The 72,089-nt window shown below is 34.2% G+C and overlaps 1 protein-coding gene across 1 annotated transcript; it reads left to right on the forward strand.

Annotated features, from left to right (window-relative positions):
- The first annotated feature begins 9,081 nt into the window (after nt 1–9,081).
- LOC128998260 (cholinesterase 2-like) lies at nt 9,082–40,197 on the forward strand. Its single transcript, XM_054424313.1, has 10 exons — nt 9,082–9,180; nt 24,146–24,278; nt 24,875–24,997; nt 25,550–25,706; nt 26,058–26,243; nt 26,684–26,886; nt 27,345–27,507; nt 33,904–34,112; nt 36,818–37,059; nt 39,956–40,197. Exons 1-10 carry the CDS (start codon nt 9,128–9,130, stop codon nt 40,158–40,160), a joined length of 1,674 nt encoding a protein of 557 aa, XP_054280288.1. The 5' UTR covers nt 9,082–9,127; the 3' UTR covers nt 40,161–40,197.
- The last annotated feature ends 31,892 nt before the right edge of the window (nt 40,198–72,089 follow it).

A 72,089-nucleotide genomic window follows, 5' to 3' on the forward strand; every position in this document is an offset into this window, starting at 1 on the left:
GCTGGTTCACTAGAAAATCTAATAGTAAATAAATTAGTTTTATACAAGCCTTCACAGGCCTTCCTCAAGATACCGTAGTAAATATACCATATTCAAGCCAACAGCAAGTGTCACCAATGTGTCGAACATAGGCCAGCGCCATAGCACAATCTACCTTCATGATCAACTCTTCTGCTTGCATCAAATAACTAAATCTTACTAGTTGCATGGTCCAAAGGATACCTTCTACAAATGAACTGAATGTTAATGTACTTCTTGGTTTCCTCTATACTTTTAATTTACTGCGGGAATTTCATAGAATTAATTATCAGTCTTTAATAAAAAGTCTTAACTCTTGTTGTAGGGGAACTCTGTTGGTCAGACTACTTGTCTTGTATACAATAATGTAATAACCATAGAAAATATCAAAATGTAGTTTTACACAATATTTTGCATTATTTACTTTCTCAATGGGTTGTATGGCAATGTTACCTCCATAATACGTCATATCAACACTATTAGATGATAGTATAATAAATGGGGTGAAGGATACAACACAATACTCATTGTATTGCGTATTGTGATCAGCAAATACTGTCCCTTGATGTTGTATAGAAGTAGGCCTATACCTATCGTAAATTAGCATCTAAGAGGTTAGTATGTATTCAGTCATATCAATCCTAATAGCTCCATTATAAATTCATGTTACAGATTATAGTATACATTTCAAAAATCAAATTATAAAATAATGAAGAAATTATGGGAAATTATAAAAATAAGAAAGTTTTAACACTCGGAAAGTGTAGCACTGGTACCAACCCTCACTCGGCTTTCAGATGATGAGAATATAATATCCTAAAATTCTGTGTCACTTCTAGTATGAATATCTTCATTTTTTAATATTTTCAATAATATAGGTGTAACTGCAAACTAACTTGACATACAAGGACGTTCTGCTAAAACAAAAATTTGTTTGCAAAAATATTTTTATGATGAAATTTTACAAACATGTTTGACTTTTTTTATTTAATTTGTAGTATCCGAGTATTTCAGTTATAAAAAAGCTTATTAAATAAATTTTATCCTTTTTGACAGACTAAAACTTTGTTGAAGATTCAATGGTCCCATTTGGCCAGATCGTTGAACACATTGGCGTTAGTGTTTGGCTGATCGCCCAAATACCGATGATCCTCTATTGTACATCAATATTAGAAACCAGATATTGGATTACAGTTTTGGCCATTGAAGATTATGTATCATAACACCTTATTTCTCCCTAGATAATTTTTGATGATGTTGATACATGATATGATTCAATATTTTGACAAAAATACAAAATATTTTTAAAAAGTTCAACAATTACATTGAGAGATAATAATATAAACATGCTTTCATCGAACACAATTAATCTATATTACTTTTTTATTTAAAGGGGCCTGTTTCAATTACTTGTAAATTTTACAAATATTTTGTACAATTATATTAAAAAAATAACCATTTTGAAATTTACTTATGTTGTACCAGTATCCTGCAGAGACAATAATTATGTTTTATCCAAATCTATTAAAAAACATATTAATTGTTTATTCATTCATGAATAGCCACTAGCAACCTAGGCTACTCAGTGCTGTTTTTACAATTTAGGAGGTTAACACGCATTTTCTGATTGTTTAAATAAATTGATGTTTTACCTGATTGCATAATTTTTGTGAACACATCTGCTAGACATTGTATGACTACCTGGCATTGTGCCTGGGTCTACCTTATTCCACGATGTGGGCTTTACAAGAAACTAATTAATACAATTAAGTTAGTTACAGCACAGCTTAGAGTGACCAGCCAGTTAACTAATACTGTTTTCAAACAGTAAGGGCCTATATGAAGTATGCATTAGTATTGTTACCATGCAACTTAATATTAGCTACAGATGTAGACATGTTAATAATTTATTTTTTATCTATATTTCATCGCTAGTAGCACTTTGTATGGACTGTCAGAACTGTTCAAAGAGAAAGCATAACAATGCGACCATTATTTATTTATTTATTTATTTATTTACGGTTACACCATTTTTACAGGGTTGAACATGCTGATGATATAATTACGATATTGAAAGATTGAGATGAATTAACAAAAAGCAATAATGAATGCAAGTGAAATGTTAAATATGTATATATGTTGCACCAAAGTCCAAGATACCGACTATTAGGATAGCATGAACCTCGTGACCTTTTTGACATTTTGTATACGGATTTGAATATTTCAACAATTATAATAATATTTAATATATTATTATTATATATTTATATAACAAGGTTATAAGTGTAAATTGATGAATAAAACTTGCTCCGTTCAGTTTACCGTCAGACAGGGCAGGACAGTGTAGGTGTACTAATATTCTGATGTTACGTCTTGCCAAAAGACATACAAAGTGGTTAACGATATTTTTCATGAATGTTATTAAGCAAATTTCATTTTTCTTTACGCTTAAACAAATTACTAACAATAAATATATTTACGTTTCAATCACACACTATGATTAAAATTACTAAGGCTATTAGTATTAGTGTAATGAATCAATGATCATTATTTTGCGTTATATGGATCGCAGGTCGAGGTTCAACGTTAACATACATGTTATCATCGGCTCTTTAAAAGAGGTCGAGTCACTCAATATACATTGACCAGTACATATCAAGAAGCAATGCAACAGTTTATTGAAGCCATTAAAATAATGAAATATTTGTATATGCATATATTAATAGTATAACTCAAGATGGAACAATATATATGTCTTTGATAAATACAAGATATAAATAACAGAATATACTGTGACAATTTGAATACAATTAATACCAGTCATAAAGCGGCTCAGTTTTCTACCTCAAAACTAGCTAAAAAGAATGAGGTGTTACTTTATCCTTATGCACCTTAAACTTTTCGGTCTGATTAAATATATAAAAAATTACAAACGACAACTTCTTACCTGCTTTTTAGATACCATACACAATTTTGTTCATCATTCTAACACCTCATAATATTATAATACGCATGAAACCAAGGATCTTTGAGAAACCGAAATCTCAATTCATGAAGCTTGAAATCTTAACTGGCAAATGACCATGGTTTAAGGTTAATATATACATATATTATAATGCATGGTTAATATATATTATAATGCATAATGTAAAACCACGCTGAAGTGTACATTGTACATGACATGCACTCATAAAGTTTCGCAATTATATATTTTAGTACAGTATTAATAACATAATAATATGCTAAAATGATAATTTCAAAATCTAGTTCAGCCAGTCTAGGTATTTTTATGTTTTGTGAAATACATATATACAAAATACAAGTTTTGTGTATAAATGTAACAATATGTGAAATCTGTTTTAGATAATGCTATATTATAAATAACACAGTGTATAACAAATAATTGTCTCGTTGGTTGATGTCATCTCCAGAGATAAGTGAAACTTATGTGAAAGGTAAAGTGTATGACAAGGCTCTCGGAAAAGTTTATATACAGCCATACAAAGGAACTGCAATTGCAACTACTTTATTACTTAGTATTCTAAATGTTGTAAGTATACTTAAAAACTGTTTGAATATTTACCACTGGATAACAAATTAGTTGTTGATTTTATTCATCCACGATAGTAAAAATACTTTCTATAAAAACTGTTAACGCAGTTTTGACATGCAATATGTACATTAAGAGGAATTTAAATGAGTAATTATGGATTATAATGTATTTTTCCCTTACACTCTAGACACCACAATATGATATGATTTGATTTATTAATGCCCTTGCAAAAAACTGGTAACTAAAAATTATATGTTATAGTAAAGAAAAAGCTAAGGTTAGTTAAAAAAAAAAAACTAAAAAAAATTAAACACCTCTAACGACCAGTTTTGGTTGAATTAAATTTCAAAACCAAACGTTCATCTGTTGAAATAGTAGAACAATATAGTCATTATTTCAGTTCGAAAGGGTGTTATTTTACTAATAGATTCTATGTTTATGACCCTTGGATTATTATAAAAGACTAATAATATAGCATGGGTATTAGGGGAATTGGCATGGCCGGCAACTCTTCTGCCGAACTTAGCAGCATCCCTTAAGTCTGGTAAAGGGATGTCGAAGGAACCCGTTACAGCAACGTCATCGTCCCAAATGGGATTTATTATTTTTGCTAGATGGAACGTGCAATTAAAATCGTTAGCATTTAACGTAAAGAACAACAACATTATTCATTAATTAAAGTGAGGATTACTTAGCAGCAATGATGTGAATATTACTAGGTACAGTTTATAACTGTTACTTAAATTAATTTTAGTGGTAGTTAGTAACAGGGACTAACCATAGAGTCAAACCAACAACCGTAGATTCAGTTACTTTCCTCTGTATTGTGTGTTTTGTAAACAACGTGATGTGTTAAAGACTAGTGAAAGGAGAGAGGAGGGTAAAACAAATCCGGCTTTTCTTCCCACTCCTCATATAAGATAGCTGTGGCATAACAAACAGGGCTTCGTTAACGTTGCAGAATTTTGGAACAGCCAATCTCAATACAAATGGTTTTATTGGAGGTACTATTTAGACTATGTCCACATTATAAATTTACCGTACACTTATTGGTTATGAGAGATTCATATAAGTATTTTTTATGAATACTTTTTAAGATCTTGTAGTTAGAAATCTGTTTTAAAAAACTAAATACTTTTTTGAGGTCATAGAGGATAATGGAAAGCACATTTGTCGAAATATTTCTTTTAATTTAGCTTTAATAACTCATAATATATTAATAAAGAAAAAAAATGCTTGGAATATTTTTTTTCACAGTCATATTTGGTAATTGTCCAAATTTGACTACAATTTTGTTGATAAATACATTTTCTATTTAGTAAAACAACTTGTATTGATCAAAACCACACACGTGAGGCTATGCAAGAGTGTGAAATGACTTTATATCATAATCTAAAAACATATAAGCTATATTACGAAGGAAACAAAATAGTTATAGCACAGTTTTACAGCGGTAGAGATTACCTGTGTGTCGAAGGTAATTTCTTAAGTGAAAATGTGTATAAGAATTATTTAACGTGCCTTTCTCTATGTACTAAACAGGGAAATGAGCCTCACAATGTGTATGAAAATGGAGACAGGGAGAGATAAATGGAGTCATCTTAAATACATAAACTACAGTAGTCATTAATTCATTTACATATAAATGTGTAAAGGTTTATATATATATATATATATATATATCATTGAATGACCAGCTAAATTTCTAGTTTATTGGTAAATTTGGTTGTCTATTTAGCCTATGAAGAATAATTGACAAACAAACTGTTTGTGTTACTATCCGTTGCACAGAAATCAGTTTTATTAGCAACCTTGTAAATTTTCTATTCACTCTATTATAATGTATATTTATATTGTACAAAACAGAATTCCAAGAAATAATATTTGAAATTACTTCTCACTAAAATGAACCTCGTTTTAAAACCAAGGTAGCAGTGGACACCACTTTTGTGGGACAGTACTTCGAGTTTGATTCCAAAATAACAGCAAAAAACACTAAATGAAGGCCTTGATGTTGGACAGGGGACAACAGGGGACAGGACAAAATCCCCATCTTACCAAGTTAACCAAGACGTGTAACTTGTGTAAGATCCAAATCTTGAGTTTATGTGTATAATAGCATGCCACCAACCCTCATGTAATATTTTATAGGGTTTCTTTTACCATTTGGGTTGAATAGGAATTTCATCTTTTACATTTTTTTCATTAAGGTGGACAAAGGTTTATCGTTGAGTTAACTTAAAAAGATAATGTTCAAGATCTAAATGCTACTAACTGACTGGGTACAACTGAGAACTTTTACATTGGTCCAGATCATGTAAATTTACGTGGGAAGGGTGACACGCATGATTGTACTGTGAATAAACGACAAACTATTTGTGAAATATCTAATTAAAACCCAATTTTTCACCCAAGTAGTGTCAGAAGGACACTGCTTACGTTTGTAATAATATACATGTTAGTTTTCGTTGCAAAATCAATGCACGTCTTTTAATTTATGAGTTATCTTATTTTTTGAAGAAATGCTCACTGACAAAGTGCAGACAGTTGATTGAAATAATAGCCTGGTCTGGGGTTGTCTTGTTACCACATCTTGACTCAAACCCAATTTTTCACAGATGCAAGTCACGTTTGCTCCAGGTGACAAATTCAATCCCTTCTACATCGATGAAATGTTTCATATTATAGATATGTTCCTTAGTGAACCTAAATCAGGTAATTTTAGAAAGTGTTTGAAACTATAAACACTGGTGTAGTTTTAACTGTAGATACTACACTGCCAAAGCTAGTACATCTAGATAAATCTTTAAAGCAGATTTTAAAAATACCTTTAATATAAGATTCTTATCAAATTGAAAGACATATGACTTAAAATCTATAGCACAAAGTCAGTTGTTGTATATGGTATATATAGTGGGGCAAAGTTAGTGTCCATAGTATGATGACAGTGACAGAGGAAGAACTTTATGTGTAGCACACCCATTGATATATGGAACATACCTTATGGAGTCTTGTTTTAAAGTTTTATGGGTTGCATCCGTTTAAGGGGTTAAATGCGTTATGGTAAGTAAAACTATGTTCATGGTAGAACAGTCTAGCTCATACTGAGGCTCCTCCCATAGCTATCTACAAAATCTACTAAAACTGTGACATCAAGTGACAAGATTTTCACTTTTGGTTTATAAAAGTAACACAATTAATTCAGCCATTTCACAAATGTCTGATAAGATTCGAATTAAATCAAAATCTAAGATACATAGTTCTCTAAAATACAACAACAAAAACGTCTTAAGACTATTAAAAATTAAGTTTTTGTATCAAAATAAGAAGATATTACGATTAATTATTTTTCTATCTCATAGTAGTTGGTTTGAATAATATAAAAACATATTTGAATAGCTATAAGGGAGGAAAGTGTCACTAGGCACGTCACGTAACCGTCTTCTTATAAGCAAATTGACATTTTAGACCTCAGGTACCCTTTCTTTACATTTTGAATAACTTAAGATTTTAGTGTATGTTCCTACGCAATAAATCTCATCTTAAAAATAAATTTAAATATAAATTTTAGGAAAGAGAGGGGAAGGTTCTTTATACACAGCTTGTGTATTTATCGAAAAGAAGAATTTTCCAGTTACTCAAAAGTAACATTTTTTAAATTGTCTCTACTTTCAATGCTTCTAAGGTGTCATCGAATTGGCTAAGGGTAGATTTGCAGATAGGTTATACCTTTAATTAAAAACAGTAACATGTTTGAGCTAGTAGTAATAATGTTGGACATTTTATTATAAACTAAGTAATGAGTATGAAACTTAAACTCTTGTTTTCTTTATGAAAGCGATTCACATTAAATTAATGCAACTTCATATTGGCTCATATCAAAATTCATAAAATCTACTCTGTATGCATGCAACAAGTGTGACTATTCATAGATATTGTGATTGGTTTCTGACTATGTAGTTTGTATTCAGGAAACACGTTCTCAAATTCAAGTCGTAAAATATACGACCTTCATGAAACCTTGGTTCATGCAGGAAACAATAAACTAGAATTTAAATTTAAATTTCTTTTTTTTTATTAGGAATTAAAAAAATAATAATAATAGACTAATATTAATGCATATAATTTATCTTCATGTAAGATTTAAGAGTAAACATTGACATTAAATGCTAAATTATTCACCCTTCTATAATTATTTTTAATTATTCTAGGGTTTATATAATTTTTCTGTTCGTTGGAACTATCCAAGCCCAATGAATTTAATAACATAACTGCTACGAAACAAGATTATACAATTCAGTCACTGAACTAGCAATTTTTGTTAAACCCAAGAACCTTGTTGAGGTTTTTTGGAAAGTTTGTCGATTGTTCATAATGCATAGGTCTTTATACATTATAAATCGTGTCACGAGACATGCATATATACACAATAACATAAATATACACAAGTGATCTCTAACCTCTTTTGAAGATACCGTTGATTTATTTATTTATTTATTTATTCACGGTAACACCATTTATACAATAGTAGTTAGCATAATCAATTACAAGATGGCATAATTAACAACGACACTACATTACTAATGCAATTATATCAAACAAAACTGAACTTGAAAAAACTTTGGGTAAGTATGATATTCAATGAAAACAACAGACAATAATAACAGGCAATGCAGACAACAACAAAAAAAAAAATCAATAACAGGCAATGAAAGACTAAAAATAACAGGCTATAAATACAAGCTATATAAATACGGCAAGCAATAACAGGTAATGAAAGGCTATAATGACAGGTTATAACTAATAGACTATAGTACAAGCTATAATACAGCAAGCAACAACAGGCAATAAGTACATACAAAAAATAACAGACAATAAAAATGCAGAAGCAATAGAACAACAGGCAATAAATACAGAGGCAATAGAATAACAGGCAATAAAAAACGCTCAATAGAATTCAGTCAATAACATGCAATAAATAAATACGGACAATAATACAGGCAGTGAATGCAGTTAACGATGGTGTCCTTTCAGATTTATGTAGATTTTTTTGGCGGTCACAACTGAGGTGTTCCAAAGGTCAACGTGCGGGGACAGGAGGTTCCCAATCCTATGGAGACGGGGGATCACACTGTTATGCTCATAGTTGTTGGCGTAGGCTTGAATAGCGAAGAGGTTCCTTGAGCGAGTTCCTCCTGGAACTCGAAAGAAACTGACTGTTGATTGCAGAAACTACATAATGCTTTCTAGGCTCTATTTATTTATGCCATAATAGGTTTCCAAAGCAAACTAACTATCTTCAAAGGCATCAAGTTTACTAATTCCAAACAAACAAGCACGAGTAAATCTGTCAGTGCATTGATAAAAACAATACAAATAAGTAAATAGTACTCAAGTGAACCAAATATCTCTAATAGCTTCATTAAGAAGAGATATCAGTTGACTTTGTGTCACCCTCTCGAGATATTGAGTTGGTTTTCAAGATAATTTTACTTAGTTAACTAAGCGAATGAACTTTGGAGATAAATATACAGTAAGTGTCAGTTTTAGTCCACCATGTTACTAACATCATTTGTTAGTGTTTCTATTGTTCTCATAGTAAGTGTAAGGTTAGTATTCGCTGAATATATGTTCATGAATACATAAAATGTAAGTAAGTACTTTAGAAAACCAATTATTATTCATGACAAATTATTAATTCAATGTTGATTACCAGTATAACCAGGTAAGATGTTAAAACATTTTCAGTATGCTACTTTACGAAAGTATTACGCCATAAGAGCCCTTAAAGTTCTAATGTTATTCTTATATTCATTCAGTTTGTTTATATTTGTTTATAACTATGCTTCAGTTATTTATTTGTAGGCCAAACAATATTCTCCACTTGTTTGGTAATTTTAATAATAATAATAAGTATTATATCATGAGTGTTATAAGATAAAAGATCATGGGCTCCAAGTTCTTAAGTCGACAACATGGGTCCAAACTGCGAATAAATTGCAGTTTCTGAATTGTTCTGCGATTGGTTCAAAAGGTTTTAGGATGGCAAGTCATTTTGCATAAATCGAATGTAGATCCGATTGGTGTCAATTTTGATGATAACTCTAGCGAATGTGACACTAAAATGATTCGATCAGGTAACTATATAAATTTATTTACATAGAAAGAAATTGGTGTTATCAGTGTAGGTTAATAAAACATCACTGTAGCATAGGTTGTTAGGTTGCTAGTAGGCCCTAGGTTCCTAGAGGTTACTAAATTATAAACAAGCAATAAAAATATTCCCAAAGTTGAAATAATTGTCTATGGCAGTACAGAGCAAGGCCCCGCTAGAAAAACAGGCCATGCTGCAGCGCAGACAGCGCAACACTACGTAACAGCTGTGTATGGTTGAACTAAAATCTTGCCATTAAAATCTGCCAACAGCGAGCTTATTTACCTAAAACATTTGGGATATGGCAGTGAATCTATCCACAAGTGTGACGTCATGGATCCTGCAGCATGGCCTGTTTTTCTAGTGCGGCCTTGTACAGACTAACCACACAAGTATTAATAATGTATGTAACACAACAAAATCGGACACTGACATAATTAGGATTTAAATATATACAATCTCAATCGGACAATATAATCGGGCCCTTTTTGACCCTAAGGAACTGTAGTTTGTTAACATATGGTCCAAAGTGTGTGATAACAAATTTAACATGGAAAGGCGAAGTAAAGAGAAAGCGACAGGACAGTGGGTAAGAGTCCTTGGGGCCTAGACATTCTAACTCGTAAAACAATTAAAACTACAAAGAAAATTTCTAATCTCACATTATACTAGTGTTCCGTATTCAAGCGCTACCTAGATATTTCCAGACGTTTCATATCATACAATAACCTTTGTCCTGTCACGCGATGTCTGGAAACCCCAATCTCGCCCCAGTTCTCTTGCATTCATGCAACTACTAACATGTCCCCGGCACAATTAACTCCCAATTGCTGCTCTCATCTCTTAACCCCAAAGTATATTTAATTATTATTAGTGACACATATTAAAAGTGAACTATTGAACATTTGTGAAGTGAAACACTACTACTGCCGGTCCGGGTCTGTGTACGAGCAATACGCAATAGCTGGCCAGCAGAAGAAACTCGTGTACGAGTGTACGTCTACCGGCTTCGTCTTCTCAACACTTCAGTTAAAAGGAAGGTACCTCATCAATCTCATTACAGTATTATCTGTTAAATAATTAGTGACAAGTTTTTAATATTGCTCTTTCAACATACAGTCCATTTGAACATTTTTAGGCAAGTTTACCCCCCATCCGCTGGTCCTGTCGAGTCGGACAAAAATCATATCATTAATAATATATTGTGCTTTTATTAGCCTAACTACTGTAACTGTTAAAATTGTACAACTAAACTCTTAAAAGTGTCACTTCTCTAAATAATTAGAGCAGCATTTGTATTCCCCATTACTATTTTTGGTGAATAAATAATATTTTATTCCATTCCCCTGTGCCATCTCAGACGTGAATATTTCATGTTAGTTTCATGTTCATGTCCTCCCACTGCTACATGAATCACGTCATATTTCCTTTCAACTAGTTATTTGAAATCAGGAATTAGTTAGGATATTTAATATTTTCTCTAAGTTTCTCAATCAATTCACCATATCAATTATTGTCATTAACAATAATTTTTGTCTGCACTTTGTTTCGTCCTTAATTTTCTAACATATTTTCACTTATCAGAAAGTCAGCCATTTTATATTTTCTGTCCTTGCGATGCACCTTGGTAGCGAACTTCTCCACTAGAGCGCTCTGCCTACAGTCTGCACGTCGCAAGAACCAATGAGCGTCGAGATTCGTAAAACAAAATAAATCGCCCAATGATATTGCTTCTTCAAATTGATCATATGTAAAACTCAGTTTCAAGCACAGGAAATCAGCTGACTGAATATAAAACACACTCCAGCTACATACAGCTGTGTGAATTGAATCAAAATATAAACGTAACCTTCAAGTTTATTTATTTACATCTTGGAAAATATTGTTTTGTGTGAATATTAAACGAAATATTAGTGGTTGAATCGATTCTTGTCTACATTAAGGATATTGCTCATAATAAATACTTCCCTACTCAATTTATTCTGCGAAAATACTGATTCAAATTAAATGACTTGTGTTAAATAGACTTTACCTTTATTTACTATGTCTATCCTGGATCTGATGGTAAAGTGAAATATAATTTTACATTCATTATTTCTTATAGAGTGAATGTAAATGAATTGATTTATTCTGAGCTATTAATTTGCATTATTGTTAGGTCTAAGACTTGGAGTTATTTTGATATTTAGTTGTTGGGAATATTTACATAGGCCTAAACTTATGATAAACTTAGGCCTATAGCTTACTCTGTTGATTACATAAATGGTCTGTTAAAATGAGATTCTCTACACTAGAGAAAAAGGCAAAACTTGTCAAAAATAGGCTTCAGAAAATAAGCAAGTTTGTGTCAGCCCAAATTACTCTCTCAGAAACTCAATCATTAAATGTTGTTTCCATTTAGCGCTTACACAACTATGATGATGAAGTTAGAGGTTTATTCTCTGATTTTAAAGCTTTATTCGATAAAGTGGTTTATGATGATCCTGGTTCTGATTATGACGAAACTGAAGCATGCTCAATGCAAGATGAAATTTCGGACTTGTACATTTCTCTGATCAGTGACTTGAAAATAGTGTTACCTGCTAAAACTAAAGAAGTAACACCTCCCACCCAACCATCTCTGCGACTGCCCAAATTTGAGTTGCCCAAATTCACCGGTAACTACGAAGAATGGGTTAGCTACTACAATATTTTTGAGGCTTCTATTAATAGGAATGAAACTTTGGCCCCTGTGAGTAAGTTCCAATATCTGCTTAGTTCTTTAAGTGGTGAACCCTTAGATTTAGTAAAGAGCTTAAGCATAACTGCAGAAAACTTTGATGTTGCACTTAGGCTGCTTAAGGATCGCTATGATAACAAAAGGCGTGTTGTAACTCAGCTTGTTACAAAAATCATTGATTTGCCATGCATAAGTAGTGGTTCTCTCAAAAGTCTCCAACATTTTCTCACAGTTTATAAAGAGAACACTCAAGTTTTGAAAAATCTCAACCATGACATAACAGCTGAAAATACTCTGCTTGTCCTAACGCTTTTGAAAAAGTTACCTACTGATTTAAGAAAATCTTTTGAGGATTCTCGCATCACAAACAATGACATACCTGCAGTAAATGATCTAATTCAATTCCTTGAAAGAGAATTTAAACGATTAGAAGGAGCTAGTATCGGTCTTGGTCCCTCAGCTAACGCAAGATACCCTTCAGTGCAAAAGACTCAATCTAATAGTTATAGGCCTAAACCTCTTCGAGATAGTAAACCTTACTCCTCTCAAGCTAAAACAGCTTTCGTCACAGTGACTAACACTTGTAAGTTTTGTCAAGCATCCGATCACAATATATACAAGTGTCAAGCCTTTCAGGCTAAAAGTAGAGGTGATAGAGTTGAATTCACTTGTAAAAATAATCCATGCGCCAACTGCCTAGGCCATCTACATGATACTAATAACTGTCCTTCTCATAGAGTGTGTCGAATTTGTTCAAAGCGACATCGCACTCTCTTACATGACTCAACTCCCACACAACAGCAGCCAAGTTACCCAACCAAGGTTTTTGAAAAAAAATATGGTAAGCCGCCTACAAATAACGCACCCCAAAGCCATGTCACCGCACCAGTGAATAAAAGTGCTCTTGTAGGATTGTCTAGCCAGTTAAACCCAACTAAAACAACAATTTTACTTGGAACATGTTTAGTTCAGGTGTTTTCCAAAGATGGTCAGCAAACTGTACTCCGTGCTGTGCTCGACTCTGCATCTCAACTTACATTGATATCTGAAAGAGCTGTTCAGCTCATCAGTGCCTCCCGTACTCGAGCACATGATGAAATCCAAGGAATTTCTGGCTCACTAATTCATTCTAGAGGAATAGTGCACATTGATATATCTGCAGTTAATGGTCAACGCTTAGCCTACCATCATCCATGCTTGGTTTTGAATCGTATCACTTCACCACTGCCCCAGATCCCAGTCTCACCTCAAGTGAAGGGATCTTTAAATGATTTTGTTCTTGCAGACCCCTGTTTTGACAAACCTGGAGAAATTGATCTATTGATCGGAGCTGATTTATTCGCTCTCTCACTGACTGGTGAGCAGCACTTCTTAGGCCATAACCTGCCCCAAGTTTTAGGAACTATATTCGGATTTGTTGTAATGGGCATAGCTCCTGTTGCTACATCTGAGTTATCAATCCCAAAAACTGTTTCTTTTCTCACTACACATGATGGAGACCTTCACAGTTCAATTCAAAGGTTTTGGTCAATCGAAGAACCCCCGACATGTGTCAAGACTCAGTCAGAAGAAGATGTTCTCTGCTTACAGCATTTTGAAAGAACCCATACACGTGATAACTCTGGTCGATATGTTGTTAAGTTACCGAAAAGACCAAATCATCCACTATTAGGTGAATCTTGTAGTACAGCTCAACTTAGACTTAAAGCGATGGAAAGAAAATTTGCTGCTCAGCCCGAATTCAAAGATTTATACTCCGAATTTATGGATGACTACATCAAATCAGGTCACATGAGTGCATGTGAGCAACCCATTTCTGGTGAATGTTACTATTTACCCCATCATGGAGTATTTAAGGAGAATCCCCCTAATTCCAAAATACGAGTCGTATTTGATGGTAGTTCCAAAACAAACAATGGCGTCTCCCTAAACGATATCCTCATGCCTGGCCCTAAGTTGCAGAATGATATTAGTGATGTCTTGCTGTACTTTAGGTGTCACAAGTTTGTGTTCACTTGTGATATACGACAGATGTATCGCCAGATTCTGGTGGCTGAAGATGACAAGAAATATCAGTTAATCTTTTGGCGATCCAACCCTGATGAATCCCTTCAAGTCTTAAAGCTAAATACCGTCACCTACGGTCTCAACTGTTCCCCCTTCATTGCGATCAGAACATTACAACAATTGGTCAAAGATGAGGGTCACTCATACCCCAAGGCGTCTGAGATTCTAACTAAATCAATATTTTATGACCACATCATCGCTGGAGCAGAAAGTCTTGATGAAGCTTTGTCTGCACAGAATGAACTCAAAAACTTGCTCTCTAGAGGAGGTTTTGAACTCCGAAAATGGATTAGCAACGCACCCCAACTATTGGACCAAGTCCCAATTGAACACAAAGAGACTCCAGTGGAGTTAACTGAAAATAGTGAAGCCTTCTTCAGTGTCCTAGGTCTAAAATGGACTCCAGAGTCCGACATGCTTTCTTACAAGGTTAAGGATGTTGAAATAAGTGCTATACTTACAAAGAGAAGAATATTATCTACAATCGCTAAACTGTACGATTTACCAGGATTTCTTACACCCGTAATTTTCTGGGCAATAACACTTATTCAGTATCTCTGGACAACAGGGCTAACTTAGGATGAACCTGTTCCAAATGATGTTAGAACCAAGTGGCATTCATTCTTAGAAGAACTCCCAATAATTCAAGAATTAAGAATTCCACGCTACATTTCTACTTCTCTGCATACGGCTGTGCAACTCCACGGCTTCAGCGATGCTTCAGAGAAAGGCTACGCTGCTGTTGTCTACCTTCGTGTCACTGACTCTCAAGAGAATACAAGGCTCTATCTCATCGTCTCTAAATCAAAAGTCGCTCCTTTGAAAAGAATTTCTCTGCCACGGCTTGAACTTTGTGGCGCTCACTTACTGGGAAAACTCCTTCAATATTCTTCAAACATACTCTCTGCTCATATGAAGATTGAATCAATCTATGCTTGGTGTGACTCCACAATTGTCTTAACCTGGATACGTACTCTTCCATACCGCTTGAAAGTCTTCATTGCCAATCGTATTTCAGAACTCCAAGAATTGGTCTCTCCTCATTCATGGAATTATGTCAAATCTCAAGACAACCCGGCAGATTGCGCCACTCGTGGTCTTTCACCCTCTCAACTTGTGACTCATCATTTATGGTGGAATGGACCGGAATGGTTACAGTCATCGCCAGATTCTTGGCCTAAGCCAAAATTCACACCTGTTATTGATGATGACACTCTTGAAATAAGGCCAAATCCTCTAAACGTTCTAGCAACCACAGAGAAGATTAAACTCACTGATTTTGATGTACTAGAAAAATATTCATGTTTCAGGAAACTTGTAAACGTTATGGCATATATATTGCGATTCATTCATAATCTGCAAGCCAATGATCCCCGCATCGGACGACTTACTTGCCAAGAAACTTCTTCAGCGAAATTAAGAATTTTCAAACTCATACAAAATACATCATTTAAGGATGACATCTCTGCTCTCAAAAAGGGATCTCAATGCAGCTTAAAACTTGCTCGTTTATCCCCATATATTGATGACAGTGGAATAGTGCGAGTAGGCGGCAGGTTGAAACATTCCAACCTTACACAAGATGCGAAACATCCAGTTTTGTTACCTAAATCTCACTGTACTGTCAAACTGTTGATTATGCATTATCACCTAAAGCATCTACACGCAGGCCCTCAATTGCTGCAGTCTATTCTGTCTCAAGAGGTTTGGATATTATCAGCCCGCAGCGTGATAAGATCTGTGATTTTCAAGTGTCAAAGATGTTTCAGACTTAAGCCTGTAAACAAACCTCCACTGATGGGAGATCTTCCTGAAACTCGATTAAAACCTGTAAGGCCATTCTATCACACTGGCATGGACTATAGTGGACATTTTGACATTAAAGTTCATTCAACTAGGAACGCTCAACGGTTAAAATCATACCTCTGCCTCTTTGTATGTTTTGCTACGAAAGCTGTGCACCTAGAAATTGTAACAGACCTATCTGTAGACTCCTTCATAGCTGCACTAAAACGTTTTGTTTCTCGTCGTGAATTGTGTGCCCACTTATACTCAGATTTTGGAACTAACTATGTTGGAGCCTCAAAGCAACTCATGAAAACTTTTCAGAATTTCATCAAGGAATCAAACACTAAAGATGCTCTTAACAACTTCGCGTTAGATCACTCAATAAATTTTCACTTTCAACCACCAGCCGCTCCCCACCAAGGAGGCCTATGGGAGAGTGCTATAAAAAGTTCTAAATATCATCTGAAAAGAGTCATAGGCGATAGAGTTCTAACACTAATGGAAATAATAACACTCGCCACACAGGTGGAGGCTGTACTCAACTCGAGACCTTTGACAGCATTATCCGCAGATCCATCCGACATCTCAGCCCTTACTCCGGGTCATTTTCTTATCGGCACTTCTCTTGTGGCAGTACCGGAACCAAATCTTGAAGAGGTTCCCGAAAATCGTCTCAACCATTGGCAAACTGTACAAGCCCTACATCAACGCTTCTGGCGACGTTGGCATCAAGAATATTTACATCAGCTACAACAAAGAAAGAAATGGGAAAAGCCCAACAAGAATCTAGAAGTGGGTGATCTCGTTATAATTCAGGACCCTAGAACACCACCACTACTTTGGCCTCTTGGACGCATAGTGAAGACTTCGCCTGGATCATACGGCATCGTCCGAGTTGTCACCATCAAGACTCAGCGGGGAACCTTCTGTCGTCCTGCTACCAAGGTGTACCCGCTCCCCTGATCTCATTATCAGACCAAACAAAATGTTTATTCTATTTTCAAACATATTTCTATTTCAATGTTATGTATATATATTTAATCTATGTTTCTTATATTTCAATGTCAATCCATATTCATTATGTGTCACTTTGTAACTTTCTCAATATTTTGAACCATGTATGGTTCAAGGCGGGCGGCATGTTCCGTATTCAAGCGCTACCTAGATATTTCCAGACGTTTCATATCATACAATAACCTTTGTCCTGTCACGCGATGTCTGGAAACCCCAATCTCGCCCCAGTTTTCTTGCATTCATGCAACTACTAACATGTCCCCGGCACAATTAACTCCCAATTGCTGCTCTCATCTCTTAACCCCAAAGTATATTTAATTATTATTAGTGACACATATTAAAAGTGAACTATTGAACATTTGTGAAGTGAAACACTACTACTGCCGGTCCGGGTCTGTGTACGAGCAATACGCAATAGCTGGCCAGCAGAAGAAACTCGTGTACGAGTGTACGTCTACCGGCTTCGTCTTCTCAACACTTCAGTTAAAAGGAAGGTACCTCATCAATCTCATTACAGTATTATCTGTTAAATAATTAGTGACAAGTTTTTAATATTGCTCTTTCAACATACAGTCCATTTGAACATTTTTAGGCAAGTTTACCCCCCAACTAGATATTTAAATTGCAATCACTCTGGAGTTTGAACAAAATATTTTGAGATGGTAAATATCTAACTCTTGAGCAGCTGATTAAAATCAACGAAATTAACAGTGCGATTATGGCGGACAAATCTAAGATGGCCGTTGGCTTCCATGAACTCCCTTGGAGATTAATTGGAAACTACAAAGAACATTAATAATCCCACAGTATACTAGATATTAAAATTATATCACTTTGGTGTCTGAAAAAATATTGTTGACGGCAATTAACTTTTCAACAGCTGTTTAAATGATCCAAGATGGCCACTTGCCTCCTAGGACTCTTAAAAACTGTCGAAATCCTGAAAAAATAGCTTCATCGTAGGTAATTGTAGGTAAAAACCCTTTGAGAGTAAACTCTTGTTTATACAAAGCAAGGTTCATTCCAGATGACTTCGTTTGGGACAAAAAACATTTTTTTAAAGCGGCTTCTTGCATATTTTTAAGTACTTGGACAAGTAATTAATTCAACTGGCAGATTATTTCAATCATCATATGATAATCCCTAAGGGTTAAAAATACATTTCACAGGTTTCATGGAAGTTAACGGCCATCTTAGATTTGTCCGCCATAATCGCACTGTTAATTTCGTTGATTTTAATCAGCTGCTGAAGAGTTAGATATTTAACATCTCAAAATATTTTGTTTCATTTATCTTACAATTTAAAAGTTTACTTGAGCAAAGAGCGGGAAAATCTAGTAACAATAACAATAAAATCTTAAACCTAGATGAAACCCGTCGTAATCGACGGTTACTTTTATGTTTCAATAACACCAGCTTACATACCGGTACTATAGAAAAGTGAAGATTACTGGATCGCTCCCGTTTTCCAGTAAGGCTTTTGTTGCGAAGTTTTAACGTTCTCGGAGTTTGAGTCTTAAGGTTATTATTCACGATTGAAACACAATAAACTTCTTCTTCGTCAAGGGAATATGTTGGCTTAAGAGCAATAAGCTTACCGGAATGTCACAATCCAAATTCAAGTGCATGTTCATCTCAGTTGGCTGTCTTAACGTCGACGGTTGAGAGCTGGATGTTCTGAGTTTCTAGCCTATGAATTAAATTTTGGTATTTATAAACTTAAGCTACTCAAGCAATGTTTACAACATTCTGCATTCTTTAGATAAATTAGACGATTTTATGTACATTTAGGGGAAATGCGGTTTCCATCCCGAGATTCCCGTTTTAGTTTGCCATATGTAGCATGTGAGTAAAATAGAACGATCTATATGCGAATTCAGGCGGTATTAAGGGTTTTGAAGTTTGGATTTGGAAGATTGGTTTTACATAATCCAATCTTCTTTCAAAGGTGTTTACGACGAATTTTCATAAAGAACTGCACCATCTACATGGTTTTGAAGACATCAAAGGAACTTGCCGGCGTAATAGAAGTTTGGTTATGTTAGGATATGTCAGGTTAGGTTGGGTTTCATTCGGTTAGCTGTTAATGGCAATTTAACACCTATGAAGGCTAAAATACCCACATAACCTACTGAAATGAATATAAAGTTCACAAAATAATAGCATCCCTTTGACGTATTTGACAACCTTGAAACTAATATCCGAGTCAAAATGGCATTTGCTCCAATAGTGCCAGAGGAAAAACGTGGCTAGAATTGTCCTATTTAGCTGAATAGTCCAAAAGTTAATCAAAATCGCATGATTAGCCTAAGTTCATAATTACCTTTAATTTTCTTGCCTTTCTTGTTGGGAGTATTTATCATCAAGCCTTGTTAAATCTCTTTGATAAGCGATTACTGGATCGATCTCGTTTTCTAGTATGGCTTTTCTTGCGACGTTTCAACATACTTGGAGTTTGAGGCTGTTTGTTATGTTGTGATTGAACTTCTTGAAATAAATATTTAATAGAAATAATGTATATTTAATGAAAAACACTGTGATGTGAACAAAAAATGTGTATTAAATTACTGGAAACTGTTTACAAAGTTAATAATGAATATAACATGTGATAATAACATCTGTTAAACAAAGTACAAGATAAGAATTGTATTTACAGACCAAGGGATAAAATAAATGCTTTAACATAACTCCCCCGCAAAAAAGGTATTAAATGGGAACTTTTAACAACTTGCTGATTGGTCTTTTTATTATTCCATTTTGAGTTTTCACTTCTACAACTCTTACAATATTGTCAAGTCCAGGAAATGTTTTCACCATTCGCCCCATGATGTACTTCATTGGTGGCATATTGTCTTCTTTGACTAAAACAACTTCACCTCCATTGATATTAGTGTCTTGGAATTTCCATTTGTGTCTCTGTTGAAGAGTATGAAGATACTACTTTTGCCATCTTGTCCAAAATGAATTCTTCATTCGTTGAATGAGCCTCCATCTCTTGTTGTAGTTGAAATGTCTAGCATCCAGCTTTTCCGGGATGAAAACTAGATTTTCACCAATTAGGAAGTGTGCAGGAGTTAAAATTTTAATTTCAGCTTGATCATCATACACTTCGCATAGGGGTCGAGAGTTTAAAATTGCTTCTATTTGAATGATTAATGTGTTTAGTTCTTCAAAAGATAATACTACAAAAGATCTCCAATGACACGTTTCAGATGAAATTTTTAAGGTTTGCCAGCTGATTCCAAGTCCTAACAGTTTGACTAAAGAGTCTTCTGATTGAAATTTAAAAATGGTTTGACTTAGTGTTATTTAATCTAGAACTTCTTTGGGGTTAGATGACCACTTGCGCAATGGAAACACTGCTTAATTTAGTGTTTGAACTAGTTCATTTTTTATGGATGATCTATAGTACTATATACTTGATCTATAGTATTGACTCCACTTACAAGATCGTCAACATAAAAGTCTTCTTTTAATATCCTAGCTGCATCAGGAGAATGATTCTTAATGTGGTCAGATAAATGATTTTCACAAATTCCATTATCTTGCAATTGAGAAGTGTGTTCATGACTGACCTCTTCTATCTTCCAAAAACGCTCTACTGCAGTGTTTATGTCACTGTTTTGTATAGATAATCTGAATGAATGAATACCTTTAATGATGGATCTGATAATCTTCCTGATAAAAGGTAACCTAGTTTGGAATTGATAGCGGATAAAGTGTTTTCTGGACCTCTAACTATACCATCTATCAAGAGATCTACGTAAATGTCAGCTCATAGAATGATATCTATTTGCCCTGATTGGTAGAAGTACGGATCAGCAAGTTCAAGGTTTTGAATGTAAAATGAATGATCAATGGATGTGTTGAGTAAGGAAACATTAGTTAGCTTGTTCAAGATGTATGTTGTAACTTGAATGTCTGTATCTTGCTTGTTTTAAATTAAAATTGATGTTAATCATCGTGTATAGCCAGCATGGCTGTTACCAACTCCGTGAACTGAAACGTTGAATGGTTGTCGTGATAATCCTAACTTGCGAAAACAGGTTTGAGAAATGAAGCTTCCCTCACTCCCAGGATCTATCAGAGCCTTACAGTATTGATACTGACCCCAGAAGTCTTTTACCATGACCCTGGCTGTGGACAGTATCACTGTTGTAGGAGAACCAATGCCTGCTGATAATAGTTTTGTACTATTACTACCTTTTGAATTCTTATTTTCTTCTGAGTTGCTGGAACATTTATTATTATATACATTTTTATTATATGAAGTTGTGTGAGCTAACATTAGGTTTGGGCTAAGCTTGAAATCCTGTTTCAAGTTTATGCTTAGAACTAACTTTAGGGTCTAATTCTGGCATATATTCTTTAGAAATTTGCCATAAAGTATTTTTGAGCTCTGGAGCAGACCTTTGTCTCTTTGTGTAGCCTGCTTGACTAAGAGTAATTGAACCAGCTTGTTCCTTCAAAATTTCAAGTCCCAAGAAGTGTGAAGCGTTCATGGTTTTGATCTTAAATTCCTTACCTACGGTTTGAAAAAAAAACATCAATCCCATTTGGTTCTTAAATTTTGATCTAATTTTGATGTTATCAAATTAACTAGTAATAAATAATACATCCCACTCCTCAGTCTTGTACCCAAGGTTGTTCAATGCCCTCACATTTGCATTGGTAATGTCTAATAAAGATTTCAAATATGTTAGTGAAATTACATTGGGCAGTGAAAACAAAGCTTTATGGTGAGTGTTGACAATTATTTTCTTGTTTCAATACCTCTCTTTTAAGAGTTCAATCGCACCTAAGTAGTTGGACTGAGTTAGGGGCAGAGTTGAAAGGAGATTTAAAGGTTCCCCTTTCAAACATGACTTTTGCACCAACACAACAAACCTTTGCACATCTGATAAACATTGATTTGCATGAATCGTTGATTGGAATATGTCGAAAAACCTAATTTTCATGTTTTCCGTCAAATAATTTTAAATTGAATTTAGGAAGTTTTAGAAAATTTGATTCGTGTACATTGATTCGTAACATGTGATAATAACATCATCTGTTAAACAAAGCACAAGAGAAAAATTTTATTTACAGACCAAGGGATAAAATTTAATGCTTTTCACAGAAGTTTTGGTCTAGATAAATAAATAAGTCCTAAAGGGGTAAATTAAATAAAAACTGTATAACTGCACAACAACTTAATACACAATAAAAACTATTTACAATTTTCCAACTATGTAAATGTTTTATTTTTGAAGATTTAGTAAATTCTTAAAGTCTAACAGCTGTTTCATTAAAAAGTAGAGTAAAATTATCCATTTGGTCGTAATGTAAAAAGATATGGGGGAGTAACTTTAAAGACCACTGGGGCAGAGCCCCAAGGAAATATACCTCGTGTCTCTTTTAATGGCTCATCTTCAGACCAAGACCATTCTTTAGACACATCTACCGAGTTTCTACGCCCAGCCGTTCTCTCAAATTAGCCGTGAAAAATCCCCGTTTGTTTCCATAAGAATACCATGGGATAAGAATTTTAAGGGCCACTAAAGCAGAGCCCCAAGGCAATTTACCTCGTGTCTCTTTTAATGGCTCATCTACAGACCAAGACCATTCTTTAGACACATCTACCGAGTTTCTACGCCCAGCCGTTCTCTAAAATTAGCTGTGACAAAGAAAAACTGTTTAAAATTAATATATAGATGTCTAGAAAAAAGGTTTTTCTAAAATATATATAAAAATACTATTTTATTTACATTGTTTAAAAACCATTTAACTGAGTGCATCTATTATATTATTAAAGTGATACAATCAAATTTTATGTAAACGGTTAAGGCTATTTACCAAATAAAAATATAGACATATGGTATATCAAAATGAAGCTTATAGTGTGTAGATTTGCCGAAAAGTATTGATATGGACGAACTTCCTAAGGGCTATGCCCCACAGGCTGATTTCCAAAAGGCTACGCCTTGCATGTTTTAGAAGTTATTATATGATTAATTTAGTGAACAACAGCTGGCCAATGCAATTGACAATATAGTTTGTTTGTTTACATTTTTGTTTACTTATTTTATTTTTTACTTTTATGTTCTTAAAAAAGGCGCGGTGAATGGACAGTGAAGCTATTTATAGCTGTTTGTTACAAGTGAGTAACTAAAGGTGTTAGAAACATGATGACTATGAGATTAAAAAACCATGTACGTTGTTCGTTCCAAGAGGTTGTCACCGATCTTTAACAGATCGCAATTTCTTTGAAAAGTATTAAAGTAAAGTATTAAAGATGTCGTGAAAGAGAGCTGCGTGTACAGGTACAACCTCGGGACGTAAAGTATGAAGGTTCCACTGCTTTTAACATCCTTTCAGATGACAATTTCTCGAACTTGGGCCCTTTAAATGAAATATAAAGTCAAAGTTGATTAAATTAATTTAATGGTGGTTTCTGTTCACCCGTGAATTCGCAGGTAGAACCTCTTGTTTATTTATAAGACGGAACTGACTTAGTTTGGAAGTGGAAGAAAACAACACCTGCCAAGAAGGCGCTTGCATTGTTAATATATCTTTTGTCGCAGTAAAGCCTTATGCACCTCTTTGTATTTTTATTATTTCTATTAGGCTATTTTAACTTGTTTCGTAACCTATTAGGCGAATATTTGGACCTATTTACTTATTAACAGGTCCATATACTTATAAAAGCACAAGGTCTCTCAGTCGAGGAAATGTATATCAGGGTTCTAGCACTGGCAATTCATTGGCTTTTAGCTAAGTTGAGGAGAAATATCACTATACAACCAATGTGACATGTATTTTTATGGACTGATAATGTTATACAATTTTTCAGTGGAGAAAATATTACAGTATCAACTTCCAAAGGGGGTGTGGTAGGGTTAAGAGTCAGTCTCAACCCAGCAACAGGTGTGTCTTATGATGCATTCCTAGGAGTTCCATACGGAAAGGTCCATTCCCGTTTTCAGGTATGAACTTCAAACGGCTATATTGTATTTAAAACGGGCTTCTAAACTAAAACTGAGTTGAATAAATTACTTTGCACACTACAATTTATCTCATTATATAGTAAAAATTAAGCATATATTCATAGGTGTTTATTTAGCTAGGTTTGAGTGTACTGAAGTCACTAAATGTTTTGTCTCATCAAATGTTCAATTTTACTAAATGTGGTTTATTGTTAGGCTACGTTTTAAGTTAAAAGCTAAACTTAGTTTGAATATGGTTTTGTTCGGTTAAAGAGTTTTTTAAGTTTAGTGAAATCCACAATTATTTAAACTGATTACATCACTGAGCTTCTCAAAAATCAATGGAGCCGTTCTTTTAAACATAATATTTTTATAACAGGACATATCTGATTGAGGGTTGAGTCGTTAGCCTAGATTTAGCCCCTCGGATTTTGGTCCGAGAGGGTTTGATCCTTGCCATATACAAAAAAATGTATTGTAGGGTTTGGATTGTCTTACATTAAAAGTGCTTGGTACTATCCCAACTAAAATACTAATGGCTTTAAATACTAAAGACCTTCTTATTTCACTATTTTCAAGATTAATCTCATATGTAGCCACCGTCAGCCCGAGATGCCTGGAATGAACCTCTTCTTGCTCAAAAGGATGGACCGATGTGCCCGCAACTCGACGTGGAATTCAACGAAGACTGCCTTTATCTGAACGTCTTCACGCCTGTGGTAAATACTTAGGGGCACTTAATTTGATACTTAAAAATACTTCTTGATTGGCATTTCCTGTGTTGGTGATATTATGTAGTAAAATACGGGGCTTTTTCAAATGTTATCTACCTATTTTTATACAACAGATACATAGGCTAGAAAATATAAAAATGCGATGTCACAATGCATATCTATTTAAGTTATAAGTCATACAGAATCCATTATCATCTGCCCAATCTGAGACTAAGTTAATCATAATGATGCCCTTGTTTTAATACTAACTTTGGTCGTGGTTATTTGTGTATGCTCGCCCTTAGTATGCTTAATCTATGATAAAACAAAAAAAAAACATTCTTGGAAGTGATTCTTTTTTAGAGGATGGCGGTCTCTTTTAACTTTGCATTTGCCCGTCCACATAGACTACAGATGTGTGCTGGAACGTATCCAGCAAAGCAATGGGTGAGCCGGTACAGTACAAATACACTTCACAGTACCTTACATGGAAATTTATAATTAATATTACAAAAAAAAATAAAAATAAATCATTCCCCCGCCTTATTGCTTCTGCAGAATGCTTCTCAGACATCCGTTGCCCGACCTGTGATGGTGTATATCCATGGAGGAGGTTTTAGCTTCGGTTCCAGCTCATCCCTCCAGTACGGGCCTGACTTTTTGATCCCTCAAGAGGTTATTCTAGTCACAGCCAACTATCGGCTAGGGGCAGCAGGTATTCCTATTGTTATTTAAATAATATCTTTATCAGCATAGCCCACAAGGTAATGGCATTATTCAAATGGCTCCCTCAAACGTGGTCATTACATAAGCGATGATAATGATAACTTATGTAGTACATGCAAAGGAGATTGATTGTGACCAGTCAAACCTTGTCATACTCCTCGATTAGGTATGATTATTATTGGTCAAAATTGTTTCCAATTTTTTATCATATTTTTAGCATTATGTAAAATTTATGTCGGAATTAGATTAACACATCCTAGCTCCGTGAGGTGGTTATATTCTATCTAATTAGCAGAATATACTTCAACACATATTTCAATGTAATTCCTCATTGCTTCAGGATTCCTGACCTTAGGAACTCCTGATGCACCAGGAAACCTAGGCTTGTACGACACTATGCTAGCTCTAAAGTGGGTCCAACAGGAGATCAGAATGTTTGGAGGAGATCCCACACTAGTGACTCTGTTCGGTCATAGTGCTGGATCAGTTTTGGTAATGTCTCACTACATATCTCCAGTCTCCACAGGTATGTAGTTTTAAAAGAAAATTAGTCATAAAGCATTTAAAAAAGTGTTTCCATTCAAAACTATACCGAGTAAAGACTATTTAACGTAAAGTAGCCTAATGTTTAGAGAAACTGTGGCTGAGTACTACTGAGTAAAACCTATGGAACCATTCTTAGTTTTGGTCTTTCTAACGCCAATGAATAACTTGATGCACCCGTAAAACACAATTTAAAGGTTGAAGATTACGTAAACTTGTTAAAGGAGTGTATCTACATTTTCAATTCATCCTAAATGAACTACATAGGTTTATGTTGGATTAATTCATCATAGCGATTGGTAATTCAGTGTGTTAATGTACAGTACATTGTAACAGTTGACAATAGAGAGTATATTGAAGATCTACATTCAAGCGATTGACAAAAGTATCAAATGTTAATTTAAATATAACCTCTATTTTTAGGCCTTTTTAAGCAGGCGATAAGTCAGAGTGGCTCATTATTGGTCAATTTACTGCCTTCCAAAGAGGCTGTTCGAAGAGCCAAACTTCTCTCAGATGCTGTAGGCTGTGACTCATCGCTCAACAGTACCTTACTTCTGAGCTGTCTACAAAGAGTGGACATAAAAAAAATTGTAGCCGAGCAAAACGTGGCCTTACCGATAGAGGTAAGGGAAATACAACCGATTACATTTTTCTCTATTTCCTCATGGCTAAGGTAATCTAAATCGGCCGATGAAACAACTAAAAGTTAGGTGGTCTACCATCAGAGTAGACTGTCCCTTGACAAGTCTTGGGCTTCGGGTGATGACGGTTTTTTTTCTACACCAGTGGCATTTAAATAATAAATCGACGATGGATTGAAATCTTTTATGTGAAAGCGGCAACACACTTACTATTGTAAATTTAGCTTTTCAGAAAAACACAGTTTTCTTGATTAATCGTCGACAGGCATATATAAATAAAAGACAACATTACACGGTTACTAAAATATAGATAATGAAGCCTTAATTTAATTTTTAAATTCAGACAATTGAATTAGAAAAGGTTATCCTGCCCTGGATTGATTGATTGCAATAAACTTAAATTAATACTATTTAATATTCACCTTAACTTACTGTTACAGTATATAGCCAAAGGAGCGACCCTGCGTTTCACACCGGTTATCGACTCGTTCGCAACGAATTCTTTCTTTCCGGACTCCTTGGATAACCTGATGAAAGGAGCAATAAACAGATCAAAACCACTTATCACTGGGTTCGCTGCTGCAGATGGAATCGTCAAGTTTCGTAAGATTGGCTAACAATAAATAAAATACAATAGAAATAGAGGAACGTTTGGTTTTGGCTTTTAAGATAACATTAAATACAAATGATATTGTGGCTATGGCCATATAGTATTCCCACTAATATATACATCTGCGACTTACTGTCTTAACTGTACTTAAAATGTAAAAATTATCATTTGATCAGCTGACTTCTTGTAAATGTTATATTTTATTGTAGTTCTTTTCTAAAACAAAAGTGTTTCAATGATTTATAATCTCTTCTTTTAATTAATTTATTTAGTTTTAGTATATTATTTATATAAGGCACAGGCCTTTTTTGGTGACCCTTTATTATCCTTGTTATTGTCATTAATTCAATTAGACCATCATGAATAATCAAGAATCTCCCCCGACTCCTAGTACACAAGAGGCTTCACAAATCTCACCAATTCAAGTGAAAATTCCAAAATTTTGTACCAAAAATGTTTCACTTTGGTTTCATCAAATTGAATTTAAACTTTCTCTTCATGAAATTTTGAAGGAAAGGACTAAATACAATGAGGTAATGACATGATTATGTTACTGGACAATGAAGTTGCAAGTCACATTTTAGATTTCATTATCAAACCTTTGTCTCACTCCCTACTCTGACAAGGAAAAGGCTATGCTCAGAATATGAAATCTCAGAAAATGTTAAGCTAAAACAACTGACATTTTTTCTCGGAGAAAAGGAGCCGACAAAACTTTGTAAAATGAGAACCTTAGCAGGCACGTGACAGGTAACTGATTTTTAAAAGTTATTTTTCTAAAACGTCTACCTAGTCACATTCGTACTGCTCTAGCTGCTTCTCAAACCAATTCTCTTGATGACTTAGCTAAATAAGGTGACCAAATAGCTGAACCATCAGCTGTCGACAACTACGTTTGTGCTCAAGGAGATGTCGCGCAATCTAGTGATCGGATTGCCAACTTAGAAAAACAAGTCAGTGAACTATTTCAGTCCATTGATAAACTTCTTTGGTTAAGTAAACAAAACTTGCTATCCAAACATAAGAACCGGTACTATCCTAAAGAGAGAAATGATCAAGGTGAAATTTGCTGGTATCATAACCAAACTGAAAATGCCAAAAAAGTTTTAAACCTTGTTTTTTCACGCCAAAAAATAAAGCACAACAGGAAAACTTCCTGCCTCGTCTCTCGATATTCCATCCCCATGTTAAAAATGTAGCCAGGTTTTTAACAAAATTTGTCTTAGTTGATGTGAGCCACATACAGATTGCGCTGATATAAATTACTGATTTCTGCCGATTACATGATGGTTTTTACCAAGTCAAATTGATGGAATTACTTATTATGAGCTATAGCAACTGTTGTGACCCAGCTACTATGTCAGTAACGAAAAATAAGGTACAAAATAGAGTTTTGGACACTAGCGCAATCCGTGATTGGCTTACACAACTACATTCTTTTTTAGTAATAAAATGGTGACAGCTGATCCATATAGATCGGATGTCTTCTTCTGTATCCAATAGTCAATGGATTACCCAGACAATTATATGCTGCCAATTGCTCTGTTATTAAAACGTACGGTAAACAAGACATAAAACGTGGTGTAGGCTTGAAAAGAAAGTTTGCCTGGTCTTTCATAGTTGCAGACTTAACCCAACCCATAATGGGAGCAGACTTTTTATCAAATTATGGTGTACTTTCCGATATGAAAAATAAAAGACTAATCGTAACAGAACGCAATTATCTGTTATGGAAATTCAAAAACTTTCAAATCGATAATAAGCATTGGTTCTTGACCCAAAAATAAAATACCCAAAACTTATCAATCAATATTCTAATTCTTATTGAACGAAAATTCTAATTTTCAAGTTTCACAGGACACATTTTTTCCCTCAATTAAGACAACAGGTCAGCCTGTGAACTTTAGAGCTAGCTGGTTACCTACAGAAAAAATTGCGGTAGCAAAAAAGGAGTTTCACAAGATGGTTGAGTTAGACATTTGCAGGCCTTCAAAAAGCTATCGGTCCCTTCCACTTTATTTAGTTCCTAAAACTGATGGTACATGGAGACCTTGCGGGGATTAGCGTGCCCTAAATGCCAAAACAGTTCCTGTTAGATATATCATACCGTATGTGCGTGATTTTAAAAGCCAGTTAAATAGAAAAACTATATTTTCCAAAATTGATCTTGTGCGGGGTTTTCTTTCCATTCCAGTATCTCCTGATGACATTCCAAAAACTGCTGTCATAACACCTTTTAAATTATTTGAATAAAAAAATGGCATTTGGATTAAAGAAATGCTGCACAAACTTTCCAGACATATACTAATCCTCTTTTGCATGATCTAGAGTTTACATTTTGTTACTTACACGATATCTTAGTAGCATCCTCTGCAGAAGGTGAACATATTATTAAATTGCGAACAGTTTTTGATAGACTTAATAAGCATCATATCAATAGTAATACGCCAAAGAGCGTATTTAGCGTGACAAAGATCTCTTTTCTTGGTTACACAGTTTCTAAACAAGGAATTTCTCATCTTCCTGATAAAGTTGAAGCTATTGTTAATTGCAAACTTCCTAAAACCTTTCTTGAACTTCATAAATTCCTTGGACTTATAAACTTTTACAGAAGTTCACTCCCTAACGCAGCTCAGCAAAAACTATTTGATTTGTCTAAGAGTACACATAAATGTGAAAAACTTAAAATAATTTAGTCTACAGAATCTAAGAATGCTCTTGAGGATGCAAAGGGTTATCTCCACTGATGCTCCTTTGACTCTCATGGTCGATATATCAAACTTCGCTATAGGTTCGTCTCTCCACCAGATTTGTAATGGAAACTTTGGACCTCTTGGGGTTTTCTCTAAATCCCTTACAACTCAGAAAAATACAGTACCTATGACAGGGAACTCCTGGCCGCATACCTATCTGTGAAGCACTTCTCCTTGAAGGGCGAAGTTTTGTTGTATACACAGATCACAAACCTCTATCTTGTGCCTCCCATAAACCCTCTTTCACATCTAGCCCTAGGCAATTGCGTCATCTAGATTTCATTGGACAGTTCACTACCGACATAAGGTATCTACCAGGGAAAAAAACATTCCTGCTGATTTCACGTCGAGAATGAGTGCTAATGACCTACCATCATCTGTACGATTTGAAAAAAATTCTGAAACTCGATATCAAGATGCTGAACTAAAAACCTAAAATACTCAAACACATTATTTGATAATCAAAAATATTTTACTTCCTAATGGCTCAGAGCTGTGATGTTCATTCCAGAGGAATTCATTCCTCAGCAGTTCAGAAAGCAGTTATTTGACTCCCTTCACAACCTGGCAAATCCGGGAATCAAAGGGCCTTTGGACCTTATTAAACAACGTTTTGTTTGGCCATCCATGAATAAAGATGCCAGACTTTGGGCCAAAGCATGTCTAGCTTGCCAGAAGTCAAAGGCTTGTTAACACATTGTTACTGAGATTGGAGCTTACAACAACAATAATGGACGTTTTTCTCACATTAATGTGGACATAGTTGGACCCTTGCCACCTTCTCAAGGATTTACGTACTTGCTAACTATCATAGATGGCTTTACACGATGGGTCGATACACATCTTTCTACCTGGATTGCTAGATTTGGAGCTCCTCAAAACATTACTACAGATAGAGGAAGATAATTCCACTGTAATTTATTCCAGGAATTAACAAAACATCTCGGTATCCATCGCATTAAAACTACGGCATATCACCCTGAAGCTAATGGAAAGATCAAAAGATAGCACCGACATCTGAAATCTGCATTAACTTTACTTTACTTTACCAATGGTTCTACTGGGACTAAGATCTAATATTATTCTAAAACACAATGTTACTGCTGCAGAAATGACACTAGGTCAGTCCATCAGACTACATGCGATCTTTTTCAAACCACAGAAGATACCTCAACAAATATTCCAGATTTAGAGTACAATCTGAAAAGAAAAATTATTGATCTCAAACCATAGAAGCCAAAAATTATTCCTCTAAGAAGGTCTTTGTTCATCCAGAATTAAGAGCATCCAACCATGTTTTTGTTGGTCATGATTCATCCAAAAAACCGCTTCAGCTGACTATGATGGTCCTTACCAAGTGGTTTTGCGGTCTGACAAGTGGCTTAAGCTGGGTTTTCCTAGGTGCGGAAGCGGAGAGCGGAGAGAGGAACGCAGAGAGCGGAAAAGAAATTAACATGGCGTTCCGCCCCGCTTCTAGGAAATCAGTAACATTAAATCACCTAAGAAAAGTGGAGTCCGCTCTCCGCTTCCGCGCCTAGGAAAACCCGGCTTTACTGTTCTTACTCCACGAAGACCTAGGCCAAATCCTATTAACCGACTCAAACCGGCATTTCTCCTTCAAGATTCTTAACTGATACGACCAACAACGCATGAAAAAGTGACATAAAATCTATAGAAACTCGAGTAGACAAGACTTAAGACAGCAATAAAGATGTTGGCCTTTAAAAAGCACAGATTTTTACAAGATTAGGTCGTAGTTTCAATCCCCCACATCGTTGTTCCTCGTTGACACTGGGAGGGTAGTATGTGGCTATGGCTATACAGTTTTCCCACTAATATGAATCTGCTACTTACTGTCTATACTGTACTTTATATGTGAAAATTATCATATGATCATCTGACTTCTTGTAAATGTTATATTCTATTTTATTTTAGTTCTTTCTTAATACATAAGTGCTTCAATGATTTATAATCTATTCTTTTAAATACTGTATTTTGTTTTCGTATATTTATATAAGGCACAAGCCTTCATATAATATTTTTCCAGGATAAGCAATTTCACTAATTCTTTTCGAGATGGCTTACTAACTTTTTCTTATAAAACTCAACAATCAAAGATATTAAATTTAGGAAGTTGAAAAATTGTTTTATACACAACTTGTTGATAAATTGTTTAGTTCTTTGTTCTTTTTTGGACTGTCCATCTATATAAATAAAATTATGATTTTGTCTGTACATTGCTCAGAATTATATATTTTTTGGTTAATTTTACGTTGTTTACATTAAAGAAGGCGAAACAAGTCTCATCTCAATTTCTGTCTGTCTGTCTGTCACGGCCCAGAGAACATTTTACGCGGCCTTCTCCAGAAAAACGAGAGCATCGGTCGGGATTCAAATAGTCAGTTGATCACTGCAGATACGTTTACTATGCATACGTGCAGTCTGTGCTGCAGTATGGCATACTGGCGTGGGGCGGTGTATCTGCTGCCACATTGGCTCCTCTTCACGTAACCCAGAAAACCTTAATCAAAATTATTCTTAAAAGGCCGAAACATTATTCAACGAATTTACTTTTTTCCGAATTCCCAGTTTTAAATATTAGACAATTGTTTATCAAAACACTATTACTTTTCATTAAGAACAACAAGGAAACTATTTTTTCTAACTTACAACACAGTTATCACACTAGACACAGGCATAACTTTGGATACCGCACTCCACAACTAGCATATAGTTCGTTGAAAAATAACGTGTTTTACATAGCTCACATCCTTAATCGCAACTTGCCGCCCAACATAACTGATAATGAATCAGGCAGTGTCGCTGTGTATAAAAGCAAGGTCTGTGAGTGGCTGATGACTGTGGGACGAGAGGCTGCAGAGGCTTTAATTCGCTTGCCTTACATTTAAATTAATCTCTGACATCAAACGCCACCATAATAGCTATCAAAATAAATTTTCTGCTGGTAAGAGCTCTTCCCTCGAGCACGGACTTGCAGTCCATTCGGGGGAATACTATTCTTATCCTAAAAATGTATTCCTGTATTTATAAAGGTGAATAAAGTGATTTTTGATTTTGTTTTGTCCTTTTGTATTCACTGGGTTGGCAGAGTGTCTTTATCCATTTAAATATCCACTATTGTTCAAATCAAATAACGGACATCCAAAAACCCAATTCAGTGCGATTTTTGTCAAGTTTTCTCTTGATGTTTATTGGTGCAATGATGTGTATTTGAGTATAAATTGTACTTGAGTTATAATAGCCGGGAAACAGACGCTGCAACTGTGCTGTATACGGAGTTTTGCTTGCATATCTAGAAAAAGCGCACTAAATATATGCAAACCAACTGCTGTTCAAGGTTTCAACTAACTACATGATCCCATCGGTAGAACGGGTACACAGCTAGTTCAATTTTAAAAACTTTTAATCGACATTTTTAACATTCTGTAACTGGATCAGATTGTTATATCCCTTCACGTCTTAAAAGATTTTTCTATTTGATCGTGATAAAAAAACATGCTTCAGATAAAACTAATATATTTGAGATCTTGGCATGATTTCGTACATTTTGTAGTAATGTAGTATTATTTAAATTTATTCTTTTATTCAATATATGATTTTACATTTTGATTACAGAAGATACGGAACAGGTCTGGAAGCTTTCGGAGGCCAACCTTGCTGCTTTTATTCGCAAAAATAACCTTGGATCACTTTCTTCAAACTTGATATCTTTAATGACTGAACAAATTAGAACAAAATATTTTCCAGTATCACCAGGACAAAATAAGATCATTGACTTAGTCAACCTGTACACCGACGCTCTCTTTGCATATCCTACAATTGTGGTTAGTATTTCAAGTTTCGCTTTGAAAAACTAGACACGTTAACACTAGACTAAACTAGACACAACAAAGGTTATGAGACTGACTGTTGCGGCTGGCCTACTTTGTTAGCACTAATTATAAACAATACAATAATAATAAAATGAAATAAAATAAAATAAAACTGCACCGACAAAACCATTATGAAAACGAAGTAATAAATTCTTCTTACAACTTAGAGATATTTTAACAAAAAGAATATTTTCCCCAACTATAGTTCGTAAATGATAAGAACAAATTTTAATCTTGAAGCTAAAATTATTCATTTTATACAGTCGAGAGATATTACAAACTATATATTTTTTAACAATATTTATTAAACGTAGTTTTCCCTTTCAGCACCAAACAAAACAAAACAGCACCAAACCATTTACAAAATTATTGTGTTTTTACAATATGTTTTTTATTAAGCCACGTATTTTTAAATTCAGAATATTTAAAATAACTTTGTTAGTGTCCACCAATCCCAACTATTCAAAATCTCTATAGATATTAGTATAGCTCCTATATTAAGAAAAAAACAAAAGAAAATAAGACGAATAACCGTAACAGAAAACCAAAAGAATGGTTTTATTTGTGTTCCATATAATAGTAAATTCAATGGAGCAATAAGGAAAAACGATCAAAATTTCTAAATTAAGTGTTATATAAAACCAAAAACAATGCATTGGAAGAAAGATCAAAAAGTTATAAATTTAAAATTCAAGTCATTCAAGTGTAGATACAAAGAACATCTGCAAGCATTTAAATCAAAGAATGTAACTAGTATGAAAAGTAATGTTGCGAACACATGCTTATTGAAAAACATAATTTTGAATCTAAAGGAAATAAACTAGCCACAGCAGAGAATATCAATTTATCAAACCAATTCGATATATCTTATACGTATATTAAAAACACTTTTGCAAAATATATGTCAGCTATCCTGGCCATACTTATGGACCGAATTACACGCGGGTTGTACCAAATTAAGGCTTATAGTTCCTATATGTGCATGTTTTATTCGTATTTTGAAAATATTTTTGCTAATTGGGTCAAAAATAGAAATTAAACTTTGCTTATGGAGTTTTAACATTAGGGCCTTATTTTTAAGCTTACGACAGCCACCCTGATAATACTAATTGGAAAAAAATAAAGCTACCTCTCCGAGGATACATATAAGTAGGTAGAATATAGCAATATGATAACACTTATTCAAAAAACGAGGGGGCGAGAAGCAAGCTTAAGGCAATGCTTTGGTTCGGGAGCGAGCCCAAGCTCCAAGGCCCCAAATCATTTTGGCATGGAATATTCACCTTAGCCCTTGGTACATACATGTTTCAAGACTCCTAGAATAGTTTGGCAAAAAATAGTTTTCTTCAATTTTTCAAGTCCAGGCCTAAAATGTTCAATATTTTCATATAAATCGCCAGAGGTCCCAAGACTATGTGTTACTTGCATTTAAAGTAATTCAACCAAAACTTTATATTTTTCAATATTTTGAACCTACTTGGTATAAGATTTTATGCAAATCTCGCGCAGTCAAGTCCCAGATTTTGAAAATATGAGTATGGATTGGCATTAAAGATAATTCAAGGAGTTGGATATTAATGAAATGATTTGGGGGTTGCCTACCAAACGACGAGGGGACGAGAAGCTATCCTGCGGCAATGCCTACGGGTCGATAGCGCGCCTGAGTTCTGGTTTCAAATCTCGCACAGCCAAGTCCGTAAGTTAAAAAAATATATGTGGGGATGGATGGGGATTGGAAATTTTTATGGAGTTGGACGGTAGTACAGTACATTTGAATAGGGATGTATAGACCGAGAGCATGATTTTTTCAAGTGGCTAAAAAAGCTTTCCATGTTATTCTTACGGGAAAAACCCCTCCAAGTGTCATCACGTTGCTATATTCTATCAACTCATATGAAACTGTTACCTCTTCGATTCTGACCTAGGACTCTGCCCCGTAGGTTTTCAAAATTCTGAAGTAAGGTGTTTAAAAGTTAATATTGATTGGTCTCCATTGTAACAAAGTACAATCTCACAAAGTTTAAATGTAAATAAGCAGGACTGTCAAATGAATTTAGATTTCCCATTTCCACACAGCTGTTTAAACATATTAAATACTGCACGCATATTAGAACAGACAGGGTATGTATAACAGATATAAAACATCACGTCACTCGCCTGGCTGTAAACATTATTTAACATTACTTAAATTGGACTGTCAAACCATTATGTTAAGGTAATTAGTATAGGATTATTTCAATTTTTTAATTTGTTTATGTTTATGATCCATACTGAGTGTTTTCTGATATTTTTGAAAAGCTGTGATAATATTTTACAGGGAATATGTCATTGGAAAAGAAATTGTTCATGGATGTAGGAAATAATCATAAGACTCTATCATTATTGCCGTGTCAACCTAGGCTCTTATCCTGAGTGTTATGAGAACTAGTTTTTGATGTGTTTTTGTGTAAACAATAATAAGATATCCCTGCCGCAGCAAACCTGCAGACTAAGTGAATATCCTGATTGTAAATGCACTAAAATGTGTTATGATATTACACTCTTGACAGCTTTGGAACTATTGTGATAGCTTGTCGTTTACTAGACGTTCACAAGACTACATTTAATTCTTTACTAAGCATAAAACAATTTCATTCATGTCTTTTGCACTTTCATAGACAACTCGAGCATTCGCAAATTTCACCTACGGCTACATGTATGATTTCCTCGGAGCGTGGAATCCTATGCCAGATTACTTTTCCCAATTCAAAGTGACAGGAGTATTTCACGGGGCAGAATTGACTTATCTGTTCTACTCTGCAAATAGTTCACAAGACTTAGGAAAATGTTTGACGAATCTGCCTGCTATTGCCATGAGAAACAGTCTAGTTAGTATGTGGACACACTTTGCTAAACATGGGTAAGTTGGTACATTCATAAAAAATACTTTAAATTTAAAATTAACGGAAAATACTTTATTTTTGCACATACAAAAGTTATCAAATATTTATTTACATATATGACCTGTGTAGTTTTATATAAGAGTAATTTATATTAAAAGAATTGTATGTAGTTGGTAATATGGCATGTTTCTATTTAGTATATGGAGAATGCTTTCCGATGTTTCGTATACTTATTCATCGCTATTCACAAACTTTCAAAATACTTGAACCCACTTACCCACTGTTAATATAACCAACAAGAAAGTACAATTTAAAACTACCCTAAGATAAACCAACGCAATTAGTTTATACCATTCTCAAACGTATCAGGACATGGAATGCCTGAGCCATATTTTAAGTCATTTAATAAATTCATCTTTTGTATCAGGAATTTTTCCAAATCAATTAAAAAAATCTAAAATAATACCAATTTATAAGAAAGACGACCTAGAAACTGTGTCAAATTACCGTCCTATTTCTCTCCTACCAGTAGTATCAAAAATTTATGAAAAAATTGTTAACTGTCAGTTACTAAATTATTTAGAAGAATTTAAACTATTAAACAATACTCAGCATGGATTTAGGCCTGGAAAATCTGTAATTACAGCTGCAGTGTCATTCATAGAATCTATAATTGAATCTGTTGATAAGGGGGAGTTCACAATTGGAATTTTCATGGACCTAACTAAGGCATTTGATAGTGTCGACCACACCCAACTTATAGATAAATTACTCATTTTAGGGGTTACAAAAAAATCAATAAAATGGTTTCAGTCATACCTAAATAATCGTTGTCAGTTTGTAGAAATCACACATAATCATGATAACAGAATTACAACATTTTCTTCTGAAACTGAAAGGGTTAAATGTGGTTTACCCCAGGGGTCAATCCTTGGCCCCCTGTTGTTTTTATGTTATAAATGATGCTGGTGGTGCACTCTCATGTTTACCTCAGAACAATCTTTGTTTTAATGCAGACGATACAAATCTCAAAGTATCGGCTGAGTCAGTGCAACAAGTTGAAATTTTAAGTTTTGTTGAATTGGCAAACATTGGAAACTTTCTAGAGCAAAATAAATTGAAGCTTAATCCTAAAAAAAAACTAATTTTATAACTTTTAAAACAAATCAAAATAAAAAGTTAATTGAACCAAATATCATGTATAATGCAGAAGAAATTGAACATAAACACAGTACACAGTTTCTAGGTCTAACTGTGGACCAAAATTTAAACTGGGATGAACATGTTGATAAACTCCTTTCAAAACTATGTTCAGGACTATATTCACTCTATAGAATGTCTTATTTTTGTAACCATAAAACATTAAAAAATATATATTATGCTGTCCATTCACATTTATCCTATGGTTTGTGCCTTTATGGTTCAACTACAATAGCAAATTTGGAAAGGATTCTTAAACTTCAAAAAATAGCAATAGGAATAATTTTGAAATTAGAACACAACGAAACAACCAAAAACAAATTCAAAGAACTGAAAATTTTAACGGCATATGGCCAATATATTTACGACACAATTATTTTTGTAAGAAACTGCTTGAGCACCTCTGAGACAAATTATCACCCATACAACACTCCTTATTATATTATACCCATAAAAAATTCCTTATTTCAAGTAAACATAAATTAAAATTTATACATAATTTGCCTCCAGGATTGATCTATTGACATAAAATGAGGTTACTAACCTGTCGTCAATCAGTCCTCTATTGTCTTTGATGACTATAGTTTCGGGGTTATAACCCCATTTTCAAATCTTCTCTTCAGTCGTCAAATGTCAAACATATTCTCTTGCGTAAGCCGTCGTCAAAATTACTTTACATATACACAAAAACACACACGAAAACATTTATAAATACAAATCATGTACATGCGCGTGAGGCCGGCCAAGGACAAAACCAGACTGTCGTGGCAGTCTGGTTTTGTCCTTGGCCGGCCTCACGCGCATGTACATGATTTGTATTTATAAATGTTTTCGTGTGTGTTTTTGTGTATATGTAAAGTAATTTTGACGACGGCTTACGCAAGAGAATATGTTTGACATTTGACGACTGAAGAGAAGATTTGAAAATGGGGTTATAACCCCGAAACTATAGTCATCAAAGACAATAGAGGACTGATTGACGACAGGTTAGTAACCTCATTTTATATAAATTAAAATTCTATGAAAAAAAACATCCTATATAGGATTAAAATTTTTTAAGCATCTTCCTAATGAAATCAGAAATGAACAAAGCAGGAAGAATTTCATGAGAAAACTAAAACTTTATTTAGTAGAGAAAGCGTTCTATTCCCTGGAAGAGTATTTTTCCACCTCCCCTCTTAGCGTCAGTAATTGATTCGGTTTTGATTATTTTCATTTCCTGGTTCTTGGTTTTTAATTTAGATAATGATCCAAGATATGCAAATCTGTAAATTATTAATTTAAGATAGATTTAGTTCACACCATTCAATGTACAAAACTGTACTTTATGAATAAAGCATATTTGATTTGATTTGATTTGAATATGCATAAAATCAAACTTTAACAATAACATCGGGATTATAAGGCTACTTCTAAAATCTAAGGTTAACGGGATTCGTAATTAGTACAGTTAGAATTACAAGTACACTAAGTTATTTGACTAAAATAACAGGTAACGCAGCACTTGTTCGCAATCTATTGGCTAGATTTGTAGTCTGCTTTTGTACCAATTAAAAAGGTTTGTAAGAAATTTTTTGAAACCTAAATCCATCTTCCAAACTTCCATAGAACATACCGTTAGGCGAGTATTTAATGAAGTCGCCAAACCTTTGATTACACTTTGCAAGCAAATATGCGTTTATTTGTAAAAATATGAACTGGTTACTGATTCAGGTCTCCCAACGCTTCATTATCCTGGCACACCTTGGCCACAGGGAACTACCTGTTGATTGGAGAACAACTCTCCTTGCTGAACAGTTCTGCGGTAGAAGAACAACATTACCAGTTCTGGGCGGACTTGGTGACTCAAAACAACTCCGGCAATGTGTTGGGGAACCTGGTGATGGTGTTAGCTGTATCTATAATCTTATATTTTTGAATGTAAACATATGAAATACAACCTGTGTAACAACTTATTTTCAGATTATTGAAATTTTAACACTTCTTCGGTTTTGGTTTTAACAATAACATCAAATATCTTTTAAAATACACCAAATGTAGCATATCTAGATTTGAAAGTCATACCTATAACATTATATTTGTGTCAAAAAACAGAAATATTAGATTCCCCTTATTAAACAGAGATCACTATTAAAATTGTATTCTACAAATAAATATGTAATCGTTTTTACTTTAAAGAACAGGTAAAAATTTTACATGTTATTTTTGTCAACTTGCATTTAGAGCAAACATGCGAACGAATGTCAATTGAGAGGAGCAGATATTATAGGATTTGAGATTTTGAGGCTTTAATCATGTCCACTTAAGCCAAGCGTGATTACTTTTGCACATCAGTTCTTCTAAATAGCTAATCTTTAAAAAGTGAGAAATTTTATTCAAAGAGGCTACTTTAGTAGTGGTGAACCCAGAAAGACATGACACTTTAGGCACGTTTTTCCCATGTTATTCTTATGGGGATTATTTTTGGCCACTTTTTTTAAGACCCTGATCTTTGCCTGTACACCCCTATATAATGTTCAATACCATTGTAAAACTTCATTACTATTTTAAATCCACATCTATTCACATGTATATTATCAAAATCGAGCGAGGTTTGTACGCGAACTCGGGCGCGCTCCCGGCTCATGGTGCGCTCCCTTGGACATCCTTAGTGGAAATCCATGAGTACTGGCTACTTGGGAATCCAAGCCATTTGACATACAATAAATCACCCTTCCTCTTAATTACCTTTTCTATCAAATACATGTCTTTATATTTGGTCTTTAACAACTCCTCTGTATAGAAGCCTCCCCTGATTATATTGACATTTTCATCTTTCAATATATAAGTCACAGGCTTTGAATTCTTAACTTCTGCTATTGTAAATAGCTCCCCTGTCCAATTTGGAGTATAAACTTTACTAAAAACATGTTTATACTAGGAAATCCTCACACTATCACCTACCTTATATAGTGGCTTTTTAACTTGCATTACTTTAGAAGTCAACCTCTCATGCACATATTTACTGTTCTTAATACTCACTTGGTTAGGCTTCATTCCTATAGATCTATGCACTTTATTATTATATTTTCGAATTAACTTTGGAAGTAAATCCAACCATTTATAACTCCCCTGAGCATTAAATTCCCTATATATCCAATTCTTTAAAGTTCTCTGAAACCTCGCCACAATTGCAGCCTTAGTGTGATAGTGATTAATATTTAATGTTGTCATTAGTTTGTTAAAATATTGATTAAAAAATTATTTTTCATTGTCAGATTGGATGTTTTTAACCCACTTTGGTAGAATGGTTTTAATGGCTTCTGTAACCACTAGACCTGTCTTATTCTTTAGTGGAGCAGCATAAGCTTTTTTAGAAAATGTATCTATTAACGTTAAAATATATTTATTGCCAGAATTCTCTCTAGCATAGTTTTGCATATCAATTAAATCTATTTGTATGGTTTCGTTTATACCCAATACTTTAAAAGACCTTCTAATGAAATTCTTTCTTGCAGGCTTATGAAGTTCGTATGCAATTTCATTCATTTTTTATAACATCACTCTTTCCTTAAACTGTAAATATATTACCATTAGCCCCAATCAATGGATTATCTTCCATTCTTTTTAATACATAGTTTTCTGGTATATATGGTCTATTAAATCCACTCAAAGATGTGGGGTCAGCAACTAATAAATCAGGATTGTATTCCATCAAATTAAAATGTTTTTCTCCATACACAAATTTTGATCCATCATATCGCATAGCTTGTGACATTAGACAAATATCATCCGAATGTTCCCCCTCTGGTAGATTCCTTATAAATAATCTTTTGGCATCCCAACAATATAGTTTTTTTTTATTATAAGTTATAGTCTGTTCTTTTGTAACACAGTCAGTGTCATCAATGGCAGGTTTAACACGTACTAACCTTTTATTATTAAAATCCCAATAGCCTGCTTCCATTTTTGGAACTTGTGAAATATTCACAGCATCTTTACTATCTGTACCTTCTATCAAATCGCTAAGTTTCTGTTTCTTAGCATTCCAAACACCATTCTCTGATTCTAAAAATTCATAATTATTATCGTCTTGTACAAATTTACCATCTTTTCGTATTAAAGTCTGTTGTAAAGTAGGCACATCATTTAAACTTTCACCCCTTTCCACATTAGTAATTTTCCGTTTTTTAGCATTCCAAACACCATTCTCTGATTCAAAAAATTCATAATTATTATTGTCTTGTACAAATGTACCACCGTCTTTACGTATTAAAGTCTGTTGTAAAATGGGCACATCATCTAAACTTTCACCCTTTTCGACATTAGTAATTTTCTGTTTTTTAGCATTCCAATTTTTATTCTTAGATTCTAAAAACTCATATTTAGTTTTACCTTGTAAAAAGACATCACCTTTTCTAGTTAATGTCTGTCCCAAAGTTGATACATCATCTACAAACTCTCCATCTTTAACATTACCAATTTTACAGTTTAAACAATTCCTACTATCGTCTTGTAAATTTAAAGTAGGTTCACTACTAGCCCTGGGTTCTGCAGGCTTATTATATGGATTATATAAACGATAAAATTTATCTATAAACATATTTTTATTCAATAAATAATTCCACTTTCTCTCAATTCCTCAATAATAGAATCTATTTCATTATCCACTCCTGAGATACCAGCTTGGCGACTTAGCCAAAGAAGTCTTAACCTATCTACAAGCTCATTAGGATCATGCCAATAAATATAGTCTATTTTATTACCAGTCACTTGTCTCAAACCTTCACCAACAGATTTAAAAAGAGGTTTAATTATATTAAGATATTTAGTATGTCTATTACTTGAAATTGGTGCACCATCTTTGTAGCTCTTCAAATGTCCATTTGTAGCTTCCAAAATTTCTTTATAATTTTGCAAATCAGCTGGAGTATAATCCTCAGGTTCTTTTAAAGTTAACAATTCCCACAAATATTTTGTCCCCTTGTAGGTTTTATTTGCAACTGTAACATCATCATTGGCAATATCAACTTCCTTATTTCCAATAAAAAATGTATTTGCTTCTCGTCTAATACCATATGTAGTGTCTGTCATACTACTTTTACTGACGTAATTTCCTAAATAGTCTGATGCTAAAAGACCAAAATCTAATTTCTGTGGGGTGGATGTAATCTGTGGTTGTAATGGTTGTAATCTTGGTATTATTGGTATTCTAGATGGAGTCATTGGGAGAATCTCCATTCGATGCCTCTCTGTTTTGGCGATTTTTTTTATTCTTGTAATGGCTCTATTAAAGGTTGGAATGTTTGGAACCTCTCTTCAGCCTCTAGAAACTTGCCAGGTTTTAAAGCTCTATATTTCTCTCGTATTTGATTTGCAGAGTCAACCAATTCTTGTTGAATGTTTTTCATCTTTTATTTACATTTTATTTATCTCATTTGACAAAGGATTGTACTCAAACACTGCAGTTTCAATCTCTAATTTAATATCAACAATTCCTTCCTTCACTGTTTCGTTCTGTGTAGAACAGTCTATTACAATTAGTGGATATTTCTTCATAAACTACTAATCATAGGATCTGGGATAGTATTATAGTAAGTCTCTCTAAACCTTATAAACATCTCATAAGCTTTAGAGACATCTCCATTTTCAAAGTCGAGATTTAAATCGCTATAAGGATAATGTTCAGAGTTTAGAAATACTTTTTTAGATTTTTTTAGTTTACAGTGATCAAATTCATCAGTTCTTTTTCGTGCACTATTATCCCTAGCTGTTTGGAAACTAAATATAATATACCTAGGCTTCTCCAAACTTGAAGACGTCTTTACTGACCATGTATGTCTTGTAGTATTGGGATTTGATGGAAGTTCGTGCAGCTCTAAACTTCTAAATGCAATTTGCAAATTTTTATTTTGCAATAACATCTTTTGTAATTGTAACTTCTCCCCATTTGATGGTATCACATGTGGCATCACCCATTGAATTGAGGTAAGTGTAATTTTGGGAATTTCATCAGCAGTGCCACTGGCTGGAGCACTAGTGGTTGTTAATATGCAATTCAAATAATTTTTGGATCTTTTCAACACCAATTCTTGTTTGACATTTACTAAAACCTTATTAAAATCCTCGAATACACCCATTAACAGCTCTAATGGCAAACAAGTACTAAACTTGCCACCTTTATGGAAATTCGTGTCAGAATCAAATGCCACATTTGACAATTTAGTAGTTTTATTGTAAGAGCTCAATATTTTAATAAGACTAGAAATTCCTGGGTTTCTTACAATGTCTATTTCTTTACCTGCAACTTCGTATCTAATTTCATCAAATAAGAATGCAAATGCATTATTTATAAAATGACCTTTATCATGATTTTGAAATCATTAGGAAATTCCCCAAACTCCTAGTTCAAATGACGCAACAACGTAACAATATCAAAGAACTGAAGGGTCGGAAAACACCGCAAGGAGAATTTTCTTTTCATGAAAACGCTAATGTTTCTCGTTTAATGTTAATGTTGTTGTTTAATGTGTCGTTTAATGTCGTTTAATGTGTGTGTTTGATGTACTCTTACTTTTAATTAAATATATGATTAATAAAACACCAAGTCAACGTAAAGACTTTTTAATACGTCTTGAATTAAACATGGTCTACAATATTGATATTACACATTGGAGTACATTTCAAAAAGAAGGACGATGATCTCTACGCAGAGAGACATCCCCGCTACTCAAGACTACCAACTATAAAAACAAAATAGTTGAAGTAATATGAACTCATAACACTTCCCCTTTTTATAAAAGAAATAAACAGTACTTTTAGAACAACAGTAAAAGAAACAAACAGTACATCTTACATGTGAAATTGAAATAAGTACATTTTTTTAAAATCAACATTAGCCTAACATTTTAATAAAAATTCAAATTCATCTTACATGTGAAATTGGACAAGTACATTTTTAAAAAATCAACATTAGCCTAACATTTTAATAACAATTCAAATTCATCTTACATGTGAAATTGGACAAGTACATTTTTTAAAAAATCAACATTAGCCTAACATTTTAATACAAATTTATCTTTAAACATGTGAAATTGAAACAAGTACATTTTTAAAAAGTCAACATAGCCTAACATTTTATTAAAATTCATCTTCATCTTACATGTGAAATTAAAAACAAGTACATTTTTAAAAAGTCAACATAGCCTAACACATTTTATTACAAATTCATCTTAAACATGTGAAATTGAAACAAGTACATTTTTAAAAATCAACATAGCCTAACATTTTACTAAAAAATCAAATTCATCTTACACATGTGAAATTAAAAACATTTGATACCGTACTCAAATTAATTTATCTTTAAAATTCTAACCTACAGAACAAAATCAGCAATATTTTCAATAATACAAAATAAAAAAAAATCTGTGACCATTTACCACAAATACTTAACTAAACATTTGGATTCTAAAATAAAAATATTCTTCCATAAACAACAAGAGCTTACATCTCATAGTCTTTAAATCTTTCAGGTTGTCTGATAACTCTACCAAACCTAGAATTAGGCCTACTCGGGCCAGACCTAACAGGCGTCTCATGAACAGTGGTTGTAGGATTAGGTTCAAGATTCTTACTAGGACTAACAGAACTCGTGCGAGTAGATGGCACTGAGTTACTGTTGTTTGATAGCAAGGGAGTAGGCATAGGAATTCTGTTTTTAGGCGAACCAGCTTTGGGTAACAGTGGCGACATAGGATAGGTAACACTAGGATTTACTATTAGACCAGAATATTTACCAAGTGGTCTCTTAATTTTCCTTAATCTTAAGTGACTTGCATTCCTCTGTAAAGTTGAGCCGCTATGACTCATTTTAACATAATATGAGCTAGGGGTTTTTGCTAAGCCTATTATTCTACCTGGTTCCCACACACGGGAGCGAACGTTGTACACATTTACCTCATCCGAGACCTTGAACTCTCGCCTAGGGCGACTATTTCTATCATGATACCATACTGCTTTTGTTTGCTTCTCATATAATAATTTATTAACAACATTTCTATCGCAAACTTCAGGTCTCAACAAACTAGCCGATATTGGGATTTTTGTTCGCAACCTCCTAGACATTAAGATTTGAGCTGGTGACATATTGCCTACAACAGGTGTGTTACGTAGCTCCAAGAGAGCAATCTCGACATCTTTGCCATCCTCACTACATTTTTTAACCAGTTTTTTGATAGTTTGAACGGTTTTTTCAACCTGACCATTAGAACGGGGGTACAACGGGCTACTATTTACAACTTTGAAATTCCAGTCCAAGGCAAATTGTTTAAACTGATATGAACCGAAGGGATTATTATCACCAATGACCTTGGCTGGTATACCATGAACTGAAAATACTTTCTTGAGCTCACGTATCACATCTGTTGTGGTCTTAGATTTTAACTCAAGGCACTCTGGCCATTTACTGTAGTAGTCAATTACAACAAGGAATATTTTACCTCCATATTCTGCAATATCCACACCTACTTTGTTGAAAGGTAGATCAGGTATCTCATGACACATTAGGTTATCTTTAGCATTTGCATTCATAAATTTCTGACAAAGAGTACAACTAGACACAAGATTATCAATATCTACAGACATACCAGGCCAGTACAACAGTTGCCTAGCTCGAGACTTTGTTTTTTCACACCCTAGATGACTTTCATGTAACAGATCCAACATGGCTTTTCTTAAACTACATGGGACAACAATCTTATCATTTAAAAATACCAGGCCATCGAAAACATACAAATCACCACGTTTACCAAAGTAAACCTTTACACACTCTGGTAGAGACCTTTTGTCTGAAGGCCAGCCACTTTTGAAATATTGTTTTACAAGGCTGAGAGCTGTGTCATTGTCTGTTGCTTCTCGAAATTCTACCATTTTATTTTCTGATATTGGTAAAACATAAGGTACCACATTTTCTATTACATTTACACTAACACAATTCTCATTGGGCTTACAAGTGCGAGACAACACGTCAGGAACAACCATTTGTTTACCAGGACAGTATTTCAAAACTAGGTCATACTTAATTAATTTTAATTTTAACCTCTGTAACCTAGGTGATAAAATTTTGTGAATTGGCTTTTTCATCATGGACTCCAAGGGTTTTGAGTCATTATACACAACAAATTTGTTACCATACAGCAAGTTGTGGTACCTAGTAACAGCAAATACGATACTAAGTAATTCCTTTTCCACTTGAGCATACTGCTGCTCGGTATATGTCATACTGCGAGAAGCGAACGAGATTGGCCTACCACATTGCATTATACAGCATCCAAGACCATTTTTACTAGCATCAGAATGGACCTCAACCGGCTTAGAACTATCATAAGTCGCCAAAACAGGCGCTGACGTTATTGCTTCTTTTAACTTATTTACACACTCTGAGTGAACAGGCAACCAAGACCATTCAATATCTTTTTTTAACAATTCACGCAAGGGACTGGTCAAGGTAGACATGTGAAGGGTGAATTCACGAAAATAATTAAATAGGCCAAGCATGGATTGAAGTTCCTTCTTGCTAGTAGGTTCCGGCAATTCTAACACAACTTTAATATTACTTTCATCTATTTGTACACCCTCTGAGCCAAAGCATAGGCCTAAAAAATTCACCTTATTCATCTTATATTGAATTTTCTTTGGGTTGAACTTAACATTATTAGCTCTAGCCCTACCTAGTACTTCTTTTACAATAGTATCATGTTCCTCAAGGGATTCAGCTGCTACGAGCAAGTCATCAAAGTACACAGTTACTCCATTGATGTCAGAAAAAATCTGGGAATTTAGTTTCTGAAACATTTGTGGTGCTACCTTTAACCCAAAAGGAAGTCTTAAGAACCTATAGCACCCATACGGGGAACTAAAAGTACACAAGTGACTGGATTCTTCATTAAGTGCGATATGCCAAAACCCATTTTTCAAATCAAATACTGAAAAATACTTTTTACCAGACAGTTTGGCTTTGATTTCATCAATAGTGGGAATCATAAATGGCTCTGGAACTAATGCTACATTTAGACATTGTGGATCTAGACAAATTCTTAAAGTTTTATCACTTTTCTCAACTATGACAATGTTACTCACCCAATTACATGGTTCATTGACTTTTTTAATAACTTCACATCTTTCCAGTTCGTTAAGAGTGTCTTTCAGTTTCGGCATAACAGAATACGGAATTCTACGAGGAGGCTTAACAACTGGCTGTACATCAGGATTCACTTTAAGACTATGCTTACCTTTAAAACAACCTAATCCTGAAAAAACATCTGCATTTTGGTGAACAAAACTCTCCTTCGTCAACTCTTCGACAGCATTTACCCTTTTTATGAGACCTAGTTTAACACAAGTCCCAAGTCCAACAATCGGGATACTTTTGAGATTGTTTACGATTATGAAGTCTTCCTTAGTTGTAATGTTTTTATATGTACAATTTAGACTGAGCACACCACAAGTGTTTAGTTGAAAGCCACCAAAAGATTCCAATTTTACATTAGATTTGACTACAAAGTCCAATAACTCAGAGTCAATTTGTTCAATAACATGTTTTGAAACATGTAAAATGTTGATTTCAGCTCCGCTATCCAGCTTAAAGTTAATGTTTTGTCCATTAATACACAAGTTTTCAAACCAAGCAAGTTTACATTGATTGTTAGATATGGAATCAATCCTAAACTCTTCATCGTCATACACCAGTACATCATTAACTTGTTTAGGCCTATTATTCTTATTTTTAAAACAGCCTACAGAGAAATGATTCATTTTACGACATAAGTTACAAGTTTTACCATAGGCTGGACACTGAGCTGCTTGATGTTTGGTGTTACATTTCTTACACAAATATTCAGTCCTAGTCTGTGAATCAAAATTTTGCTTACCGTTACCACTTGAAGGCCTATTGAAATTCGAACTTTTACTACCCGTGAGAGAGTACTTTTTAAATTTATTATTGTTCGGACATCTTGAGTTACCACGACCCACACTATGGACTACATTCTCCGTCTTAATACCTTGGGAATATGTACTAGATGATTGTACGGGACTACACTCTAGGCCAACTAAGGCCTTGTCTTTCGAAATACTCGAAACATGCTCTCGGCTAGCTTCAACTAACCTACAAAACTTGATTGTGTCTTCTAATTTTAAATCGGTTTCACGAAGGAACCTTTCTTGTGTTGACTGGTCATTAATGCCCATTACAATCCGGTCACGAATCATATTATCCTCTTCACTCCCAAACTCACAGTAGATAGCCAACTTTCTAAGGTCAGTAAGGAAACTATTAAAGGGCTCCCCCAGACCCTGAGATCGCTTGTGAAACAAATATCTTTGATAGACAACATTAGATTTTGGAGAGAAATGTTTATCAAAAGCACTCAAAACATCTTTTAATTTTAATGTGGACACTTCCCCCAGTTTAAACGTGAAAAATATTGATAATGCATCAGGTCCAATCGCATTCAGTAGTTGAGCTACCTTTACATGGTCACTTTTAGCATCGGCCTCAGTGGCCGTTAGAAACAATTGGAATTGATTTTTAAAGAGAGTCCATCCCACCGAAACATTGTCATCAATATTTAGAGGCTTGGGAGGCTTAAAAGACATCTTAATTGAATTTTTAAAACGGAACTTGCAATCCTGAACATGTGAGGTCGACTAGGCCTACACACCATTTTTAAGTCCTATAAAACACACTCGACTTATTACCTTGGAAGCGTTGCTTCTTCAGACTGCGCCATGATGTACTCTTACTTTTAATTAAATATATGATTAATAAAACACCAAGTCAACGTAAAGACTTTTTAATACGTCTTGAATTAAACATGGTCTACAATTTTGATGTTACACATTGGAGTACATTTTCAAGAAGAAGGACGATGATCTCTACGCAGAGAGACATCCCCGCTACTCAAGACTACCAACTATAAAAACAAAATAGTTGAAGTAATATGAACTCATAACAGTTACCGTTAATGATCTCTGTCTTATGAGGGAGTCATGCAAAATTCCATCTTGTAGAAGGTTCCTTAACATATAAATGACATGTCGGTTTAAGAAATCCATAATAATTTCTTTGTATTATGTATTCTGTAATGACACAGTGGTATGATTATGTTTAAAATTAATAATCAACCCGTATTATACATACAAACATAACTATCGTTATATAACTATTCTTGAAGATCTGTGAATTTAGAAATCCAATGAACAGGAATTTCAATGACTATTGTTTAATCTTTACAACTTCGTGAAATAACGCTTTCACAACAAAATCCAGTGTTATTGGCCAATTCTACATAATGCATCAAATTTATACACAATATCTGAATCAGATGTGGCTATATGAATTTGATCTGTTGAACTTGTCATAGAAAGCAGTTATAAACTAGAAATGTATAATATAGTCAACAGTTTAAGAGATACACAATTCTATATAGGAGTTGTTTTGTCGAAGCCGCACTAACACTTATCTAATAATAAGCATGATTATCTTTATTCATTTTTTTGTAGTAAGTCAATGCATTTTATATGGGTATTGTTTTTTAAATATCACTATAAAACATCCATAGCATCTCGTATCATATACCTTATAGGTCCAGGGAGCTTAGTGGGAGCTGATAACATAATATTATTAACCCTTGATAAGCCATAATTGTGGCTTAGAAATTACTTTAAGTTGGACAAAATTACATGTATTTAAAAAAACAATGGTAATAAGGGAATTTAATAAAAACAGATTTTCACGTTTATGATTAATCAGTATACTGTAAGGTTTCAAAAGATAATGTGTTCTGAAGATATACAAGTTTTTCTTACAAAAAAGGCGTAGCAAATTAAACTTGATGAATTCGGTTAAGGGTATTTTGTAGGTGAAAATCCCAAAATAACAATTTCTTTCTTTTTGTATAAATTGTATAGTAACGATTTAAAAAGGAATAATGATGCAATTACTCAGTTTCGTAATATAATGGATCCAGTTCAAAGAAGCTATTACTTTGAAGCATAAACTTTAAATAAAAATTGGATTCTTATTTGATCGTAAAACTTATACGGTCTTGGATATCGTTCAACTTGTTTTTAATTATGTCATCCAAATAAAGTTGACGTACAGTATTTATTGCAAATGGCTCTATTTTGTAAAATAAGTTTATTGTCTTTAAACGCGTTTTGCTGTGCATCATGGCTTAATATACTTTATGGAGTATATAGCATGGGTATCAATACAACAAAATACTCTAAATATAACATACAGACAAGGTGGTATTGCTGTTTACTTAATGTAATTATTATTGAACACTTCAAAATAATGAGAAGATATACAAGGTTTTCTCACAAATAGGTAGAGTACTATTTGAGGAAGTGCCGCATTTGAAAACTTAAATTTACTGATTAATAAAATTCGTAAGGCAAACCGATATAAAATTTATTATTGTTAATTTCTTCATTAGAAATTTAACTGTGAATAATATATAAATAAAATATTCCATATAAAGCCCGTTATGTTTAACCACAATTTATGCAATTATATGATAAAATCCGTAAATAACAACCCCCACATGAAAGTTCATCGCAAACATTTTCTGAATAAACATATCATGGTGGGTAAACCTTTGGATCAAAAATTACAATATAAAATGGATTATGCTAGCTTATGCTTCAATTGATTCGTGATGTAGTTAGAAACAACTTCAGCTGTTTCATGCCACTTGGGCACATCTTTAGGTTTTAGAACTTTAAAATAAATATGCTTTCTTACGTAAATGAGTTTTTTACTTTGCGTCTTGAGAACACCATGACGCAACAACCAAAGGTGCCTTATCTCATGTGTTCGTCATTTGAGCAATTATGTAAAATTGTGTCGTTTTCAAGTTTAAATATGTGTATTTCGTGAGTCATAGAAAGTATATATCTTGACAACTTCATCTACGGAAGATAGCATATTTGATTTAATGTTCTACAACCTAAAGATTTGCCCCAGTGGCATGAAACAGCAGAGATTTTTTCTAACTACATCACGGATTGATTAACGCAAAATGAAGCATAAACCATTTTATATTGAACAAAAATACTATATCAAAGTTACCAAATGTAATTTACTTTCTAATTGAATGTGGCTTATAGCGGCTTCTAGTAAAATCAAACATAATTTTAATCTTGTCAGCAATCGTACAATGTTGTTAGTCAGAGGAGCCTGGAGATGTCCATCTTGTTATATACGACAGCTGTCCTACCTTCTCTCGGATCTTTCTTTTGTACAGGTTCAACAAGCAGAGTCTGTTTTGCTCATCATTTAAAAAATTGATATTTCCATGTATTATTTGTTTATGTAATACACATTAGCTCTCTATAACACATGCCATGTGTGTACCACGTTTTAAAGCATTGAATATCTGAACTTATCTAAATAGTTTCTTGTTAGATATGAGTTGAAATCGCTAAATATAACTCCAATTATTTTGCTAATAGTTGAACATTTGTCAAAACTTGCAAGATTTATATGTTTTTTTCACAACCCCAAATTTTAAGCGAATCAAATGTAATATTTTCAAAATGTTTACATCATATATGCTTGAATCCAAGGAGAGGTATATTTTATATGTATATTTTTTATGAAGCCATAAAGTAATATAAGTAATATATTAATATAGTAATATAAGCCAAATATAACTCCAATTGTTGCTAATAGTTGAACTTTCGTCATAGAGTTGATTTTAAATACTCGATAGGAAAATTCTTTCCTAAATTTTATTTATAGTTTTAATTTGTTTTAATAATTTTAATTTATTTAATTTGTATTATTGACTTGTAATATTCGTGCAACCATAGTTTTTTAGTAGAGGAAATATTATTTATTAAAAACCACGTGCAACATTATACGTCTAAAGGTCCATTTCCTATCCTGCGACTGTTACCTGTAGACGCTTGTCTACGCTGGAGACGCTTGTCTCAATTCCTATGCCGCGACTCCTACGACTCCCACGACTAGTGATTTGTGAAATTGCACTACTGACCGTCATGGAATAAGCACAGTTGGCAGCGAATATATTACTTGGAGACAGGGGGGAAAGGAATTATTAATGTGCGTGGTAACAAACAATGAACAACCTAATCCATTGTTCATGGTACGGTGAAAATAGCGGTTTCAGAGTATTCTTATTCAGAGACATCTTCTTCAAGTATTGGGGGTGAACGTATGGGTGGTGACGAACTAGTTCCATTAACTTTGAATCATCTATGAAGGTACACACCTCAAACTTCGTATGTATAAACTATAAATTCGTTACAGTCGCGCGGCTGCAGACGCTCGATAGGAAACGGTTGCATTTACTTTGCATTAGCAGTAATTTATTTCAGCCGCACGGCTGGAGCCGCGCGACTAGAGTCATAACAGTCGCAGGATAGGAAATGGACCTTAAAGGTCATAAAAACTTTGACATAGTTAATAACAATTAATATGCCCATTCTTATACTCTATCCTGTAGTATATTAGCTTAAATTATCTTACCATTCATGTAAGTTTGATGTTCATTATCTGCAAAACTATTTTAGTTGGAGGTAGTGGCTGACTGAACAATATAAATCAAACATTCAAACTAGAAATTACAGCATGGGAATCGTACAATAATAATCAACTACAGGCTAAAAATAATAATAAGAAAGATATAAACTGCCTGGATAGATTAAGTGTCGTCATAGACAATTAACTAGGCATATAACATCATAAATTACTAAAGCTTGTACGTCACAGACCAGACCACCATATAGTCGTTACTCTCATAGCCTATAAATTCATTAAGTACTAGATCACTAACGGCATGGATAAGTATACCTATTACATAAGCTAATAATAGTATTTTAAATATTCAACAACTTAGTACTTAAATCTCTATTAGCGCAAACGTGTACCTTAGGCATAGTTTTTCTACGTGTCATTTCGAAAAAAGTAATTGAGTTGGTGAGTTTAAGTACTAAGGAAATTTTTAAATTAAGAAAATACATTGACCCACCAAATAATATAAGTCCAGCAATGAAATTCATCTTTGAGATTTTGTTTGATTGGATTTTACCAACCACACTGGTTTTCAAGCCAGAGAGCCACAAGATTTTAAAGCGATGCACAAGGTGAGCCAATATGCCATAGTGATTAACCATACAGATATATTTTAAAGACGATACCGGGACATGGACCCTCGCTCTGTAGACTGGGTCATTGACTCACCAAATTGAAATGCTCACATGCACGTTCAAACCATACATACATCAGTAAACATACTTTACAATAACATAGATTTCTTGAGATATAAATTTTAAAATCACGTAACACACATTAATAACATTTATTAAAATATCGATCAGCCAGGATAATGTAAATATACAAATACGTCACATATTTATTCGAACAATAATTACTATTAACAGATAGAGCAGGGTCAAATAAAACAGCAATATTAACCTCAAGAAGAAGTGAGTCAAACATTCTAGCTTTTGCACTCCGGAGATTTCTTGTCAACAAGCTATTGCCTCATCAAACAATTTACTGAACCATACATATTTCAATCATGTTTGGCTTAATATAATCTGGGTTTTTTTCCCATATTTCGTACGAACTTAACAGTTATTAAGATGAATGATCATCCATGAGTATTAATTTATCTAACATTTTCACACGTAGTTTTATGTAAAATCTTTTTCTCTTATCTCCAACTCAAAAGTGCTACAATGTTATATTAAATGTAAGAATCAATATATTACTATTTTATATTTGATAATTCATAAAGACACCAAACATATCCTATCTACATGTTTATATTTCAGAGGTAGTACAGTAATGCGGGTAGTAAGAGTTAACGGCTAGCTCTTGTTTCTATATTAGAGTGAAACTCGCAAGCAGCCTATATATAAACGTTAGAATATAATGAGTTTTAAATTATAATTTTTTGGCATGGTTCAGAAGTCGTAATAAGCCCTTTTATGTAAAATTTCGAGGTCTTGGTCTATGGTAGAATATGAATGGTTATGAGGTGTTCGGCGTATGTAGGTTGGTTTGTGTTGGAGTTTATGAGAAACAGTTACATTCCAACACTATTGTAAATCCTTAATATTTGGAACCAAAAGTAAGATGGTTAAAAGAATATCCTATTTTTTTCTAAGCCTCAAACAAAGTGGCCCTATAGTTCACTCCTGTAAATCTTTGTGGAATCATCTTTTAAAATAACAAAAATCAAACAACATTCCAGATATCTAGTGTATAATCAGTTTTCCAGCTCATATTTGACGTATTTTGCACTCAAAAAGTGCTGGATGCTAAAATGAGACATAAAAACAAGTAAAAGTGTTAAAAGTTATTGAGACCACCAGAGTTGTATATCACAATAAAGAATGTTACTGGCCAAAGGCTTTAGAGCCAGACTAACTGCAGGACTGTTCTGTTTACAGCCTGACGATTTCTGTACACAACTATGTCTTTAAAACTAGAAAAGATTAAAAGTGTGATAAAAGTTCGTAAATTATATGTTATGATTATTATGTTTATTTTTTAAATCCTAATTTTATTCACGAAATATCATTCGAAGACAAATTGTAATTATTGCAAAACATAGTATTTTTACTTTCTCCCCCTATACATAGTATATGGAGAAAGTATCGTTTTTGTCGAAGTTTTCGAGTTTGAGTTTTATTTATTTATTTATTCCAATGGTTTCTCCATTTAATACATTTTGGTACTACACTAAATGAACAAAATTAAGAAGATGTCAGAGATTGCAATAATAATAAATACAAGTTAACAATAAAGAACTGGTTAACCTAAGAACTATAATAAATATCAACAAGTATGCTCTACTTAGTAATAATGGTAACGAATGATTGACAAACAACGTTTAGCAAGCACCAATAACAACAATAAAAAATTGACTATGGAAATGAATAACGATAACAAATTATAACCACAAGCTATAACAACAGACTTAAAATTAGCAATAACAATACATATAAGAGTGTAGGTGAACTGTTATCATTTCTCAGAAATGTACATTTGCATTATTAAATTATGACAACGTCCTAATTGTCTATTAGGAATGCGTTTAAAGGTGCTTCCAGAATGTATTTTTTAAATATATGTCTATAATGTCGCAATTATTTAGTACATACTAATTTCCCAATTATATTAGTATTGACGAATTGATACCACGATTGAACTAAATCGTCGGTTCTGTCCTTATTTTACATTGTTTGGGGGAGGAATTATCAAGAGAGGACCGACGAAGGAATAAATTTGAGCGTAAAAGTAATATAATGTTTAAATCATTCTTGTATCATTTACATAACACATTCAATATAGACACAAGACTTCATAAGACGGGTAATATTCGAGCTACCTCCTTCATATAACCAGTATGAGGTCATAACATTGTTATTCTTTTCCCTACTTTGGTATTACGAATATTCTTTTTTAAATGATCAGATTTGTATAGTATAGCCAACACGTTAAAGCACCTTAGTTATTACGTCCGACAATATTTAATTTACAACGATTTGATTTAGTATCCAAATGTACACATGTATCAATCAACTTTAAGTTGAAAAACAAAAAATTACTATTTTATACCGTAGTCCTATAGGGGAAATAAGTTGTAATGTGATCATAAAGTCCTGTTTGTATCAATGTATTGATAGGCAAAATAACATTCGCTTCATAAACTGGATGATATTCAAGTAGCATCCATATTTGTTTTAAAACAAGCTTATTGTTGCAAAAATCTAATTAAGACTATAATTATTTTTGATTATTTATTGAGAGTATTAAAAAGGTATACACAGATCTCAATGGATTGATAGATTTTCACCTTTGAAAAACAATACTTTCAAAAGCATTCAAAAATATATTTTTTTTAACTACAGCCAACAAGTTAAACGGTGACTGATATACACTGAATGATACGTTTTTTGTTTAAGTATAAAATAGGATGATTATCAAACAAGCCTCGGTTCCACTCACAGTTTCCCAAGGCCAGAGGAATTTGTGAGACAATAAATTCTGACTAGCCAACTTAACTATTTTGGCTCAAGACCTCTCTGCCCTGTACTGATGTGCCTAAGTCTATGTTGTCCACACTTGATACTCTTATTATCTCGGCTCCTGCAGTAATCAATCGCCCCCATTTTATGAATAGCTTGGCAAATCACTAGCAATGTCCCAAAATCAGTATCTTCTCCTAACGATGTAACCAGACTTATTGTCAAATGTATAAACTGCTCCTGGGAGCCTGAACAAAAAACGGAAAGTCTCCAAATTTAAGTATTTGTTTAAGAAAATTAAAATAGAATGTGTTAAGTACAAAAAAAGAGTGATTATACATGGCATAAGACAAAGTGTCTATTTTCAAGGTTTTTTTTTAAACCATTATGATAATTAAAACCACTGATGCTATTGAACAAACCAGCTTAAAATTATCCAATTTTGTGATATGCATGTCAAATAGGGATTTGACAATTAAGTATACAATCTTGGTTCGTTATAAAGTTTAACGAGTTACTGATGAAAAACGTGAACATTCAGTAAACTTAACATACGAATTCACAGGTTATTATTTTTTATTCAGTAATAATTTGTAACACAATGTTTGGTGAGAAAGGAGAGCTCATTACAGATATTTAATAATTGTAGCCCATACTAACTTTACAAATGAACTATAATAATTCTATATTTATACATACTCATAAAGTATGATATGAGTCGAAATTTGAAGTTCAAGTTTTGTAAACAGCATTACTTTGTTTCGTTTACTTGTTCTTTTTAAAACAGCTGCTTAGATACTTGGTCTTTTTGTCGAGACATTCTATTGTTTCGCATTGCTAAGTTGAAACACGTTGCCAGAGTAGACAGATTGTAGTTTTTCTCCAAACAGAGTTTTATTTCAAAGAATGTTACATTTTATGAGAATATAAGAGGTTTGGTTAAAACAAAGATAGAAAATTATTTTCAATTGCCTTTAAAAAGGAGATTATTTAGACGTCGATATCAAACACTGACTTAAAGTTAAAATGCGATCAAATGTAGAAAATAATAAACAGAAAAAAATGTATTTTATATTTGTAAGTTAAGTTACATTATTACCGGATATAAGAACATATTTTTTGCAATAGTAGCATGGAGGTTTATGATTCAATTAATAATGTTTCGTGAATCTAAATACAACTGGAATGAATATAACTTTTCAAACAACCCTTATCCTTTTAAAAGTTTTGATAGAAAATCAATGTAAAACGGCAATGGGTTTTAATGGATTCTAGGACTGGGTTTTACTTAGTTTTAAACAAATAATAGAAAATATATAGAAATAATGTTATTTAAGTATAATTCAATAGTTTTGCTTTGTTCAAGGTTGATGCAAATAATTTAATATTTCAAAAGAATGTATATCCCCCTTGTCAACTCTAACCTACGACTCTAACACCAGAAATGTTAGTCTAATTTGTTTACTTCCATAGTTCCCAGACCTCCGCTTTCGTGTTTGTTGTATTGTAATCAAGTGACAAGACAGATAGAGCTGCTTAAACAATAAACACTGCAGTGAGACATTGTATTTGACAAAAGCTTGGGATTCGGTTTCTTTGATGTGTATATTTATATTATTATTTTGGTTTAAACATGTATTTCACAAAGATTCTTCTAAATGGTATGAGTTCAGAATAAAAAGGATCTTCTTGTGTTTTAGAATGTATTTATTGATGGTACGAATGTTGTATCTATCATATATGATTTGTAGTAAACATATAAGTTATATTGCTCCTAATTTTATACTCATGTATTGTACGTTGAGAAGAAAAACTGTTTAGTTTCTCAAGCAAAAAACAAGTTTTACAATTGAAAAATATTTAGGTGGATACACTGAGATTTGAATGAACCCGATCGTGTAGCCTTCTCCATTTTGAGTTTTACAAATTATCAATAAGTTTGGCTTGGAAACGGATGGAAACAATCTGAAGAAGTAGGTCCTTCTTTAACTATGTTTGTAACTTGTTTGATTAAATAATTTAAGAAACTGAAAGAAATTATAATGTAATTGTAATGAAAAAACATAAGTGTGTAATGTAAAAAAATTAGGAATGAGCTCTTAGGTAACTATGGCAACTCATTAGAATAAACAAAACCAAATTTATACTTTAAAAAACAAATCATTGTCCAGCTGTTTTTGAACAGTATTGGTGCACTCACCACACAATCTATATATGGAACGTAATATAATTCAGTAAAATAACATGAGTATGCCAAATTATTTTTGGAGCTTCGCCTGAACGTTTAGAACGAGCAAACGAAAATGATCTAAACTGTGTCAGTGACAGATAACAACTGACCAGTAACATTCCATATGCTTACTATGTAAGAAGAAAACAAAATAGGTAAATGTTATTCACCTATAACAGAAAAATCCCTGTTGTTGAATTTATAAACTATTTCATTTAAATTTACTTATTAGTCTCACACTCCAGTGAGACAAATGTCAATAGGAACTAAATTTACGATTACTGACCACACCAATAGTCCATACCTATCCATAGCCCACCTTTTCCCTGCCTAAAAATATGTATTTATATTGACAGTGGACTAAGAAATGTGTGTTTTTCCCTTGTGTGTTACTACAAGCAAGTTGACCATCTAAGCAGCCAGTGAGAGCCTTTTATCACGCACAGGCAAAAGTCCATAGAATATTTTTTTATTGCTATATTTTAATGCTTCTATTACTATTGTACAATACAGATTGATTTGTTTTGACTCAAAAAATGCTTATTTGTAAGTAGACGTTTTTCTAGGGGACTAAGGTTTTGTTTTCGGGTTGCGTGAATATTGTTTAGGTAAGCTGTACCAAGCCAAGGGCAAGGGTGTATGCTTTTGTGTTGTTTTCACGAGCGTATTATTTAGGTAGACGATCGGCAGTGGTATAGCAAAATAACGCCCTTTGACCCGGCTTATCAGTTCAGTTAAGCTTCGGGTATGCTGGATTTTCCGGACTGTGGTGGGGAGGTTGAGCACTGAACAGTGTGGCAGTTGAGTGGAGACGGTGTACGAGGGAAGTTGCTGATCTGTGCTGGAGGTACGAGGTGTGTCTTGGTACATTTTGTGGTCAGTGACTTTTAGTGTTAAGTTAGGTTGAGCCTGACTAGTGGTGAGTGACATCCTTTTTATTATTTTTGATATGATTGGAGGAATAATATCTTAAGAATATATACACCACGATTTCATTTGAACTGAAGTAGTCATAGCAGTGCTGGTATAAGGGTTGTAAAGTAGCAGCGCTTCTGCTAGATCTTTCGAACTCCTTTGATCGGGTTGACCATTCTATTTTATTGTCAAAACTGTTTGGTTATAATATTCCTGCATCTTTTGTAGTCTGGTGGAATCTTATTTAGGAAATCGTCAACAATACACCGCATTCTCTTTTGATGATGGTTTGACAGTGTGAGAACATAGGTCTGAAACAAGGATGGTAACCTCAGAAGTACCTTAGGGCTCGATTTAAGAAATTATTGTATAAATGTAAATAGTTTTACTGTCATCGATAATGTTCTTGCATGTATGTATGCAGATTAAGTTCATAAATCTGACACACCTAATTAACATAAGGGTACTTCTGCTAGGAAATAAATATGGTGAATCTCAAAGATTTATTTACAAAATTTGCTGAAGCTCAAAATGCTTATTTTTTAGAAATAGCTTTAACGGTTACGTAAGACTGATATTTTTATTTTTTTAATCGGTCACAATGTCCCGGTTTACATGTAAAGATATACAATAACGATTACTGTTTGGTAAGATTAAGATATACTGTAACTATTTGAAAAACTTTTTGACAAATATTTTACATGGGACAAATATGGATCATGTTGGTGCTTAATCCAAGTCTTGAGAAGTATTACTCTGCTAAGAAGGCTTTCAATCTATTTGGACAGTGAAACTTTAATGGCAGTTTATTTAGGAGTATTGTATCTATATCTGGCTTATGGACTATTCTTGTGGAGAGGTTCTTTTAACACATACACCAAAAGAATGTTCTTATTGCAGAAGAGAGCCTTACGTTTGGTAGCAAAAGTTAGCCCGAGGACTCCAATCAAAGGCGTTTTTGTTTCACACAATATTATGACTATATATGCAATGTCAGGTTACATGAAATGTAGCTGCTGGTAACTTATTTTGGAAGAAATGAATGATTCATGGCCACAACACTGCAAAAGGTAATATATATATATATATTTGATAAAGAAACATTTCAAACGGACAGTCAAGGTATAAATAATTTTCAATTAATTACTTAAATGTATCCGCAACCAGATGATCAACAATTTAAACAAAAACTAAACAAATTTTCTTGTGTGTGCCATGAGTTGGCAGCTATTTATGCTCAGACAGCCTTAACAATTTGGGGAAGACGAAGGTATACCTCTTTGTAAGAAGATATTTTTTGCCTAAACAGAGTTTTTCTAAAGATATTTAACTCTGTAGAGTGGAAATCATGGTTTTTGTTATTTTTAAATTTAAATTTTTTCATGGTTTCCTATGTATGATTTAAGTTAATTTATTGTATTTTTACGAATGCAATAAATACGTTTTCATTATAAAACCATTAAGAAACTTTCTTTAATGCGATTTGATTAAGTTACTGTATCTATAATTTGATTCTTTTTTTTCTATGTTCGAATTTTGAATCAACTACTCTTTGATCATTATGTTGGGCTTATTAGAGTAGCTCATCCGATATTAGTGGCCGAGCTATAACCCACCATCTGATAACGTGTGTTGAGACTATTTTTCAGTTGCCGTATCACTTAGGTTGTTAAGACTCATGACTCATATTATTTATTATATTCTATTAAGTATCGAATTTATTGTTTAGTTTTTTTTCTTCTATTCATTGGCTAAGCCGTTGGCATTATACATTTTATTGCTGGCTCAATAGTGAGGACGAGTCCTGAGTTGCGAAGTCAGCAGCAACCCTCTGAGAGAGTAGAGAATCTGCGTAGGTCTGGTGGTGTTTGGTGCACCAATAATCCAGTAAATTTGTATTTAAATTTACTCATAGCAAGAAAGTTTTGGGGTAGTTTTGATTTTTTCCATTTCTTATGTATTTTGGGGTGCTAAATCCGAATCTGAGGTTTGCCAACAAAAATTCTTGACGCAACATTGACAAAAATGAGAAAAATATGGGAAAAATTATATTTTTTGTATTATTTGGCTTATAACTCAGAAACTATCAACTTTTCGTAAATAGTCTATATTATAAAAATTAAAGTACACAAAATTTGCTACAAAATGTACCCCTAATGTGGTAATCTCCGATGAACCGTTTAGGCTCCAGAGCTACTTGAAAATTGGAACATTTTGTGTTAGTTTTTAAATTTCTCAAATTATTCTGTCAATGACATATATTCATTGTATATGCCCAGGCAAAGATCTTATATAAATCCAAAGTGTTAAAATTGATTAATTTTGTGCTACTGAACCACTGATATTTTATTTAGTGTACAGAAAAGTTACACGAACTGTTGCCGTTTAAATTATCCTCGCTCAGAGGGTTGTAATGAGGCAGGTTCTGCAAACGTTTCGATGCATCATTTGTGAGCGTTCTAGCTTGTTCATCTGGACAATAAAAAAAGGTTAAATGTAAAAAAAAAATTGTTCTACACATAACAATAAGTAATATCAAAATTAAAATAACAGCAATCTGTTAATCATGTAATATACTTATGCACCTGATGACGTGTTATTAAAATATACGGAAATAATAAAATGCTATGTAGGCATATACTGTTTCTAAGCATTTACAGTTAGAGTTTACATTTATATTCGGGATGAATGAATGGGGGTGAAACAAACTAGTATCGGCCTATGGTAACAGTGCCCATCACTCATTTTTGAGCGTTCTAGCTTGTTCGTCCGGATAATAAAAACAGGTTAAAAGTAAACAAAAATTTCTACACATAATAAATAATATCAAAATTGATGCATGGCTTGGTAGAGTGATTGGCACTGTTACCATAGGCCGATACTAGTTTGTTTCACCCCCATTCATCCATCCCGAATATAAATGTAAACTCTAACTGTAAATACTTAGCAACAGTATATGCCTACATAGCATTTTATTATTTCCGTATATTTTAATAACACGTCATCAGGTGCATAAGTATATTACATGATTAACAGATTGCTGTTATTTTAATTTTGATATTACTTATTGTTATGTGTAGAACAATTTTTTTTTACATTTAACCTTTTTTTATTGTCCAGATGAACAAGCTAGAACGCTCACAAATGATGCATCGAAACGTTTGCAGAACCTGCCTCATTACAACCCTCTGAGCGAGGATAATTTAAACGGCAAAAGTTCGTGTAACTTTTCTGTACACTAAATAAAATATCAGCGGTTCAGTAACACAAAATTAATCAATTTTAACACTTTGAATTTATATAAGACCTTTGCCTGTGCATATACAATGAATATATGTCATTGACAGAATAATTTGAGAAATTTAAAAACTAACACAAAATGTTCCAATTTTCAAGTAGCTCTGGAGCCTAAACGGTTCATCGGAGATAACCACATTAGGGGTACATTTTGTAGCAAAGTTTGTGTACTTTAATTTTTATAATATAGACTATTTACGAAAAGTTGATAGTTTCTGAGTTATAAGCCAAATAATACAAAAAATATAATTTTTCCCATATTTTTCTCATTTTTGTCAATGTTGCGTCAAGAATTTTTGTTGGCAAACCTCAGATTCGGATTCAGCACCCCAAAATACATAAGAAATGAAAAAATCAAAACTACCCCATAACTTTCCTGGTAAAAACACTAATTAACTGAATTACAACTGTCTTGCTTTGACTTGTTCAGAGTGCCCGTGCGTGAGCCAAACCTACACTGGTTAGACCCGGCTTATAGTCTAGCGGGTTCCCTTATCACAGAACCTAGAATTTCGCACAGTCATTGTAGGCTTAACTATTTTAACAACACTTGTATATTTTCCTGGCAATGCACTTAGTCATTTGAAACACAGGCACAGTTAAAATTGTTTGATTTATTTATACCACGTTTGCTTTTAATGAAAGAATAGTGTTCATAAATGACAATAAGTATGAAAAATTACTAGTGGCTTTTGAGTGTATGACACATAATATGGGTATTTATCATATTTTATGCAGATAAGTAAACTACATACTGATTTATATTTTACAGACGGCAGCAGTTAGGATAACAAAAAGAACCACTGTTCTAGATCTCATTGAAAAGACAAACCCATAAAATTCCTCACATTTATAAATTGAAAAAAGGGTTATCCCAAACGGTTTTGCACTCATTATTTGAGTACTGTATAGTCATAAATTTGTAGTCTATATTTGTTGTTGTAAAATGTTACGTTTTAGAAAGTTATGAAGTTGTTTACGAGTACGGCTTTAAATAGTTTTTGATTAATTAAACAGTTTAAGAGTATAAATAATTTTACCGTATATTTTAAGTATGAATATTTTGTTTTAGGTATGTTTTCTAATTGTAATTTAATTATTATTTATTAAATAAAATAAAACGTTAATACATTTAATTATAATTTATTACTTTCTTTCAGCGTTACTTCAAAATGTAGCTGACTGAATATACATGTGTTCTGTGGGTTTATTTTTTTTAAATTTGTATGAAAACATTTAACTAAATGCTAAAAAAATAATGTTTTATTTGGGGTTTTTAAGCCAAAATGTTATAAAGTCATTTGTAATTTACATTTAGCCTCATTTTAATCAAGAGAGTGGTTTTGATTTATTACTTACGTTGTGTTAGATTAAACCTGAACATTTCATGAGGCGTTTTACTTCTAATAGTACGCATTATTTTTATTTTTTACTTTCTCCCAAGTAGCATGCATAACGTTTTAAGATGATTTCATTGCATTTAAAAAGAATCTTAGAAGGATTCATAAAATATTTTAAAATTACTTCCTCTTTTAATATTCAAAATAGTATGGTTTTGTAAAAAAATAACATTTAAAAATCATTTTCATAAACGACTTAAATATTTTTAAAATGATTATTTTTCTTAATGAATAAAATTATTTTAAAATATTTCTTTAAATGATTACGTATCTTGATGCATAAAATATTTTTTTTTATATGTTTTGAATAAGATTTTGAAATTTTTAAAATTATTATAACATTTATTTTTTAAAACTATTTTTAAAATAATTTTGTTTTTATTTTTTTAGAACAGTTTGGTTTATTTAACAAAAGTATAACTATTTAATATTTTTAAAACATTCGTGAAATGGTTTAAGTTTAACATTATGACAGGTATTGTAATTGTTTTTAGAAGTGGTTAAACGATGTATCCAATGGTTTTATAAAACGATTGGAAACATCCATATACTGTGGCAAGTAATAAATCAATTAGCTGTTAGCTGTGATTCTTATTTATGCACTTTTTACCCAATACGAATACACTAGTACTCTCTGGTGATATGTTCTTAGAATTCTACTGTTTTTTTTTTTGCTTCGAATTTTTACATTACATGGGAAGTCTATTCTGACTATAGTCAATGCATCCAGCCTTTGACCAGCGCTGTAATTCCAATGCAATTGTACCAGTAAAGCACAACTCATGAAATTAAACATAAAATAAGGAGAACATTTTTGGCCTGGATAACGTCTTGAGACGAAAGCCTACGTGAGGTAATGTGATGTCTGCCAAAAGTACAAGGTGGCGCAGACGAAACCGGCAGGGAAGATGTTCTTCCGGGTTCCAAAAGGTCCGTGGTACACGGTGTCCGCTGACCTAGTGGGTCCGCTATCCGGGTCGGGCTAGGGTCACCGCTTCCTGCTGGTGATCCAGGACACGTAGTGGGTTGAGTTAACGGCCAAGAAAGTTGTCAGCAAAACTATTGAGATGCTCCTCCGAAACGGAGCACCTGAGTTCATAATGACCGAAAACGGGACGCAGTTTGTTTCGAACCTCTTTAGGGGCCTGGCGACGGATTGGGACATAACTTTCACGAACACGCCTCCATACAGTCCGAAATCAAACCCGGTGGAACGAGTCAACCGCGTTGTGAAGACCATGATTTCTCAGTTCATTAAGGAAAATCATAGGTCATGGGTCGCCCATATCGCCGAGCTCTAGTTCGCCTTAAACACCGCCGTCCACGATTCAATGATCTACACGCCGGCAATGTTAACGCCGAGAAATTAGAGTCCCGAAGGTTGTCCGAGGGCAAACGCTGGAGGTAACACCCGACGTTGACGGACTGTCCACGATAGACGAACGCAAGAATTCGAACGCCTCTACGAGAAGGTCCACGCCAACCTCAAGACCGTCTACGAGCAGCAGGTGAGGTACTACCTAGGAGGATTAAACATTAAGCATGTTTAATGTTTAATCCTCCTAGGGTACTACAAACTCCGCGGACGGGAGGTGAGGTACTGCAACGGCAATCGCGTGCTGCGGCGAATTCACACGCTGTCTTCCGCGTACGACACCATGGTGGGGAAGCTCACACCCAAGTTCGACTGGCCCTGCGAGGTTGAGGAGAGCTGCGTGGGGCCAACATGTACGTGGTGGAGAATCTACGCACGGGGCGTCACACGTAGTTCATATAAGGGACCTGAAGCCATACTTCGGCGGGCGAGTGTAGGTGACGTACCCTATGGCTGAGAGACCGGGCGACGTTGCGAAACTCTCGGGAGGTAGGCCGCGATAAGTCGGTCATGGAATGAATGGTTCGTGAAATGAGTGGCAGACGAGTGAGAGCCACTCTAACACACTACTACTAACACACTAAAGGGGTTGGGTTAACCCGGCGCATGAAGTTATCAGCCTTGTAGCTTACGATCCTGGGTTTTGTTTCAGATACCTCTGCTAGACTGCTAGACCGTGGTCGGGAAGCTCACACCCAAGTTCGACTGGCCCTTGCGAGGTTGAGGAGAGCGGCGTGGGGCCAGCATGTACGTGGTGGAGAATCTACGCACGGTAACTTGGTTGCACGTACCTGCACCTGTTTGTTTCACGCACGTTCTTACCCTTCTGTCGTCCCACCGTTCCCTTTTCCTCGAACTACCCTGCACGAACCATGGCCTTCATCCGACCCAGGATTCCCCTACTTCCCGAGGATTGGAGGGCTCTACACAACGGGGAAGCCCTCAATTCAACAATAGTGGCCGCTTATTTCCGTAAAGCCGAGCGTCTTAGTGCGTACCCTCGATATGGGTTGTGGGACCCGACTTCTTCAAGGAGTGGAGCGAAGGACAAACCTCCGCCACCATGATGCACGTTCGCGGCGGAGAGGTGTTCAAATAGGCTATAATTATTTTTCCGAACCGACTTCAAGATGAGGGGTCGGTGGAGCGCTGGTGCCTAGTGGTCGCCCGGCACAAGGAACGGACAATCCAGGCGTTTGATCCGCACCATCGCATACGTGACGGGGTCCTGCGCCAAGTGCAGGATTTTCTGAAGACGATCGCTCAAGGAGAAGACCGCCCATTTGACGAAGTGGAGTGGTGAAGGACGGGCACGCCGGCCGGAATGCCGATCACTCCAAATGAACGGTCGGCCACACTACTCGTGTGCGCATGCGCGGACCGCCTGTCGTGGCGTTCGGACATCAGTCGTCAGTTTGACCCGATTACCGCCAGGGATGTAGTCACAAGTGTTATTCAACGAGGTCACTTCGATAATAAAGACTTTTCCCTCTTTCAAGAGGACCCTGCGTCCCGATTCCGTCGCCTCGGGTCGTCGCCAAGACCCGCCGAGACAGTGACGATGGACGTCTGCGGGCCCGACGGTATAAAGACCGTCACCACGCATTACGACCCGCTGCTACGTAAACTCGACCAGGTGATCGGAGAGCTTCACATTGGGCAGGATTTGTTCACGCCGCTGACGCAGAAGAGGCCCCTTGGTGGACCGAGGGATAGCGGTAGCCCTGGGCCGAAGAGAGTCCCCACGGCAACGGTGGTGGCCTCGAGCGTGACCGTGAACGTCAAGCCGGCGTAGAAGAGCCCCGAAGTTCAAGACCACATTTACGATGACGTCCTCGTCCTCGACGCCGGTACGGACCTCGAAGTAGTTGGGGGTTCGACGCCAGTGGAAGAGCCTTCGGTGGTACCCGCCGTTACATCTGCAGCACCACAAACCAAAGCATACAACATCAAGTACAAACACATTTGTTTTTGATCAACTGATGAATTATCAATTGAAACTGTAGCCAAAAAGCTATGCTACACATCCAGTAAGTAATATCTATGGTTATAAGCATTGAATTAACCCTGCAACACTCGCGCGGGTGACAGTTGTCACCCAGCGCTTTTGTTTAGGGCACAGCTCGGTCGCCGAATAGGGGAAAGAGGTGTGATCTTCAGTAGCTTTCTGTTATAAACAATAGATCCTCCTATGTGTGTTTTCGCGCGTCGAACCGGTTGGTGGCCCGTGTTATATCGCTCAATAGTCGACTGGGTGACAAGTGTCCCCCGCGCGAGTGCAACTGTTATGAGTGTACCGAAGCGCCCGCGATTGTGTGATGACCCATAATTCTGGACATGTTGATGGTAGATAGTTCTGATAAAGATATAATTGAAAATGACAATGAAGAGGACCAGATAGAGGCAAAAAACCACGTGTTGGACATTGAAGAACATTGTGGACAGACATTGTGGAGTAGACAATACCTCTTGTCAGTTATATAGTTCTGCGTACATTTTTTTCTATTATTTATTTTGCTTTTTTATGCTTTTTATTTTTAAATGATATATGTCAGTAGAGGAATAAACGGCACATGTTTCAACACACTTGTAACTATGCATACCTTCAATACCATGTGATTTACAAAGATGCACACTTTCATTTTAAACTGCTATGTCTACAGTAATTTCAGTTTTTACAAAATAAAAAACATATTTTGGCAAAGAAATATCTGTGTTTGTGTTCATTATTAAACTACTTTTTGAAATAAAAATTATTTTTACTATGTTACCTTGAAAAAAAATTACAAATGTTAAGGGTAAAAATCCGTAAAATTATTTTTGGTCAAAAAAGAATGATACCGTATTTTAAAATTTAACATTTTTAAGTTATACTGGACAGAAAAAAAACATGACTACTATTCATAAATAATCTCAAATAGTCACTTAATAGGTTTTGAGACATAATATTACTATAAAACAAATATTTTTACATATATATATATACAAAAACGAAATGGGGGACAACTGTCACCCGCGCGAGTATCCATGTTATGAGATATGGCGCGAGTAGTGCAGGGTTAAGATTATAAGCCTAGTCATGATAAAATATTGATGTTGATATTGACATTGATAAAAAATATTGATATTGACATGAAAAGGTATAACAACAAGTTTGCAACGAAACCGTTGTAGACATTTCTAAACCTAATTGTGGTGGAATGATTGGGTGTTGAATGAAAATCCTCATTTTCCAAATATTTCGGGTATTGGTACCATAGGCCAATAATCATGCTACATCTCGAAAATATAGGACGTCTACAAGTATTTTACCCCATTACACGTGTAGTCGCTATAATACCTTCGCCGCAGCAAACCTGCAGACTAAGATAATTTCAATTTGTCAGATTTTTACACTTTCCTATAAGGGTAAACGTTTGTGGATCTGTTTATTTATTTATGTTTCAATGAAGCATACTCTACTACATCACTCTGGTTCAAATGTCACTAGATGGTTGATCACCTCAATTACATAATTATATTCATGACATTTAAATTACTATGGCCTCGAATGTGGACGTAAAAAGTTGCTATAGCCTATATAGATATAATGTAAAAGGTTATAAACATTAAAATACTGTGCTGTAAGTAATTGTGGTAGTGTATCTTCTATAAAACGCACAATCAACACGAATACTGTGTTAATAACCTCATGACACAAACGGTAACAACTTATCCCCAACACTTGCATTAACAATTACGAATTCGTATCGCAAACGAAGTCGCGGGTAATTTCTAGTTACTTATCGTATATTGAATGATGTCAAAAATGTAGATAAGATACTTTAATCCAAGCATTACTTTCAAAACAAGCGATAACAAATAATAGAAACTGTCGAAGGAATAACAGCGTTTCTTTGTGTTTGAACCCAAGTGTACCTAACAGCACCATGCTTTTTAATTCCTTTTTAGAAAGCTTGCCATCTGTTAACAATAATTATTTTTTTAGCTCGAGAAAACTGATATAAAGCACAATTTTAGATATATATATAAAACCATTTACATAATAAAAAGAATTTTATGGAGCATTGCACAAAATTTATTTACATATACAGTAACCATTGTATAAGTTGTTAAGACCCACCAAAACATGTTTGATAAAGGTAACGTCAAAATAATGTGTGGAGGTCATCTATTACTAATTTCTAAATTCCTGCTTGGACTAAACAGTTTGTTTTTATGAGTAGAACTGAACAAAATCTGTGAAAGAAATGTTATTGAAAATTAAAATGATCTAAGTTATAATCTGAAATTTTCTAATAATGATATGTGCTTCAAATAACTTGTTTCCAAAGTTCATTATACAAGATAATATATGGGTAATATTTAACAAATTTTAATTTGTACTTTAGGTATAAAGTGTTTTAATAAAGTTCCTCACGGGTTTAATATGTTCTCAACGAAAACATAAAATTCGATGAGATTGTTTCATCAACGCGACACTTACATATCTACTATTTTAAGGAACTGTCAGTTTTCTGTCATATCATGGAGACGTCCTGCAAGAAGTGAGAAAAAAACTTAAAGGAACATAGGTCAACAATCTGTATGTCAATCAATAAATCTGGATGTAAAACAGTCTTTACTAGCAGAATACAATGCTGCAACGGACAACCGAGTCAAAAATGAGAGCTAGTCAATAACTCATTGAATTTGCTATGCTATTTTAGGCATACTCTACTTCCTCAGGGGGGGGGGCAGCTGTGGAATCGGATGAAAATCGTAAACTTAAGCATAGGTTGATATCTACATCTAATTACATGTATTTATTAGTCGAATAAAATGCCACGAATTCGAGCTGAAAAGAACAACTGTTTAAACAATTAATTGCAGTAAAATCTGAGGCATTATATTATCTTAGTAAAGGCCTTTAATTCATAGTACGGTAAACCATTCATTGAAACCAATATCTTATAATGTTCAAATAATACGTAAATTCTAACATACACGGCAATTAAAAATACAACTATTGCAGGAATCCAGACATCGCTGTTGACGTTTCTCGCCTCAACACAACGCGTGTTATAAGGCGGGAAAAAAGGACCCACCAATCCCTCACTCGATGGATGATGTAATAAATACCGTCCAGAATCCAGCTTACCGGTATCTATCGAGTACTGAAGATGGAAGGGATTCAATTTTTTTGAGCAGCATCAATGCTGCTGATGGATCATGCATCGCGATAGGGTTTGGAAGTCGACGCACGATAACTGCGATAAGGGACCAGCCGATGGAGGCAAACAATTTATTTATGGATGCGACGTTCAAGGTCGTGCCTCGCCATCCAGTAGGACTCCGACAGCTATTCAGCATCCATGTCCTTTTCATGAACGTGGTAAGTAATGTAATCAAAAATGTTAACGAATATACTATACTTACAACGTTTTCTCTCAATAGTATCAAAGCACGAACGAGGAAATACATTCATTATGCCTTATAATCAAGTATTGCGGTTTCTTATCGGCCCCAGGTTGATACTCATACAGTAGGTTGTTTTGCAAGCATCAATCAATGAACCAAGTAGCAAGCAATGTGTGTTCAGAA

This window comes from Macrosteles quadrilineatus, unplaced genomic scaffold (genome assembly GCF_028750875.1).
Source record: "Macrosteles quadrilineatus isolate MER2022 unplaced genomic scaffold, UCM_ALF_1.0 Scaffold_7__1_contigs__length_78375512, whole genome shotgun sequence".
In the NCBI taxonomy this organism is placed as follows: Eukaryota; Metazoa; Arthropoda; class Insecta; order Hemiptera; family Cicadellidae; genus Macrosteles; species Macrosteles quadrilineatus.

What these genes read in the sequence shown, in the direction of transcription:
- LOC128998260 (XM_054424313.1), top strand. Translation starts at nt 9,128, where the DNA reads ATGTTACTAACATCATTTGTTAGTGTTTCTATTGTTCTCATAGTAAGT. An exon ending in ACGTGGCCTTACCGATAGAG is followed by an intron (nt 26,887 to 27,344) that starts GTAAGGGAAATA and finishes TTACTGTTACAG; the next exon opens with TATATAGCCAAAGGAGCGAC. An exon ending in ACACACTTTGCTAAACATGG is followed by an intron (nt 37,060 to 39,955) that starts GTAAGTTGGTAC and finishes TTACTGATTCAG; the next exon opens with GTCTCCCAACGCTTCATTAT.